The following is a 60948-nucleotide window of genomic DNA, read 5'->3' as shown; positions in this document are numbered from 1 at the left end:
GCCCCCACTGACAGTGACTATTATCCACCTCATTCAAACATTATACATTACATTAATGCCCATCATGCGAACAATACACAATACTGTCAATCCTGAACAACCCTTTGAACATGATGCACATTTCTGCTCCACACTTTGAACATTTGTCATCTTTTATTTTACTGTACTCTTGTTTATTTATATTTTGTGTAAATATTGTCTTTATTTTCAATGTATTACAATAGTTAAAATAGTACTATTTTTGCTGGTTTAAAAAACGTCAACAAGAACAACAAATGTAATCTTCTTTCTGTGTCATATGCAACATTTACACCAAAGCAAATTCCTGGTATGTGAAAACCTACTTGGTAATAAACCCATTTCTGATTCTGCTTCTGAAAGCTGTCTGTTCTTTCTACTGAAGTCTTATGTTGCCTCTGATGAACAGTCCCACCTGTGCAGAAGCCGAACACAGAGAGACAGAGAGGTGCGGGATTAAACTCAGCCGAGAGAGACTGCACTCATAATTCCCAATCTCTCTCCATCCCGCTGCCTAAGCCTGCTGGCATTCTCCGCATGACGATCTAAAACAACTGTGACAGACCCCCAGATCAAACCCTGATGCCCAAAATGTCGGCTACTCGCTTTGCACATCACCAGATCCACTGCTGTGAACTGAGATCATGGAGCCTGCATTTCGAGGGCCGAGGCATGCAGCTGGGCGTCGGTTTGGTCAATTTATACTTGGAGGTAATTCAAAGCCGAACAAATGTCCAATAATCAAAACATGAGACTTAATGGGTCTGGCCACATTAGGGTCTAAATGATTTTAAGGAACACTGGGGATGTAAGGAGAGCTCTGAGAAGTCAGCTGTTGCAACGGGCTGCAGCGAAGCAGAGAGATGTGCTGAGGGACGACGCTATCACCGCATGCACTTCCCTAAGTGTGTGTGTGTGTTTACGTGCCGGAGTATGTGGATTTATTTAAAGCCAGTAGCTCTGGGGACTTTTGGGATTCATCTCCTCCTCCTCATGTGTTATCAGCATTCCAGCTTTTTTTTCAAATGGTGCAGCAAGTGGCATAGTACATAAAGCAGCCTCTGCCTCTCTGAAGAGCCCCTTATCCCAGAATAGCTCCGGCCCTCTCTATCTCACTGATGCCCGAGAAAGTTTGAGCCATCACGGAAACACCTCTCAATCTGCCACGGCGACAGATAACGGCATCAACAAAGATGGCCGCCCTCCCCTCAAGTCAAGACGCCATTTCTTGTTTCTGTGTTTGTGCTGAGAGAAAATAAAGCTTTCTGTCGATTAAAGTAAGCTTGTAAAAGTCTACGTTGGAAGTAGATGGCCATCTTAAGCTGATCTAACGTGGCGTTTTGCAGGTTTGACGCAGCCAACAGTTAACAGTCAATCTCCCTATCAGGAATGCTGGACTCTGGCTTTGTCTATTCTGAGAAACTCTGGTCCCCTTCCCTCCCCCCGGGCTGCACTGTCACCCTGCTCCCATACCAGGCACCAACCTCTCCCCTTGCTCTGAAGGTCAGATCTTGTGGAGCCAGAGTGTGAGAGGCGCAGTGCTAATGCCAGAATTACTGGATACACAAAATCACAGCAGCTATAACACAGTGTGCTACCAGTGGATAGTTAACATCATACTTTATAACTCATCCCAGTCCCTGGTGCCAAAGCTCCACTTATCGCTGGATAACAGCTTCCAGAAACTGAAAAACTAGAATTAAATTTAAGATCTTTCATCACATACCTGGAATGACTCGTCGCTCGTGTTTATTGCTTTTAAATTCATGCGAGGCACTTTATTGTGTGGCATGAGCCACGCGCCATGTTTTTTCTATTAATATAATGTAGTGTATTTATAGTAGCATATTTAATGCCACACAGCTCCTGAAATAATCTCTTCTAAGGTTGCATCCTCTGTGGCCACACACAATAGCAAACATCCCTCTGGGCACATAACAACAAGAAGGCTGCATGGCTATTACTTAGAGGCAATAAGCATCACAGTCACCTAAAGTGGGAAGAGTTCAGGAGTTTAAGTGAGAATAAAATCAATAATCCATTTCTAGATTTGTACTTAAACTGAACCTGAATCATCTTTCATATTCTTTAATTTGGGGCTTCATTTCCATGTTTTGTGAGGCAATGATGTAGTGCCCTTCAAATTCTACTGAGTGAAAAAATTCCCCCCTGCAGGGATGCTCCGAATGCAACTCTCTCCCACTCCCTCCAGTGTGTACAGTGCATCAAATAACTGGGATACAAAAATAGCCGGCTTGGGTTTAGCGCAATGACAAAAACGTAGCTTTCCTTTTGTGTCAATTGAAACAGGCGCCCAGCACCAATAGGCGTGGGAGGAGGTGGCATATGCTAATGAGGGACAAATGTTCACTGACCGTGACCTTGAGGAACACAGTATAAAGGAGGGCACATCTCAGCAAGTTGTCATTTCGTTGTGATCTTCCTGAAGTCAGTGGACAGCTTTTTGCCTGTTTGGTAGGTTGATTACGCATTTTACGCGCGGTTGGCTGCCCTTTAAATCGTCTTGTTTAGTTATAATATCCTTAAAGTAATGTAGTGATACTGTTTATCGCTGCTGGCAGGTGTCAGATAACGCGATTTAAGTTTTTTTCTTTTGTTCTCACTTGGTGTTGGTGGATTTGCGCTTTTTACGCACAAGTGTCAGAGTATATTTTGACTCCCAAAGTGTTCAAATCGAACTCTTTATTTGGAGTTTATATTTTACACTTTTGACAGTGTTCAGAGAACACCTAACTTTTGGACCTATATACACCCCGAGACTGGTGTTAAATGTACTCTTATAGAGTACAATGTTCACTGTGGTTTTTGCTGTGTGGCCACTCTGTTTTTCATCAAGACTGAAGTTTTAAAGAACTACTCACCCTAATGCAAAGTTTTGTTTTCCCACAAAAGGAATTCCTCACCTCGTCTGATTCGCTGGTCCCTCCGGTTGTTTTTGGACCGAGGAGCAGCTGCCACCATGTCGCGCTATGACACGAAGGAGTTCGGGGAGGCTGCTCAGTTTTTACGCAAATCTGACCTGGAGATGATGGCGTCGCACACCGTGGCTTTTGACGGTAGGCCTATGAGACTTCAGAGAAACGAAACCTTGTAGGGCAGATCACATGAAATACAAATATTCAGTTCATAGGTTAACTAATGTTTTTAATTCAACGTTTAATTAGTTTCTGTTTTTAAATATGGCAAACAATCAGCAGATGGAGCGAAATTGCAGTTGCGTTTATTGCACTGGTGTGAAAAAAAATATTATTATATATATATATATTTAACGTAACACAATACGTATTATAGTGTGTAAAAGTGCCGAAGTTATCCAGAATGTATAGTTATTTGGTGTTAGACACACCACATGTTAAATAACATGACTTTATAAAACGAATATCACAAGGTGTTTAGCTTGTGGTAAAATAAGTAACACAATATACAAACGTAATATAACTTTATAAAACGAATTAGATAATACCACAAACTTTATTTTTTTAAGTAAAGCAATGTATCATTATTTGATCTTAAAATTGTTTTGTTAAAGGAGCTACATAATTAAAGTTTTAAGATTTCCATTTGAGTATATTTGCAACATATTCTAACAGATTTTTTGTTGTATTTCTTAAAATATATATTTTAATTTATCTCCGCCAACATGTGTATTATGGAACGTTTTGTTGCTTCCTCCCTCACACTGCCCCCCCTCTGCTGTCCTGTTAGGTAAGAAGCGGGCCTGGGTCCCAGATGAAAAGGAAGCGTACATCGAGATCGAGATCAAGGAGCACAGCGGTGACAAAGTCATTGTTGATAGCACAGATGGAAGGGTAAGTAACCATCACTGTGTATAAATGAAAACACTTTAAACTCCCATGATCCCTTTCTCATGCCCGCCTGTGTTCGTCCCTTCAGACTCTGACGGTGAAGGAGAGCGACATCCAGCAGATGAATCCTCCGAAGTATGACATGATCGAAGACATGGCCATGCTGACGCACCTGAACGAGGCCTCGGTGCTGTTCAACCTGCGCAGACGCTACTCTGCCTGGATGATCTACGTGAGTATCCCGTTATGGAGCGACGGTACTTCCCCCATCCCATGTTCCCATGTTCCCTAAAGAGGCATCATTATCCAGATGAAGTTACACAGTTCAAGCCTAAGCAATGTCAGCCTGTCACCTTGTATGTTGTATGACAATGTTGTGTCTCCTCCTCAGACGTACTCCGGGCTCTTCTGTGTGACGATGAATCCGTACAAATGGCTTCCCGTCTACACCTCCCCTGTGGTCGCCGCCTACAAAGGCAAACGCCGCTCTGAGGCGCCGCCGCACATCTACTCCATCGCAGACAATGCATACAACGACATGCTGAGCAGTGAGTGCACTATAAGATATTATAAACACACACAGTACACACAAACAGTGGTGGAAAGTACACACACTAAAGTACTGTACCTGCGTAAAACATTTGAGGTTCTTATAATTTATTTAAGTGTTTTAATGTAATGCCATTTACTACTCACTTACTTTTAAAAACCTATAATGATCATGTGAAATGCAATGCATTGTTACAGTGAATTCATTGGAAAATAATATTTAAAAAAAAGTAAATCTGGTTCAATTGCAGCCAGCTACATTAAAATGTATCTTACAAGTCACTGCATCAATAATAATTACTTAATATTATAATATATAATAAAAAACAAAACAATGAGTTAAGCAAAATATTTTGAATGCAGGACTTGTATTCAAATGTGGAATAAGTACTTTAGTAAGTCAAAGCTTTTCATACTTTTTCCATTTTAGCAAACAAACACATACGCACTGATACAAAATATCAGTTGTTAAAAGCCTGGTGTTATTTTCTCTTCCTCAGATCGGGAGAACCAGTCCATGCTCATCACGTAAGTATTTACTGCTTTAGATCTGTATAAGCAGCAATATACAATATAGATCGTCCACACACAGCAACTTTAAAGATTTCATATTTTTTCGCCAACTTTTTTGACTTTTATTGAAATCTTTATTTTTTACTTTTCCTTCCTGTTTTGTAATTATTTTGCTACACAGTTTTCTGACCGGTGTTCACCTGTTGTATATATACACTGTGTTATTTTTTCACACTCCTATAGCGGAGAATCCGGTGCTGGCAAAACTGTCAACACGAAACGTGTCATTCAGTATTTTGCCAATGTGGCAGCTATTGGGGAATCAACTGCCAAGAAAGGAGTAAGGCTGATGTGGCAACCTTCTTTTTTTGTTCCCAGCTTTTTTTTTTTGCTGTATCTTCTTCATTTTTGGTCCCAGGAATCCCCTTTAAACCGTTCCTTACATTTCCCTCATGGTGAATCTGAAATTACATTCATGTCTTTACCCTCATTGTTGTGAAGCCCTTTCCAGCCACTTTACTCTTTCTTATTGATTTTTTAACTATTTTTATTTTTCCCTTTCCATGTCATTTCCTCTTTTTTTGGCTCAAATTTTTCCATTTTCTTTCCCTTGGCTTTGAGTTTTGACTTTCTTGTGTTCATTTTTCCTTTTACCTTTTATCTCCCCCGCGTTCACACCATCATATAAAACAAGGTGGTCATTGTCTTTTTTACCACAGCTTTAACAATCACTATCTAATTCTCCAGTTGGTCATAATGTCCCCCTTTCCTTGTGAAAGCATTATTCAATCATGCTTCATGAGACCTGACACTCACAGGCTTCTTACCTTCCCCTTTACAGCAAGGTCCTGCCACGAAAACAGCGGTAAGTTTAAAATAAAAAACAGCGATGAATAATTAATTATGTCATAAAAAAGAATGTGACTGAGCATTTTACTAACTTAACATTTATTTGTTCTGGCCCAGGGGACTCTTGAGGATCAAATCATTGAGGCGAACCCCGCCATGGAGGCGTTTGGAAATGCCAAAACGCTAAGGAATGACAACTCATCCCGCTTTGTGAGTACCTGGAAAACCCCCTGCATATTGTATACAGTATAAACATTAATATGAAATAAAATACTGCTATTTATTGGTCTTTATTTGGCTCATTTACCTTTCCTTTCCCAAACAGGGCAAGTTCATTAGGATCCACTTTGGACCGACTGGCAAACTGGCCTCCTCTGATATTGACATATGTGAGTTAATATTCAAAGAATGAATTCATGCTGTATTTCTCTTCTTGTTACACGTCTAATATGAACTCTCCTATCTGCCGTTTAGATCTTCTGGAAAAATCCAGAGTTATATTCCAGCAGCCCGGAGAGAGGAGCTACCACATCTACTACCAGATCATGTCGCAGAAGAAACCCGAACTGTTAGGTGAGTTATTCAGGCTGCGTTTGGATATTTCCTCACGTCCCTCTGCAGGACTCTGAACGTGACCCTGTAAACGTTTTGTTTCAGACATGCTGCTGGTGTCCTCCAACCCGTACGATTACCACTTCTGCTCCCAGGGCGTGATCTCCGTGGAGAACATGGACGACGGACAGGAGCTGATGGCCACCGATGTAAGAGCCCTCATTTTGCAGCGGAGGAAAATATATTAACATTTTAATTGATCAAAAGGGCTAATTCCACATGGGAAACATTGATTATGTTTTAAAGTTGTAACATGACTTACCTCTGTTTCCTCGCAGCACGCCATGGACATCCTGGGCTTTCTGTCGGATGAGAAGTACGGCTGCTATAAAATAGTGGGGGCCATCATGCACTTTGGAAACATGAAGTTCAAGCTGAAGCAGCGCGAGGAGCAGGCGGAGGCCGACGGCACTGAAAGTAAGAGACAGTAACAAAGACAGGAATAGATTAGATAAAAGCAAGTTATTTATGGTTTCTTTTGTCCTGTTTGATAACAGGTGCGGACAAGGCTTCGTACCTGATGGGCGTCAGCTCAGCCGACCTCATCAAGGGCCTCCTGCACCCGAGGGTGAAGGTGGGGAACGAGTACGTGGTGAAGGGGCAGAACGTCGAACAGGTGAGGAGATGAAACATCCAAAGTCTATGTTTCATTATTGATGTAAATATCTGTAAGACAATGATGAGGCACAACATAATACATATATTACATCAGATCAAACATGTTCCTAGTCTGTCAAATGTTTTCAGAGTAGAATCAAATTCAGTGTGTCACTATGTTCTGCCTGATGGACGGGTATTAATCGATACAGTCAATCAATACACTTGCCACTCCACACACACTAGAGTTCGGTATCCAAGCAACAGAGGCTATTCATGTGAATGACAGCTGTGTGTGTGTGTGTGTGTGTGTGTAGGTTAACTTCTCCGTCGGCGCTCTGGCCAAAGCCACGTATGACCGCATGTTCAAGTGGCTGGTGGGGCGGATCAACCGCACGCTGTACACCTCACTGCCTCGCCAGTACTTCATCGGGGTGCTGGACATCGCCGGGTTCGAGATCTTTGAAGTAAGTTGATCCGTACTGCAATTATATATCATTTTTTTAAATAGATTTCTCTATTTCTATGGCCAGCTTTTGGTTAAGTATCAACAGGTGCTTATTGGTTTCTGATTGTGATTCATTATTTTCTGCAGGAATATGTTTTTCATGTTTCTGAATCTCCCTCTGAACACCTGTTCCTCTCTCATCGCAGCTCAACAGCTTCGAGCAGCTTTGCATCAACTTCACAAATGAAAAACTGCAACAGTATTTCAACCACCACATGTTCATCCTGGAGCAGGAGGAGTACAAGAGGGAGGGCATCGAGTGGACCTTCATCGACTTCGGGCTCGACCTTCAAGCTTGCATCGATCTCATCGAAAAGGTGAACGAAGCGTTTTATCCTCAATAGAAAATCATAAATGAGTTTCAAAGAGACTTATATGTGACCCTCTGTTTTCCTCCAGCCGCTGGGCATCATGTCCATCCTTGAAGAGGAGTGCATGTTCCCAAAGGCCACAGACAGCAGCTTCAAAGCCAAGATGTACGATAATCACATCGGCAAGTCGCCTAACTTCCAAAAGCCGCGGCCAGACAAGAAGCGCAAGTACGAGGCGCATTTTGAGCTGGGGCACTACGCCGGCGTGGTAAGTGTTCTCACTAAAGCCCTTTCAACCTTAATCCTTAAATACAGAATTCAATAATAATGGATTTCACTGTTTCTTCAATAGGTACCGTATAACATTGCTGGCTGGCTGGAGAAAAACAAAGACCCTCTGAACGAGACGGTGGTGGCTTGTTTCCGGAAGTCGTCTAACAAGCTGATAGCTTCTCTGTACGAGAACTACGTGAACTCAGACTCAGGTACAGTAAACAGGTCTCTGACAGAAGGCTGTAGCATAAAGAAGGAAACCAACCTAAATTAATCAGTCTGTGTATCACCTCGCAGTGGCTGAACCCAAAGCTGGCACCAAGGAAAAGAGGAAGAAGGCGGCGTCTTTCCAGACCGTGTCTCAGCTTCACAAGGTGAGACTGACTCCACAGGGTGAAATGACCCGTTACTGCAGACAGACGTGATTCTGAATATCTTTCAATGTTGTGTGTGGTGCGAGAAATTGTGTCATTGGACGGCTGGGACGGAGGCAGTTAAGACTTGCAGTGATGTTTAGGGCAATGATCACATGAACATCACTTTAAGTCTGTGCTGGCTCTCTCCTCTTTACATCAAGCAACTCACGTGTAAGGAAAGTCCTGCAGAATAATAAGATTTACATATTTAGTTTTAATTGTCCAATAGTCAAGGTGTTATTAGTAATTTAACTTGATTTGCTGTACCTCTCCTTTCCTACAGGAAAACCTTAACAAGCTGATGACCAACCTGCGCAGCACCCAGCCTCACTTTGTGCGCTGCATCATCCCTAATGAGACCAAGACTCCAGGTAACTCACAGCAGCATCATCAACACTGCATATCTAAAGCCAAAGAGCCAACAAATAGGATTGGGCCAATGTTTTTTTGTACTTGTTTTTGCAGGGGTCATGGACGCCTTTTTGGTTCTGCACCAGCTGCGCTGCAACGGCGTGCTGGAAGGCATCAGGATCTGCAGGAAAGGCTTTCCCAACCGCCTCCTCTACGCTGAATTCAAACAGCGGTACAGATAAGATCACTTCTACATATTCTTACATTCAAATCAAATCAAATCAAGTTTTATTTATATAGCACATTTTTAAACGATTTTTGGTCGAGCCAAAGTGCTGTACATATAATAAAAATACCCTACAGTAAAGACACTTTACAGCAAATACAACAGCACAGTTTGTTCAGAATATCAGTATGAGAAAAAAACGACACCCTCTGTCCTTAGACCCTCACATCGTACAACATTGATCTTAGGTCCCATTGATATCCTAAAATACTCTTTTATTCATCGATTCAGCTACCGCATCCTGAACCCTCAATGCATCCCCGATGATAAGTTCATGGACAGCAGGATGGCTGCAGAGAAGCTGCTGGCCTCCCTGGACATCGACCACAACCAGTACAGATTTGGACACACAAAGGTAGGATTAAAATGGATGGTATCATTTTTGTTGAACTTCAGTTTTAGTTGTGTCATGAAGTTCTTTTTTGGTTAGGTGTTTTTTAGTTTTCTCAAAAGATACTCATGTCAAACCCTTAATCATTGTTTCCTTTTACCCCCCGGTGTCTTGTCTTCCTGTAGGTGTTCTTTAAGGCCGGCCTGCTGGGTGTCCTCGAGGAAATGAGGGACGAGCGTCTGGCTAAAATCCTGACGCTGCTGCAGGCGGTCGCTCGGGGCAGGATGATGAGGAAGGAGCTGAATAAGTTCTCAGATATGAGGTAAGAAGAGACTTTCGTTGACAAAATCAAACATTTTTATGAACCTGACTGAATAGGAAATGTAACAGGGAGAGAAAAGCTTGAAATCTCACAGGAAGGTTAAGACGTTAAGACCCCCCCCCAACAGTTGCTGTTTTGAACAGGTTCAATAGAAACACAATCATCCTGTGTTACTCTACACCTCAGTGTTCACTCCCTTGCTGCAGTATGTGTGGCATGCAAGGGCAGTGTTATCGGCGTGTGTGAGGCGTGTGCTCGCCCTTGTATGGTGACCAGGCATGTGTGTGGCCCTTCAGTTAATAAGGGCCCTGTCGTTCTCCTACACACACACACACACACACACACACACACACACACACACACACACACACACTCCTGCAGGTCTCCGGCCATTCTCTCCATCCTGTCGTTAAACAATGCTGACGGTGTCCGCAGAGCCAGGCGACATGTGTCAAGTGGCAGCTGCTTTGAGGCCCTCCCTAAAAATACAACCCCCGGCCCCCCCCCCCCCTAGATGCCCCATGGCCCCTGGACCCTTTTGTCCGCGGCGCCTGCACTTCTAAGTGAGTGCATTGGTGGGATATGTGGCGGGTGACAGAGGATTACAGGCGGTCGTTGGACAGAGGGCTTTAGTTTCTAAATAAACACAGACGCTCACCTTTTGAGAGGCACCCCGGTATGGAGTCATGTAAAAAATGCAATCATCAACCCCTCCCAAACACACACACACTCACCTCCCACCCTGGAGTGTGTGCAAGCTCTCTCAAACTCACCCTCTAAAGACTGACAGGGAGTCCTTGACCGGGTCCATATTTAGGGCTGCGACACGCCATTCTACTGAGACTAAATCAAGACAAATCTGGTAACCCTGTTTGGGCACGGTGATGAAACATCAAAGGTGTATGATTTCATTTCCCCATCCCTCTGTGTATGATTAGATACTAGAGAGGATAGCAGCAGGATTAGTGCCACAATTAGTTACTAAATAAATAAACCGGGAGTTCCAGCATAAATCTTTCTGACCTTCTTCTCTTAACTTGATCTGAACTTGACTTCTACTCGATTTAACCGTGATGAACTCCAGCAACATCTCATCAATGCCCCAAGTGATATTCTAAATGTGTGGATTTATATTTAAATTGTATTGTTTTTTATACAAGTGGATGTAGATATCATATTTCTATGTTTAGTTTGGTTTAATTAAGTTGACTTTTGTATAATTACTTACATACTCAATACTGTGGGCAATCCCCACAGGAGCTATTTGGGGTAAAGTGTCTTGCCCAGGGACACAACGACATGCTGACTGCAGTGGGGTTTGAACCTGTGACCCCCTGATCCGAAAACCAACTCACAACCCACTGCACCACACGCCTCCATTCTCCACTCTCTAGTATCTAATCATACACAGAAGGATGGGGAAATGAAATCATACACCTTTGATGTTTCATCACCGTGCCCAAACAGGGTTACCAGATTTTGTCTTGATTTAGTCTCAGTAGAATGGCGTCTCGCAGCCCTAAATATGGACCCGGTCAAGGACTCCCTGTATAATAAGTGGCAGAAGCCTCAAACTATTTATCCAGACTTTTAGCTGCCTCATTTTCCTTCTTCTCTTCAAGCAAACGATTGTCTCCACTTTTGGCACAGTTAGTCTGTTTCATAATTGGAAGTGTTTTGTGAGTCTATTTGAAATGACTAGGTTAGCTACGTTAGCTAGCTAGTTTACAGCAGCCTAGCTAGTCATTTTCCAGTGACGGTGATTGTTGGCCAACTTTATAATATCATAACGCCAACGCTGCGGTCCCAGCTGTGAGCATCACTTTTTAGCCGCTGTCATTAAACCCTGCGCAAGTTGCAGCTGCGCATGTGTTTTCATCGTTTCTGAAATTGCAGCGTGTTCCTCAGAATGGAAATGTTTTGGGCCTTTGCACGGCCAACGTATTTATCCAATACTTTTAGATACATATTTAGAACTAGGATTGCCACATTTTTTATTGTGGACCACATTTGTGAAAAATATGAAGTCCAATGCCAACAATAGCATAGTTTTCCTGTGAAACTGGAATACACCTGATGGGAATGGTTGTTTTCTGTGACATTTTATATTTATTTTAAAACCTGGCAAGAAAAAAAGGTAGAAACTCTTTAATCCCTCCTGATTTGTCTTTTTAGGGAGGCTCTCATGATCATCCAGTGGAACATCCGCGCCTTTAACGCTGTCAAGCACTGGCCCTGGATGAAGCTCTTCTTCAAAATCAAGCCCCTGCTGAAGAGCGCCGCCACCGAGAAAGAGCTGGCCGCTCTGAAGGACGAGATGACCAAGCTGAAGGACGCTCTGGATAAATCAGAGGTCAAGCGCAAAGAGATGGAGGAGAAGCAGGTCAGCCTGGTCCAAGAGAAGAAGGACCTCTCTCTACAGCTGCAGGCAGTAAGTCATACTCACACATTCAGCTTTTGAAAAGACAGATTGTAGCGTGGGAAAGCACTCAACAAATAATCCGGTTTCTTTAGGAGCAGGACAATCTTGCAGATGCCGAGGAACGCTGTGAGCTGCTCATCAAAACTAAGATCCAGCTGGATGCCAAATTGAAGGAGGTCACGGAGAGGCTAGAGGATGAGGAGGAGATCAGCTCTAATGTTCTCGCCAAGAAGCGCAAGCTGGAGGACGAGTGCGCCGAGCTGAAGAGAGACATCGACGACCTGGACACCACTCTGGCTAAAGTGGAAAAGGAGAAACATTCCACGGAGAACAAGGTAAGGATAGAGGAGTGACTGGCCTACAGAGGCCACACAACGATCTAGATTTTCTTTTGATGTTCTCATTTACGTGAGTCTAATGAGCTTCTTCCTCTGGCTCGCAGGTGAAAAACCTGATTGAGGAAATGGCAGTGCTGGATGAAACTATCCTGAAGTTGACCAAAGAGAAGAAGGCTCTTCAGGAGGCTCACCAGCAGACTCTGGATGACCTGCAGGCGGAGGAAGACAAAGTCAACACTCTGACCAAAGCCAAAGCAAAGCTGGAGCAACAAGTAGATGATGTGAGTGTATTTAATGCAACAACAACAAAAGATGGTATTACTGTATGCATGACATGTCAAATGTTTTAACGTTTCTTCTGTAACTTAGCTGGAGGGATCACTGGAGCAAGAGAAGAAGCTGCGTATGGACCTGGAACGGGTCAAACGTAAGCTGGATGGAGATCTGAAACTCTCCCTGGAGTCCGTTATGGACTTGGAGAACGACAAGCAGCAACTCGAAGAGAAGCTGAAAAAGTGAGTGTTATCATATATATTTACAGAAATATCTTCTTGCTATTAAAAAGCAATGATTAATAATAATAATAATAATAATAATTCATTTATTTTATATAGGCGCCTTTCAAGGCTCTCAAGGTCGCCGTACAAATATATAAAAACAAGATACACAATAGATAACACCAGCATAAGAAACATAAACAAGACAATGCAGTATATAAATCAATCAAATAACCAAATCAATAAAAACAGAGGATAATGATCAGGGTGGATATGCGAGTGTGAAGAGATATGCTTTGAGGCGTGATTTGAAAATGGGGAGAGAGTCAGTGTTGCGGATGTCAGGTGGGAGGGAGTTCCAGAGCCGGGACTCATACCTTGACTTTGAAATTAACAAAGATTGCTGAATGTTTTCTTACAGAAAGGACTTTGAAATGAACTCTATGAGTGCAAGGGTTGAAGATGAGCAAGCCTTGGTCAGCCAGCTGGAGAAGAAGATAAAGGAGCTCCAGGTAGAAACAAGTCTCTTACCTTCAGGCATGAGCAGTCAAGAACATCATGTTGGCAAACTAAGTGAGCATTGCTTCCCTCCAGGCCCGTACAGAGGAGCTGGAGGAGGAGCTGGAGGCCGACCGGGCTTGCAGGGCCAAGGTGGAGAAGCAGCGTGCCGATGTGGCTCGAGAGCTAGAGGAGCTGAGCGAGCGCCTGGAGGAGGCCGGGGGGGCGACCGTGGCCCAGATCGAGTTCAACAAGAAGAGGGAAGCCGATTTCCTGAAGCTGCGTCGAGACCTGGAGGAAGCCATGCTGCACCACGATGCCACCACTGCCACTCTGCGGAAGAAGCACGCAGACAGCGTGGCGGAGCTGAGCGAGCAGATCGACAGCCTGCAGAGAGTCAAGCAGAAGCTGGAGAAGGAGAGGGCCGAGGCCAAGATGGAGGTCGATGATCTGGCCTCTACCGTGGAGCAGCTGTCCAAGGGCAAGGTAGAGGAGAGACAATCTGAACGTAGGATGCAACCAAACTAGACCAACCCCTCAACAATCTATAAATGCATCTTTTGTTTGCAGGCCACTTCAGAGAAGATGTGCCGCCAGTATGAAGACCAAATGAACGAGGCGAAAGCCAAGGGGGAGGAGCTCCAGAGGCAGCTCAACGACACCACGACCCAGAAGGCCCGTGCTCAGGCTGAGAGTGGTAAGGAGCATTCATGTTATCATCGCTCTTACAAACTGATTTGAAAGACCCGGTACTAATACAGGTACCCTTTTTCTCCATGATGCAGCCGAGGTGGGCAGGAAGCTTGAAGAGCGCGAGTCCATGGTCTCACAGCTCCAGCGAGCCAAGAACTCCTACAGCCAGAATGTGGAGGAGCTCAAGAAGCAGCTGGAGGAGGAGAACAAGGCTAAGAACGCCCTGGCCCATGCACTGCAGTCATCTCGACACGACTGTGATCTTCTGAGAGAGCAGTACGACGAGGAGCAGGAGAACAAGGCTGAGTTGCAGAGAGGTCTGTCCAAGGCCAATGCCGAGGTGGCTCAGTGGAGGACTAAGTATGAAACTGACGCCATCCAGAGGACCGAGGAGCTGGAGGAAGCCAAGTGAGTCGGATTTGTTTTCAACGTACATAATTCGACGAATATGCAGCGATCCTTTGAACAATGAGAGTTAAATGTGGTTACCTCTCAATAGGAAGAAGCTGGTGACACGTCTGCAGGAGGCTGAAGAAACGGTGGAGGCTACAAATGCCAAGTGCTCCTCCCTGGAGAAGACTAAACATCGGCTCCAGACAGAGATCGAGGACCTGGCCATTGATCTGGAGCGCTCCAATGCTGCGGCTGCTGCGCTGGACAAGAAGCAGCGCAACTTTGACAAGGTATGGCAACTAATATAGAGGGTACATTTGAAATCACCCAATGTAGTCAGATAGATTGTAATCCATTTTTGCATATGTTTTGGTGACAATAGTACTGGGTTTATGGTATCATGTACAGCCAGGCCAACTCCTGATTTGTTACTTATTGCTCAAGGTGCTGGCTGAGTGGAAACAGAAGTATGAAGAGTGCCAGTCAGAGCTGGAGGGATCTCAAAAAGAGTCTCGCAGCCTGAGCACTGAGCTCTTCAAACTGAAGAACTCATATGAAGAGTCTCTGGATCATCTGGAGACGATGAAGAGGGAGAACAAGAACCTCCAAGGTACCTGTCGTCACATCATATTCACCATATTCAATTCCATAGAACTCATCGTTACCTTGACTTTATATAAAATATATATAAATGTTTATCTCTCTACTTCCCCAGAGGAGATCTCTGACCTGTCTGATCAAATCAGTCAGGGAGTGAAGACCATCCACGAGCTGGAGAAAATAAAGAAGGGTCTGGACTTGGAGAAAAGCGAGATTCAAGCTGCTCTGGAGGAAGCTGAAGTAAGCACTTTCTTATTTTTCTTTTCTGGCACGGTTGACCCACAACATGTATTCAAGCATTAAGTATCTGTTTCTCTGTCTCAGGGCACTCTGGAGCATGAAGAAAGCAAAACTCTCCGCATCCAGCTGGAGCTTAACCAGATCAAGTCAGAGGTTGACAGAAAGCTGGCGGAGAAGGATGAGGAAATTGACAGCCTTCGGTAAATTGTGTTGATGACTTGTTTCATCTTTCTTTGTAGTAAATCAACCCATTGGCCATCCCATACTTACAATTCTCTCTCCATTATCTCTTTCAACTTGTAGCCGTAACCACCAGAGAATGCTGGAGTCCCTGCAGGCTCATTTGGATGCAGAGGCAAGGTCTCGTAACGAGGCTGTGCGCCTGAAGAAGAAGATGGAGGGCGACCTCAACGAGATGGAGGTGCAGCTGAGTCATGCCAACAGGCAGGCTGCAGAGTCCCAGAAACTCCTGAGAAACCTGCAGGTTCAGATCAAAGTGAGTCCATCTGGCATCCTCCTAATACACCTAACCTGTGGCGCAACATTCATTAGCAAATGCCACACATTCAACCCATCTGACCGTACACTTGTGCCTCCAGGACATTCAGATGGAGCTGGATGACACCACTCACCAGAACGAGGAGCTGAAGGAGCAGGTTGCAATGACGGAGCGCCGCAACAACCTGCTGGGTGCGGAGGTGGAGGAGCTCAGGGCTCAGCTGGAGCAGAACGACCGGGCACGCAAGCTAGCTGAGCACGAACTGCTGGAGGCCACCGAGAGAGTCAACCTGTTGCACTCTCAGGTAGGAAGGAGAGTTTAACACTTTATAAAAAAGGATGCCTCCATAAACAAATCATCAAAAGAACGGTCACTTACCTTCAGTCGATAGGTGTGATGGGTTTCATTTGTCAAGCTAGCCAGTATGTGTGGTTGTTAGCTGAAAATAATTTGCAAAAGTATGTTTTTCTCGCCTATATGTTATTGTCTGGTTCAGCTGCTCTGACTGCGTGATCCCAACTAGTGGTTACCAAATGACAAAAATCTAAAAACTGAAACAAGATAAACTGACATTTCAATCCTAACATTATTTGTTAAATCTACTCTCTCTTGCTGCAGAATACTGGAATGATCAACCACAAGAAGAAGCTGGAGAACGATCTGTCCACGCTGTCAAATGAGGTGGACGATGCCGTGCAGGAGTGCCGTGATGCAGAGGAGAAGGCCAAAAAGGCCATCACTGACGTAAGAAATGGAATAAACATTTACACTACAGAATGGAATGTATCTGTTTGCTAGTAATCAGGTTGACCTGTTTGTAACATTCAGTTATTTGGTATTTATTCTCAGATTACTTGTAATGTTCATCTCTGATCCTTTGTTTGATTGAAGGCAGCCATGATGGCAGAGGAGCTGAAGAAGGAGCAGGACACCAGCTCCCATCTGGAGAGGATGAAGAAGAACATGGAGCAGACCATAAAGGATCTGCAGATGCGTCTGGACGAAGCTGAGCAGATCGCCCTCAAGGGCGGCAAGAAGCAGGTCCAGAAGCTGGAGGCCAGGGTGAGAGATGAGACGAATCAAAGAACTGTGAAGCCCCTATCACACCCGATAATACATGTAATGGGTATTGTGTGTAATAAGTGGATTTTCTGCTCTTTCTGGCAGGTCAAAGAACTGGAGAATGAAATGGAATTAGAGCAAAAGAAAAGCCAGGAGTATCAGAAGGGAGTACGCAAGTACGAGAGGAGAATCAAAGAGCTCTCCTACCAGGTAAACCAACACTGTGTTTGCACATAAGACATGCCAAGGTATGGATATACGAGTGAATGTTTTTTTAAGAGATCATACGTTGTGTGTGCAGGCTGATGAAGACAAGAAGAACCTGATCCGCATGCAGGACCTCATTGACAAGCTGCAGGTCAAAGTGAAGAGTTACAAGAGACAGACTGAAGAAGCGGTGAGTTAACAATCAGAAGTTTAACAATTCTGTTCCGCTCACTGATGAATGATTGAATAACCAAACGAGCCTTCTGTCTCCTCCTCTCTGCAGGAGGAGCAGGCGAACACCAGCCTCTCCAAGTACAGGAAGCTGCAGCACGAGCTGGATGACGCCGCGGAGAGGGCTGATACGGCCGAAACGCAGGTCAACAAGCTCCGCGTCCGCACCCGTGACCAAGGAAGCAAGGTTCGCAAACTAAATACATTTCATATTACAGCATGCTTCAAAATTGAATGACCTTTTAGAAGAATGTATTAAAATGAGCCAGCAGGCTTCAGTACAAGAACATATCTGAGAGCAGACGATGTAATCCTCTGTCGAAGATGACCTCATAGCCCCCTCATGTGATCCGAGTGTGGTCATGAGTAACTCTGTGACACTGTGTATGTGGTTGCTAATAAACACCCGTGTCTTGTGTATTGCAGCACGCTGAGTGATGTGAGGGCGGACGCTGCAGCCAGACATTTCACAGCCAGCCAGCTGCAACAGCTGTGCTCCACTGTGATCCCAAATAAAGACTTCAAAAGTCAACTTTAAATACGACTGCTCTTGTTTTTTGTTTGTGTGAATATGTGATAAAGATAGAAATCCCACAAGGAAGGTCTAAAGAAGAATTTATTATATTATTAATTTGACAAACAGCTGTTAAATAAGAAAAAATGAAGTTAAATACCAGCATTAGAGGGGGAACATGTGGGTGAAAGTGGGTTACAGAGTTATAGTCTGTTTGTTTGATGGTCAAACAGGGTTAGAAGGAGATGAAGACTGAAGGGTGCAGAGGTGAAATTTAAAACACAAAAACATGTGGAGATTTTATGCATAATTCAACACATGAAGAAAAACATAGGTTATCTAAAAGGATTTAGATTTCACACCATGAATATTATCCACTGTCCGCATCTGTTGGTCAACAAACACTATAGGTAAATCAGTGAGACACAATCATTCGATCAAAGAAGCACCACACGGTCCACGTTTAGGACCGGGTGCAAAAATGTGTCCTCCTCGTTCCAAACATCACATCAATCTCCTTTTAAATAAAGTCAAAGCATCAGGGATCTAAAGAAAACCAAATAGTGTCGACATAAACACTGTGCAGCATGTTTCTGGCCAAAGGGGAAAACATTTCACCATTTTCTAAACAAACAAAAAAGGATGAAATCTAAGGCCTACGAGGAGCAGATCACACCACATACAGCATTAAGTGTTGAGAACCAAATCTCTTGTGCATCATACAGAGGGTTCACTCTCTCTGAACAATTCAGATCACAAAGCTACAGAAGTCAGGATTGTTTAAATAGAGCGCTCACAACATTCATGTTTTTATACCGATAGCCTCATTGACTTCCATGGTGAGACGAGGAGATTGGGGATCAATGATAACACACGATCAGCACTAACACCACTGCAGAGTTACCCGGTGTCAAATCACATGTTATCAAGAAACCAGCGGAGTTATCTCGGGCATTCAGCAAAAGAAAATTGAGAATTTTGTAAGAGAGAAGCACTTCAAAGCACAAAAGATGAACTAATTCAAAGTATGTGCACACCCATCAAGAGATTTAAGACATGCTGAATGAAAGCTAGGAAAAGAAAACAGAGGAAACATTTCTGGTTAATCAGCTTTAAAGCAAATAAAAGGCTTTCAAAGTGTAAAAGGACGTTTGTGTTTGCATCCCAAGGCGGCATAGCACTAGCAACTCATGGCATCAACTGTAGAAATGCCCTTATACATTCACATGAACATTTATTATGACTCATGACATGCTCAGAGGAAAACTGTACACTTGTCATCAGAAGTGGTTTTTGATCTGTACGGATAAAATATGAGGTAGCTCATCCATTTGTACTTATCTGTTCAATTTGAGACACCAAATCTTTCTTTTTCCATAAAAACAGCTGCACACGAACACATCGTCGACACAGCTGTGCTCACTGCTTCATCTTTATCTAGATTCAAGATCGAGTGGTGCCATGCAAGGAAAAGAGAGCCGTCGCATAGAAAGATTGTCATTCTCAGCGTGTAGTCAAAGGTTTGCAGAGACCAGAGAAAGAAGGCTGATTCACATAAACTCTGTGTGGACTGGAACAATGAAAGTGGTATTTTAACACTAGCGCCTGCATAGTTTATTCTCTTCCCAAAGCATCTCTCACAACATGGATACAAAGTCCGTTACAAAATGAAAAGGTTGTTTTCTTTAATCAACAAAAAAAGTGGTAAAATATAATAAACAATAAAAACAATTACATCTGTGCAAGGTTTTATTCTACAGTTCAACCAGAAAGCTAAAAAGTCATTGTTTTTTCTTTTTAAACAAGACATCAAGGAAATCAACAAAATAATAAGAAAGGAGTCCCTGGGTGAAACGTCTGAAGCCACGACAGAGTGGAGGGTTTCAGATGAGAGAGCCCCATGTGTGTGTGTGTGTGTGTGTGTGTGTGTGCGTGTGCATGTGTGTGTGACATGTTAGCCGGCCCACAAGCTACCTTCAATGTGCAGAGTAGAGCCAGAGAGCACCGATTAACAAAAGCCACCTAATTAAAAACAGACCCATAGACAGGTTGAATGTAGATGCTGTTCATTGAGAAGACCCCTGCGGAAAAAAAAAAGGGCAGCAGAGGGTGTAGGTAGTGGGGGGGAGAGAGAAAGAGAGAGAGAGTCCTGGGTCACGGCTCAAGCTGTGGTCACTTCCAAAGCCAGTCCACGTGAAAAGGATATTTTTGTCGAACATATACTTTGTTGAATCATACATATTTTTTTCATAGAATTTTGTATAGGTTATATAAAAGGCTCTATTGGACCTAAAGCAAACAACCAATGCATGTGTCATTTTGCAATGTCCTTTAATTGTCTGTTAAACCATGTGTGGGGGGGGGTGTGGGTTTCTTAGTGAGAAGGTGACAGCCGGAGCGCTTTGTGTCTCCGTTCATACAGACGGGAAACGGGCAAGTCTTTTCATCCGGGACGCAGTGAAGCCCCCCGGACGGCTCGGAGGAGTCGGCACCAGCTTCAGGTGTCCATGCTCCCTGTGACCGTCTGCACCCCCCCCCCCCCCCCCCAACCACGCCGCCCCCGGAGGTCAATCCTCCAGCAGGTCTTTGTCCAGATCCATGTAGGGCTCGTCAATGTAGCTCGCTATGGCACACAGAGAAGTCCTGTCGGAGCCCAGCAGCACCGACACCGTCTCCTTCCAGTAGCTGAAGGGGATGCAGGAGCTCTGAGAGGAGGGAGAACAAAACTCTTTAGTTTACCCAATGCTCATTGTTGACAGTATCTTTATTGCTAGCTAACCACAGAGGGATGTAATAGATAGTAGCTGCACATAGCTGTCAAGTTAGACACACTAATCCATTTACCCTTTTTTATTTGTATTTTGGCAGTTCAACCTAAGCTAAAATAATAAGCCAATACAAATGTAAAAAACAGATAGCCATACTATTAAAAAGGACAATAACTTTCCCATCGAAACCTCTAAAAACATAATTTTAGATCCGCCAATTCCCGCATATTATTACTTTGCCGTACTTAGTTAATCAGAACTTAGTTAATCAGAACTCTTTAGTTCTGATGAACTAAAGAGCAGATCGCGTTCACACCGGAATAAGTCCCTGAGGGAGGGTTAGGCAAATGAAGCCACTGACGTCACTTCTTCTTCTTCTGCTGCTGCTGCTTTGGGTTTACTGGCAGGCCGCAAACAACTTCACAGCGTATACTGCCACCCGAAGTCCCCGGCCGGAAATCCCCGGAGTTGGGGACTGGCCTCAGTAGAAGCTGCTGGGACTCCCAGCAGCTTCTACTGAAGCCTTCCGAGTAAATCGGCAGAACGCCGACACCTCATCATCTCCACCGCTACCATGTTTTATTTTGTGTTGCGTTTGTGCGCTGGGCTAATGCTAATAATGCTAATGCTAATAATGCTAATGCGAGGATAATAAAATGGCGGCTTCACAAAACTTTTTGGGAGTTATACGGGGCGTGGTTTGCAATCCGCCCAGCCAATCAGAAATGGGAACCTTTTTCTCCCACGAAAGTACCTGCTCTCTAGCAGGGACTGAAAAGGGGGTGGAAAGGTTCTCACGAACTAAGTTCTAGTTCTGTATTTTTTGGTGTGAACACACATTTTCGGAACTATATCGTAACTATACTGGGAAAAGTACTCCGGTGTGAAAGCGCCTTTTGTACCTTGAATTATATCTAGAACCCTGGAATTAAAATAAACATTTAAAGCATTTTCCACCAGATGAGTCCATGTTTCTATGTGAGCCCTGAGGGGACAATACATGCCATATTCCTGGTTCCCTGCACAAAAAATGAATACACCCCCAAAATCAATGTGGTGGTGGTGGTTCATTGACACATCCCAGAAAGTGATAAATAATTCCGACTTATGGAAACAAACGGGAAATTCTTTAGCTTCAAATTCTTAAAATGTATGGATATAGGTAGTAATGATATAGACCTTTCACTCTGTGATGGAGGAATGTAATACAATTAATATTAAGTATTTTTAAAGTAAAATTTGTATGCAGAAATTCTTTCAGCCACTTGGGGGCAGCAGAACAAACAAATACACACTGTTGACATCACTATATAAAGCTAAATGATAAATGATGCAGGTCTACTTAGCTGGTTACTAACTGTATCTGCTGTTTCCTGCTGGACCAGTAGCATACACACTGAACACATCTGCGTGTTACAGCTAGAACAACGCTGGTGAGAGCCAAAAACAGTGAAATAACCAAAATGGAAGATTCTTATCAGCTAATCAGTAATGTTTAGTTTCATCACAAAAGGTCTAAAAGGATCAGGTGTGCAAGTTGCTTTTAAGCTCACGTGTTTTCCCCCCTGTCAGAATGATTTGAATATGCAACTGAACATAAACAGTCGTCAGGAGAGGGGACTTCCACATCACGCTGCGACTTGTTTGTGTTTAATTTATGTTCATGAGAGAGGGACAGCACTCACGTTCTCCAGACAGGTGCTGTCTTTGTCCTTGTTGAGGTAGTGGCGCTGCCAGAAGCGCAGAAGGTTGTGGAAGTTGTTGAGCAGACAGCCCGGGTACTTCTCAGCGTACTCCTTCTCCCGCAGGGCGTTGAGGTAGAAGGGCAGTTTAGCCTTTCTTCTGGCCAACATCAGGACCACCAAACTGGTGTTTAAACAGCTCACATTCTCCTGCAGCAAACATGGGATGGAGGAATGGATGTAGAAAGAAACAAGATTTGAGTTAGTCGAATAATTCCTTGTTGAACACAAGAGTTTCTGTTAAAGAGGCTCTCTTTTATGCTTTTTGGGTTTTCCCTTTCCGGTAGTGTGTTATTTAGGTTTCTGTAAATGTTAACCAATCACAGCAGACTGCGCTCTGGTTTCAGACAGAGGCTAAAAAGAGGTACTGCCAGTGTTTCCGCCAGACCAGGGCTGAGAGGGCGTCCACCCCGAGAGCGGGGGGGGGGCGGGGGGAGGGGGGTTGTGTGACGTCACGTCGTGTCACGTGACTTGAATTTTGAATTGAGCCGTCCCTTATAGATACTATCTCTTTACGTATTAGTGATGGGAATTCCGGCTCTTCTTAGTGAGCCGGATCATTTGGCTCGGCTCACTAAGAAGAGCCGGCTCTTTCGGCTCCTAAACGGCTCTTCATGTTACCACAGTTTACCACGGAGCCTCAGTTTTGCCGCTGCGAGGCTCCGGCACTAGCACCCCCCGTCAAGGCTCGCCGGCAGTACACTTTCCGTCACAGGAACACGCTTTGGTGGTGGCGAAAAGAATCCCACCAGACTCCTTTGCCCCTCCAACAGAGGGATGTCCTTGTCCTTTTTCCTTTTCCTCATTTCAAGCGATAAAAACTCGATCTTCTCTCGAATTATTATTTTTTTTGGACGCCCTCGGCTCGAGTTCAGGGTGTCAAATGACGGCAAGACGCCCCCCTGGGGGAAACACTGGGTACTGCAGCACAGGCAGTATGAGAAAATAAAACATTTTTGAACATTAAAGCATGGAGACATGTCAAAGTAGAGACAGAAAATAAAATGTTGACATGGCATAATATGTCCTCTTTAATAAAGGTCCAAAGAGAAAATGAAACGAGACCTGTGTGAGCGTCTGTACGTTGATGATGTTGACGAGTCGAAAGAGGAAGGCCAGCCTGTTCTCAACTTTGGCCATGTAGGACAGCAGACAGCATTCAGAGAGCACCTCCACCACTGGGAAATAAAACACTTAAATCAACACTTGAAAATAATAGGAAATGACCTAAAACACTATTGTAAATAGACCTATATCAAACACAAGCTATCAGATCTACCTATGACTGGATAATTGTCTGCAATCACTCCCTGATGGGCATTTGTAATGTTCCTTTTCCAATTCACACTAACTCTTTTTAGATATCAAAAAATGTGAAATATGGCATATCTCAGTTTTTAATGTCAAGGATGGAAAATGCTACGATTCCACTGCTTTATTGCCTCGCATCACAAAAACATACAAACTCATTCCCATACGGAGCCTTCTTCAGAGCGGTTTGCATTATTTATATAGCGTAAATTCGAAAGGGCTTAACAAAACGGGAATAAGGACCGGAATATAAAAGTCAATATCAATGACCAATCAAATAGAAACCCGGGATTTCTTTCATTAACCAAGTATCTTAACATTTATTTTCTAAGCGACGAGTCAACCTGATTTATTTTTCAAGCCCTGTTCACCTTTGACATCTTCAGTCTGGCTCTCGAAGCGGTCCAATGAGAGGGTGATGCAGCGCACCAGCATGTTGGAGTCCACCAGAGAGCTGTTGATCTGCGTCAGGAAGGTCTGAAACTACAGAGGAAACAAAACTATCAAACACATATGTTCATCCACAACTTACGCAGAGAACTAGTAGTAACATTGAATTTGTAGGGACAGCGTATCCATTTTGGAAACACATTTAAGGTCTGAAGTCATACTTTTTCTGGTGTGTTGACATATTTGTTGAATCTTTTGAAGGCATCAATGTTGAACTTCATGAGCTCTCCCAGCAGATCAAAGTAGCTCTGCAGGACGTCTCGAGACGTACAGCCGCTGTCTATGATGCAAAACAGGATGTGCTGTCGAGGGACGGAAACACAGAGTGAGCAGTCGTTCATTCAAAGGTCAGAAGCAAAGACAGTCTGTGCCATGTCTTCATGGGATGTGGTGATCGTCTTACCTCTAGTAGACCTCTCTTCAGGAGGAACATTTGGTCTGCATAGGAGGTGGCTCCTCTGAGAAAACTTTCCACTGCCCTTGCCTGCCAGAATCTGCATACACAACATGTTGAGAAATTCTTTTAAAAATAGCAGGATTCTTGGAGCTGACACTTAACTGCAATAACTGAGAACTTTCTGCTCCATAGTTTCTCTTGGACTTAAAATCACACTGTACATTTTACATTGATATACAACCCATAAGAACCCGGACCCATTTCTACTTTTGGGGAAATTAAGGGGAACATAATTTAGACTAAATAGACCACCTAGAACACATTTCTGACAAGTAACCCCCCCTAGTGTCAAATATCTGAAATGTGACATATGTGTCACATTGGGCTTTAATGGTAAAGTAACTCTTTTAACTTATAACTTAATTAATGAGGATGATTTGTTGGTTTAAATTAGTTTGAACATTCTTTGAATTGAAGAATAAAGAACATATTAACTCAATATAATTGAATCAGCTAAATTAACTGAGGAGATCATAATCATATTTCTAATTGTGCATTTGTCACTTTGGGTTTACTGTGAAAGTTTAGGGTCAAAGTCCCGATGGGACCAGTGTCACAGCGATGTTTGTCTCATTTGTTTCATATCAATTTGATCAAGAAATGTTTCCACAACAGGTTAAATGTAATAAAGGACATGTTATGTAAGCATTTTAATTCTTAAATGGCTTGAATTGTACCTTTAGCAACAAACAAAACACATGTGTTAGTCTGGCACATGGACATGTTGTTATGGGAACACAACATCACATGACCTGGACCAGGACCCACCAGACTGTTCAGTGTGTGTCACTCAGGGACTTCATGAGATAAAATAAAGGCTAAAGCTGTATAAGGAACTTTCCAGAACATTTAAAGTTCATGTGACACCCGTGTCACGGTGGGTCCTTATGGGTTAATATTCCATCCCTCACATACTTATGTATATATAATAACTTGCTTTATATCTTCTTATTGTTAATTTGTAAATTCAACATGTATATTTTCTACTTTCTTGTTTATTTCTAGTCTTTTAATTTGTATTGTACAATGCCATGTCTTTTTATGCTGCTGCAACACAAACATTTACCAAATTGGGATCAATAAAGTACTCTCTTATCTTAAAGGTAGGGTAGGTAAGAATGGAGAAACCAGCTCGAGTGCGCTAGAATTTGAAAGTACGCAGCCGAAAAAAATCTGCCCCTTCCTTCAGACTTCCTTACAGAGCCCCTCCTCCAACACACACGTACGCGCACATGACCAATGAGGGCACAAGATAAGTTTATGCACAGATGGAAGGCTGACAGGCAGGTAGGCCATCCAGTTATTTTAGCCGGGCCGGCTCAGATGATTGGTCGTACTTTTTACAGTACCACGGCTTCCACAGATTTTTTTATATATTTATTGTCAAAGCATTTAATATATTCATTGCTATCGGGATGTTAAGAGCATTCCATGGAATATAACAAAAAGTGTTTCTGAAGTGAATTACCTACCCCACCTTTAACATCTTAATGTGATGAATGTGAGTGTGTGTCCTGACCTGAATGAGGAGTCTGGGGGCTCCCTCTTCATGACGGTGAGCAGGCGTGTGAGGAGCCCCTTCTTCCCGTCACACACCAGGCTCCTGTCTGTGTTCACCAGCGCCTCCACCTCGGGGATGTTCGCCTTCATCGATATGGCACTCAGTTCATTCAGCTCCTGGCTGTTCAGCAGGAGGTATTTGTTCCTGGAAGACACGGCACACAATTTAAATCATAAATGTCTGTTTATGCTGTTTGAAGCTGGTATTTTGCACAGATAAAGATTATCACTAATAAGATTTGTATAATGCTATTTGTAGAATTAGATTCAAGTGGTGGCTGTGTGACCCGTGAGATGAAAACATTTCCAAGAACTCAATGCCGTGTTCATTCCAACAGTCAAAATGTAATAAACAAAGATAGATGTATACTCATTTCCATAATGTCTAACCTGTAAGTTATTCTTTATATTCATTTGTTGGCGTAAAGTCTTTTAAAAACAACATTTTAACGAAGGTCAAACACATTTATGCACACAAACTAATCACACAGCTGTTTAAACGAGGCAGTATAGAAGAACAAACACAACACTTATAAAACCACAATAACACAAAATCTATTATTACAGCTCTACAAGTATATTTATAAAAAAAATGTTTATAGAGTGCCACAGTGACGTCACACGCCTTAAGATCCATATTCAAAAATACAGATTCAAAATTGTAATTGTGTAATGACGTACAACGGCCTCGACAACTTCTGTAGTCCTATTCAGCCACTTGTTAACAACCATCGTTTTTCAGACACGTCAACTCTTCAGAAATCCCCAGTGGGGTCACTGCTGATGGATTTAATGTCGTAGAACAAAACGTGACCCGTCTCTTAAATGCGTCTCAACCACAGACCTTATTTCCAGCTATTTTCCAAAATCCTATGGAGAAATTGCGTTGCTTTTTTGTCGAGGGAACCGGAAGTGGTAAAATGCTAACTTACTTCCGGGTTTTAGGACGCGTCACTGTGGCACTCTATAGTGATGACATGTTGAGATACGACAATAGACATTCAAAGCTTCATTAGGAAGAACTTTGAAAGAGGCTTCAAACGCTTTCTCAACAAACATAACTTGAAAAAGAGAAATCAGATTAAAGATAATTCAATTAAAGTTTACTCACTCGTGGTGATCACTGAAACTCTGAAGTAGCCTCAAGAACTGGATCTTAAAGGATATTTCCTGCACAATCAAAAATGAAGGGTTTTAATGTTTATGTTCCATTTTTAGTTGAATTGCTCACATCCAGTTTCAAAGTGATTTAAAGCTCATACTGGACTACAGTCGCAGTTCTCGTTCTGCCCGTGGACCACGTGGTTGGACGCCGTGTATTTCCTCCAGATGAGCTTGTCGAACAGGTTGTTGAGTCCCGGGATGAGACGAAACTCAGCCAGCATCTTGTGGACCTGAACACACACACACACACACTTTAACTGTGCCTTGATTTAACATTCCAGTGTAAATGTGAAGCATAGGAGGAATGCGTGCGGTTACCTGGTTCCTCTGTCGGCCCATCAGAAGGACACACAGCACGTAGAGCACCTCCACTTTGTACATGATCTCATGGACGATCTTCATGGACTGAGGCAGTCGATGTCTCAGAGGACTGGTGGCCAGGGAACTCTCATCTGATGACTCTGGAGGGGAGGAAAACATTACATGTCACTTGTTAGACGCTTTATCCAAAGCGACGTACATACATGAGCGATTTGGGGTGAAGTGTCTTGCCCAGGGACACAACGACATGCTGACTGCAGTGGGAATCGAACTTGATATCCCCTGATTCGAAGTTCAGCGCACTACCCACTGCCTCCCACATATTTATATATCAAAGTTCTGAGTATTTTGAGCAATGTGAAGAACCATTAGCCCGCATTGGCTAATCCGTCGCTACTTCCTCACTGCGAGTGGGACCCAGGTTTCCCTCAACAGAAACACACCCGTTTGCTGTCCTGGCTACAAAATAAAGGGCCATCTCCCCATTGAATTCAGGAGAGAAGAAGATCTATGCATTTTCTCTGAAAACCCACCTATTTTGAATGCACCTTGGCCAATAATACATTTAAATTCTCACTTCTGTATGTGGCACTTACAGTTTGGCTCTTTGAAAGCTTTTGTACATATATTTTGCTTTTTGAGTTTGTATCTTCATGGTTGAATACACCTAATGTATGTTTCTTTGTATAAAAGCGCCAGCAACGGTTAAAGGTGGGGTAGGTAATTCACTTCAGAAACTTTGTTATATTCCATGGAATGCTCTTAACATCCCGATAGCAATGAATAAATGAAATGCTTTGACAATAAATACATAAAAAAATGTCATCTGTGGAAGCCGTAGTACTGTAAAAAGCACGACCAATCATCTGAGCCGGCCCGGCTAAAATAACTGGATGGCCTACCTGCCTGTCAGCCTTCCATCTCGTGCACAAACTTATCTCGTGCCCTCATTGGTCATGTGCGTGTTCGTGTGTGTTGGAGGAGGGGCTCTGTAAGGAAGTCTGAAGGAAGGGGCAGATTTTTTCCGGTTGCGTAGTTTCAAGTTCTAGCGCACTCGAGCTGGTTTCTCCATTCTTGCCTACCCTACCTTTAACTTCCAAAGTATAAATTAAATGCTTTTGCATCTTTGATAGCTCGACGACTAATTCTTCTTAAATGAAAGGATGAATCCCCCACCCACCCATACTCACTGGATTAGAGATCTGTTGCAGTTTTTGCAACTAGAGAAAATCAGGTCCACTCTGAAGGGATCTACTGATAGGTTTTATAAGGCCTGGCAGCCATTGATCACACACGTAGAGAAATGCAAGCTGGATTTAACACTTTGAAGATGTTTAGATTTGAGTGTTGCTTTTGTGTCTATTATGAGAACTTGTATACTTATCTCATTTACGCCGTTTTTTTTCAAAATGCTCTATGTATTTATCACTTACTTTCACTTTTTATTTAGTTGTTTTCTTTTAAGCTGGGATGGGGGTGGGGGGTATATTTGATCTGTTTTTTTGGCAGTTTGGTTGAAATGTACACTTTTGCATCTACTGTATGTATTTGACAGCTCAATGACATTCTGTATGATTTTTCTTTGTGTTAAAAGCGCCAGCTAAATAAAAAGGGATTGTAATGAACCAGCAGCACAGCGGTGTCTCGTCTCACCTGTACTGCTTTGTTCCGCCTCCTCTGTGGCCATCTGCATGAGGGCGTCCAGCACCAGCGCGTTGTCCAGCCACGTGTACCAGTCCTCCAGCTCCTGCAGGAAGTTCGCTCCGGTGGCTTCAGACACCTTTCTAGTGGCCAGCTTACACAGACGCTCAATGAAGCCGGGGATGTTCAGCAGGGTAACTAGAGGAGGAATGAGATTGATATTTGATCAGAATCAGAATACTTGAATTATCTAAGGGCAACATTGTGACCGTCAAAAATCGTATAGTAAAAATGCTTATATAAACACGAGTTCAAATAACAATCTGCAATAACTATATATAATAATTATATTTGTATAAACATAAGAACTTAAAATAAAAAATGTCCAGTAAAAGATCAAATGAAACAAATCTGTGAATAGATTAAAAATGATAATAATGATGAAAAATATTAGAAATAAATATCGAACCTGAATAAATACAGTATATGTATTACGGCCCCTACACACGGCGGCGTGCGTTCACACTTCAACGCTTCTGCCCATTCACTTTGAATGGGGTGACGTCACGATTCGCCGAACTGCATTGTGGGAGCAAAGCGTAGCTTTTCTCGCGGTGCTCGCTGCAAAAGTAGAGCAATGTTCTACTTTTGAAGCTGAGGCGGAGGCGTCGGCCAATCAAATCCCGCGTATACAAATCTGCCAGTACAAGCGCTAGCCAATCAAACCGCGTGTATGCTGGGAGAGCCAGACCGCAGTTCATTTCCTCATATGCCAAAAAATGGAGGAGAAAATAATCGTAGCGGTAGGGAATCACCCGGTGCTTTCAGTCCCTGTTCACCTGCCGGGATACAAACCGGAGGAGCCAGGCATGGAGGGAGGTGGCAGAGACAGTGGGTGAAACTGGTAGGTTTTCGCCTGTTTGGGGAGTTTATATCCAGTGTACTTCGTTTGAATGGACAGCAGGCATAGACAGCATTTAGCCAGCATGGAATGTTGCGTAAAATAGCACCATAGACATTAATGTCATAAATGTTCACCATATAAAGTGTGACATGTAAAACCTTTTATGCAATTGACAGCAGAGATTCATGTGATTGGTTGTTGGTCGCGTTGCTCGCGTAAACTCCCCAAGCTCAAGACACGCCCACCGCCAAGCGGCAACGCACGCCTCCGTGTGTAGGCGGCATAATAGTATAAGTTAAAGTAAAAATGTCCAGTATAAAAATATTATAAAATATGTATGTAAACATTAAAAGTGAGCACATAGTACTACAATATACTGTATAGCATGTTCATTGCAATATCTACAGTGGTGTATTGGTTTTTTTAAATATATAAATGCTGAATTGAACAGACTAAAAGGGTTTGGCTGCTGATGGTTTAATCCCTCCTGGAGTCTATTTTCTCAGAGTGCCTGAGGGAGAGGTTATTAAGTTATATGGCCACAGGCCGCAAAGACTTCCTGTGGTGCATCTTAGTGGAATGAGTCCATTATTGATCCACTCTTTTATCATGGACCAAAATACATATCAGCGTGGACTCAGAACCCTGAACTCAACCCACCCTGGTTGACCTCGGCCCGCGAGGGGCTGGCGATGCGTTTCTGCTGGGCGTTTTTGGCCAACAGGGTGTGCTTGTCGTCGTTTCCCACATCAGGTTCTGAGATGGTGACGGACAGGATGCGGCAGAAGTTGGCGAGCTGCTGTTGGTCGAAGCTTTGGACCAGGCCGGACAGGTTGGGGATGCCCTCTAAATGGATCATCTCCTGGAAAACACACAGTTAAAAAAACTCTTAGCAAACTGAAAGCAAATCTGTCATTTACCACTTTACCAGTTTTGGGACTGAACCTGACGGACTCTGTTTCTTCATTTAAGCTTCTCAACACTAAAATGTAGTTTAAATGTTGGCCATGAGGGTTGTGCACTACTGTAGGTCGCCATTGTCAGTAGGTTTGTCTGTGTATATGTGTATCTGCAAACTGTATGTACATACAGGGTTCCTGCAGGTTTCACCAACTCAAATGTAAGACTTTTTAAGACCACTTTGAATAGAATTTAAGACCTATTTCACGGCAAGAAAGTATGAAGAAATACGTCCCATAATTACTTACAAAGTAAATGTATTCATGTTCAACATAAGAACGATGACTGAACATAACAGTACACAGAAATGTGTTAGCGTGTTAGACAAAAAGTGTGTGTGTGTGTGTGTGTGTGTGTGTGTGTGTGTGTGTGTGTGTGTGTGTGTGTGTGTGTGTGTGTGTGTGTGTGTGTGTGTCAAGAGCTATATTCAGAGCTCTGCTGTCTTCATGCTGTTGTATGATTGATGTTTAGCTACGGTATTTAGCGTCCACAGCACCTCCGCTTTTAGGGTGGACGTAGACCCAAATGTCGCCCGGAGGTCCCCCGATGTTGTTGCGGGAGCTGCTGCACTAGCTAACGCTGCATTAGCAAAACAAACGCTAATTTCTTTTGCAAAAAGGTGCAGCGGGCTTCAAACATGTTCCCCTCCACTGGTTTCAACCAAGCACTAAATTCGATGTTTTCCAACCAAATACGGTTGAACTTACACTTCCCCATATTTATTTGTAAGTAGATTCGAAGATACCTGAGTTTCTGACTGCCGCTAGCTGAAGCTTGGTTGGTTGCTAGGTTACTAGCTGGGTGTTCTCCGATAAGGGGCCGGGGGAAACAAAGTTAGTGATTACTGGTTCCATGTTGATTTATTTCAATACAGATTGTTGGGGGGGAACTGAAAGGCTCTTACCGTACTGGTTACTTTGCAGCCCGGACATTTCCCCCAAAACACATTTAGACGCGATCGCTACACAGAAGTACCTTTCAAATCCCATCATTTTTAAGAGCTTCTAAATCATATTTAAGACCTTTCTTATTTTTTTTTTATCATATTCAAGACCTTTTTAAGGCCTTACATTCTGATTATCAAATGTAAGACTTTTTAAGACCCCGCGGGAACCCTGTACATAGCCATCTGTTATTATATAAATGTAAATGTAGTGTGTATGATTTTTGTATCTTTGTGGAACAGCAGGACAGAGACAGAAGAAATGTCCTTGCGGGGACAATGAAGTATATCGTTTGGTATCGTATTTCAAATTCATTTTTATATGCTGAATACCCTGTGAGGTTTTGTTCATTGTTGTTACCTAAAGAGTATAATTGTATAAAGTATTATATTTGCTTTTGAAGAGGTTACATCATAGATGTCCCCGTTTTAAATTATTTCAACAAGTCAACTACAAAAGATCAAGAGAATACATTGTTGTCAAACTGCTCCTTGCTGTCTTTACATCACTTCACAATAAGAGAACATAGCAACCACATTTTTGCAATCGATATGAAGCTCAGACTTGTAGATTATTAAAATGCACAAGCTACAAAAACAGTGTCTACAAACTCTCCACAAGCAGCTTGAGGGAGTAGCACTTTTAAAAACGTTTTAAGATTTAGTAACGCACATAATGTATAAAGAAAGCAGAAACACAGACTATGGAGTTCAATGATTTTAAAGTAAGCTGAACAATTAAAAAACGTCCACGAAGCAGAGCTAAACTAATGATATGTATTTTAAAATATTCAAGAATGTCAAGAGAAGTTCAAGCTGAAAACAGCATGCTTCTAATATTAGAGCATAGGTGTGATGTTTGGGTGTTTGCAGCTCTGCAAGGCACAACCATTCTAGCATGAGAGGCGTTTGAACATGGACAGTAGAGAGTTATATAGACATAACAAGACGCATGTATCGGGTGAGCAAAGATTTAAAGGCTCGTAAAACTCAACGTCTGTTGCTGGTTTGACAAATGAGTCACGGCATAAATCACAAAGTAACCTTTTCATTTCCGAGGTGCCATAAACAAATACAAGTTTAACTCTGACCTTTTTGACTCCGAGAATATCTTCAATTAGAGTAGCGGTCTGTAGGAAGGTCTTCTTGTTTGTCATCAGGGTGAAGAGAAACAGAACAAAGTCATCCCTCGCTGCCAGGCTCTTCGTGACCCCCTCCGTCTGTGAATTGATACAAATAAAATGAGCACACACACACACACACTGTAATGTTGTTTTAGAAAGATAAAAGGCACAAACGCACTGCAAAACGGCAACTTCTAGTTACACACACGCGCTACATTGAAGCACGGTTTGATGCACCTCTGACATTTCTCTGGCATTTACCAAATGTAACAGGATACTTACACATATACAACAGTTGTAGAGAACACTAAGGCAGTCCTTGACCAAGTCATCATTCACTGTGGGAACAGAAACACACACGTTGTAGTCAAATTGAGAACTTATCATGAATTTTAAATCTATTATATTCAGTTAAAAATGTGTTAGCTTCCCAATAAAAGCAGATATATTCACAAATGTGAAGTCACAACTTACTATTGGGTTTTTTCTTCTGCATAGTTAATGTGGGTCTCATCAAGATCTCCACAAGCAGCTTCAGGGAAATAGAGAAATTGGTATTCAGTGCTGTGAGCAAATACTAGTAAGTGCTGTGCTACACATGACGACTGATTCTCCAGTAGGAAGCCTCTGTACGTCCAATAATTACAGAGAGTCAAGCACCAGGAATGTCCAACTTACATCGACTCCACCAAAGAGGTCAAAGGTGTACGTGTTGGGGAAGGTGGATTCCTGAGCGGTCTTCCTGTCCTCCGTGACGAAAGACATGGCCTCCATGGAGAGCTGGGATGATAATACCTGACAAAAACACATTGACTACTTGTAAAGAAAAGTCCCACAGTAAAAACACTCCGCAATAAATGTCAGGAACGAGTAATTCCACGACTAGTACTACAAGTGTTGTGAGGGTACCTTAAGAAAGCTGTGGGCCTGGGAGAGGTCACTGTTGGGATGGCTGCTCTCGTGGAGCCTCTGCAGCAGCGCGGGGATGCCATGCCACTTGGCTCGTTTATCTCTCTCCTGGAGCAGGCCTCCTGGTAGCTAGGACACGCAAACAGAGGTAACCTTGAAACCTTAAACAAGTGCAATAGACACAGTGAAAAATGTATGGGTGTTTGCATTTGCATTCAGACACGTGAATGCCAGTCTGGAATCCTGAGAACATTTGATATGTTTGGTCAGCTGTTTGTGTGAGTTTGTCGCCATGATTGCTATCTGTCCTGCACAATGTTCTCTAGTCGGTCCTTATAGTGGCTTTATGACTGATTCAAGTGTTGAATTGGCAGCGGAGCTCTTTGGGGAGACAAATCACTACGATTGGCTGTTCAGTTAAGCAAATCAGTGTGCGAGAAAAGAAACGCATACGATGTAAACAAACAAACAACTAAAATCATGAGGCAAATAAAGAGTCTCTTGTCATTGCTCATCTTCATCTCATCGGATCATTTCATTACACAGATATTTTCCCAACAACATCGCAGCCTTGAATGAAGCTAAGTGGTGAGGGTGAGTGGTGTGAAAGTCGCCAACAAACACTGCTAGAATCTAATAATATTATGCATTATGAGGCCTAACCAATTCAATACGAAAACTCAGATAATATGTAACACTGGAAAACCTGTGTGCAACTTTGAACACAGACAAAAGGTCTCAGATAGTAGGAAGGCTGTGAGTCACTTTAAATAAGATTACTTAAGGAAATCCTTAGTTCATGTAGCACAATACTGCAACAAGGAGAACAGAAACTAAAAGTAGCTTCAGCTGATTTGCATTGCTGTAAATGTAAAACTTGTTGACAAGAGAATTGTAACTTCGCTCAAAGTCAACGGGTGTAAAAGTCATGCGGAGAAAAGCCATAAAGGAACAGCTGAATCTTGAAGTTAAAGCCAGCAATAAATAATGTGGCTTTTTTTATTTTAAAGGATGCAGGAGAAGAGAAGACATCTTCTATATTTGACTAATCTATTTATTAAACCACCAAGTAATTAATGTATGCTTTTCTGAATGGTGTCAATTGCCATCATCCCTGTTGAAGCCATTAAAAACAAAAAGGTGTGACAGCATTGTGACTTTTTAAGAGATGCCTGAATTACATGAAACATCTTGACCTTGCATTGCTCTCAGTGGAATGGTTATGTTCAAAATGTTGTGCACAGATTCCTGATGGTTATAAAGGGAGACCATTTGTAGATCACTTCCTCAATAGAGCGTATTAGTTTGATCCCAGCAATGCTCCAATTGTCAACACCCACACAAATGGTGCTTAACTACCTTTAAGAGACAGTATGGCCCAAACAAGAAACTCACAAATGTCAGACGTTATCTTTTCTCATTCAAGCTTTTTAATAATCACATAAAACATAAGGCAAAAGCGCAAATCCGTTCCAAAAACAGACAAAAGAAATACTAACTTTCCATTATAAAAATAAGACAACACAGAGAATCATGCAGCCCAATGAGCAGCATTACAAAAGTTTCAAAAATCAGGGGTATTTTAGGATTTTTGGGGCTTTAGGATCACACCAAAATGTCACCTCACCACCGAGGTAATACCTTGAAAACACCAAGTCAGCAATGACAATAAACGCCACGAGACTGACTGCAAAGGGATACATGGTTTGGTTTTATGAGCTTTGTAAAGGGTGTAAGAAACAAGTTGAAATAAAGATGCAGTGTCTGAATGTGTCAAAATGTCACGTCAGGTGCGACATCCATCATCTGCATAAGCGCTTTGAGCACCAGGAAAAGCGCTATAGAAATAACATGTATCATTATTATTATAAAGCCCTGTCAACATCACAGTTTATGTCAACTAACGTCACTGTTCAGGGGTGTTTAGTAACTAAGTGCATTTACTTAAATTTGAAGTATTTCCATTTTATGTTACTTTGTTCTTCTACTCCACTTCGATTCAGATGGAAATATAGTACTTTACTCCACTACATTTATTGAATACCTTTCGTTACTTTGCAATTCATATTAATGACAAACAATATAATCAACAATTAAATAAGACTTTAGTTACACCTAGAATAAATTGACATGTTACCCAGCAGAACATTAAGTAATTAAAAGCTCCACATTTACCAGCACTTGATAAACACATCAATAATTTAAATCAAAACGTATAATATATATTAATCTGAAATGTGCCATTCCGTATAATGAGTACTTTTACTTTTGGTACTTTAAGTGTATTTTGATGCCAATACTTTTGTACTTTTACTTGAGTAACATTTTGAATGCAGGACTTTTATTGTAACAGAGTATTCCTACACTCTGGTACTTCTACTTTTACTTATGTACAAGATCTTGTACTTCTCCCACCTCTGTCAGTGTTAGATAAAAAACAACCGAACAAATATATGCTCCAAAGTAACACATATCGGTTAAATGGTGCTGTATTTCCATGCAGGAAATACAAATAAACCTGCCAAGTGTAAGTAGTGCAGACAGCTGCCTCTCCATGTAAGGGAACGGTAGTTATTGTGGTTTGGGTCGTTACGTCATCACCTGAGCTGTTCAGCTGGCTTAGCTAGCTAACGTTAGCTGACGTTGGCTAGCATTAGCAAACGTTACTGCGGTTTACTACATGATTTAAGCGATTATGAAATGTAACAATGGGCTATCTGGTATCACTGATTCCCTTACTATCTCATAAAAACCATAACAGTATGTCAACATACCAGATCAGAGCGTTATGTAGCGTACTTACTGGCATATAATGCTAAGCTAATTCAGTGCTAACAACAAAAGACCAACTTGAAGCGGAGCTTGCTTCATACACTTTGTTCGAATGCAAACGTTATTTGCCTCGTCAGCGAGCAAATATCATTATCCAACACTCAATAATGTCAAAGCTTAGTGTTTGCATTTTTAAAACACCCTATTAATGTTGTAGCTAGCTGTAAAGCCGAAGCTGACACGAGCGACTAGAGCTCCATCAAGTCTCCCCGACAGCGTCTTCATATTCGGGCTGCATTCCAGCCGCAAGCCCCTGGTCTCAGTGGACCAGCGTTCATGTGCCTTTACTGTCGAAACATGCAGTGTTTCTCTTACCTGCGTCCCTCGACTGAACCCCTGGCCGGTGATTTTACTAGCCGTGAACTTAGTGACGATATTGCCAGTGCAATGTCTTCGTTTTCCTCCAGTACAGGGGGACTCGGACCCCATAAGCGTCGCCATTATTTCTTCTTCCTGAACTGAGCTACTCGGCAGGAAGTGGAAGGCTTTGATGAATTACTGGAGGTAATGAAGCGGCATCTGCTGGCGGAGTTGCACACTGCGAGAAGTGGCGTCAGTGGTGTATACTCTATTATGGTTTTAATGGTTTTGGTTTAAATGGTTTTGCACGATCTAATAATACACAAACAGATAACAAATGACAAGCAGTGACGGGCGAGGCAAAAAACCCATTAGGCTTATTTAAAGCCTCTACCTAAATAATGTAGAAAAACACAATGTTCTATAAAACACAAGATCAATATACAAACAATTGCTTGAACTTAACATTTTAACAAAATAACACTCAAACCAGGCATATTTTTTTTTATTTGAAAATTGATTTTCGTGTAGTTTTGAACTGGACAGACCTTCATCCGTTTCAGGGGAACAAAGATCTGGAATGACCTTCAAATCCAACCAAATCTGTACCTTGCTGCATTGCCAAGGAAATCAGGCCAGGGCCAGGCCAGTGTTTATTATTATTGTCAAATGTTCCAAAATATTTTATTGGATACCAATAACACAACCATGACAACAATCATATACAGTATAACAACAATAATATTTACATTTTTCATATGGCATTTAAACAGCATGCTCATATGTGGTTATAAATAAGGACATAGACAGTGGCAAGAAAAGTAGGTGAAAACCTTTGGAATAATTTATGTATACATTTGTTCTAAAATATGGTCTGATCTTCACCTCAGTTGCAATATTCAACAATCTGTTTGAACTAATAGCACACCAATTATTGTTTGGTTCTTGTCCATATTGAATACATAATTCAGACATTCACAGTGTAGATTGGAAAAAGTGTGTGAACCCCTAGACTTCAACAAGAGCTAATAGGAGTTAACAATGTCTGTAGTTATAAATAAGGAGATACATTCAATTTTTTAAACCAAATGAGATCACTGACCATGAGGTCACTCCTCCACTCTTTAAAACAAACACATTCTTCTTGCTGACAGACAGTTTATCACCATCGACTGTATAAATAAAGCTCCAAACATTGTAGTGTCTCAGCCCTCGTGCCCCTCCATGACCTCTCTCTATGGCTAGCCCAAACGGCAGCTGAGCCATGACAGTGTGTGGCTTCACTTTATCTGTGAGACTTGTTCCAGGCTGACCCTCTGTCTCTCCTCATGTGTCCCAGCTGTGATCATTGCCCTCTGTCATCTGTAGGTACGAGGTGATGGCCTCCCTCAGCCCCTCGCTCACCAGAGAGTTGTCTGACTCTGTCCTCTTCCTCCTGAAGATCGCTGACCTGGAGGAGACAAGACAGGATGTTCAAAAGGGCTCATTGCAATGCGACTATGACCCTGACATGGATAGAATGCTTCTAGCTGGTGCGTAAATTAACAGTAATTGTCATGGGCTGCATTTTGTAGCTTTTATTTATCTGACGTATAGGTTAAAGAAACATCAGTACAGGAACATTCTGCTCTATGCTATTACACACTGTCAAGTCTGTCAGATATCTTGTTAACCACAGTGTTATCTGTTGGATTGTCTGTTAGTGTTGCACTGTGTTATGGACCAGGTATAGGGGGACACAACGTCAGAGAAAAAAAGATTGATTTCCAGCCCAAATGCAGAAAACAGAGTCTAACTTGTGGTAAGGGTATTAGTTTTCTACATTTTGACTTTATTCTCTAAATTGGTTTTTTATTAGCAATATTTTTTACTTTATCCTCAAAATGGTATTTAAACCTATTCATGACCATTTTGACTTTATTCTTTACATATCTTCTTCACTACTTTTTATTTCTTAACCTCTTTTTGCCCCTCTATGCCTTGCCCTCTCTAACTGTCCGTAATTAAGGCTTATTTTACTCAGCCCTGAAACACAAACGTCAGTACAGTTGAATCAGTGTCTGAAGATAATAAGCTTCACATCAGGTTCTTTAACCACCAGGTGCTCATGCTCTACTGAAATAGAGTGACATCTTGTGGCAGTCGTCAGTAGGAGCAAAAGAGAGTATGCCTCACCTGCTGATGTCCTTCCAGTTGATAGTCGGCCTCCTGATGGTTATGGGTACAGGCCTGTCCTCTGTGGGGTTGTCTAAACCCTGGATGTGGCAGGGCCCCGTCAGCCGGACACACAGCCCTCCTGCTGATTCTGTGATGGAGAAAAAACATTTTAGTATCTTACTTTTTAGAGAAGTCTCTGGTGAATTCAGGAATGAGCATTATATCCTGAGTGCAGACCTGAGTAGTGTTCCACCAGGTGATGCAGGGAGGGGAAGGTGACACCTGGAGAGATGTAGACCCAGCCGTTTTCGAGCTGAGGGATTCGGTAGTGCTTTACACTGTCCATGTACGAAGAGCTGTTCCTACTCAGCACAGACAGCGAGTAACAATCTAAACAAAGAGACAGCACACAGAGGCAGCAGTTCAACTACACGGCTCTTGAGTCTTCATTTAGAAAAGTACAGATTTGTTTCCCCTAGCCTTCCAAAATCATTAGTCAAGTTGTTTCTAAGGGCACTTAAAGGAATACTTTACCCCCAAAATGATTATATGTGTATCAATTACTCACCCCGTGTTAACCTTACATTCATAAAGAAAACGTTATGGCATATGTATATTTATATCATATAATTCAAATTGAAGTTAACACAGGGAAGTAGTTTATACACACATGATCATTTTGGGGTTACTTTTTCCTTTAAGCCTTCAACATTGTTGTGACTTGGTTGAATATGTTCCTAAAGCAGTGGAAGAAACAGAAGCAGCGCTCGGACCTCTGTTTGACTCTGACTCTCGGATCATGAAGGCTCCACTCTGGTTCTGAGGCCGCATCAGCAGCTCCACCGCCTTGTACCTGCTGATGTCTTTGAACAGCCACCTGCACAGAGAAGAGAGACACAGTGAGTCAATGTGAACAAAATAGGTTGTTTTTCAAGTTAGGAAAAACCCACTGAAACAGAAACAGCATATTCCCCACTGGAGGAGGGCTGATGTCAGAACACATGAGGCTTGTTCCAACCCTCTTTCTCCCACGACACCTGCCACCTGCCGGGGGACTCCCCACCTCTCATCTCACTTCTCCTCTGCTGCTGCCAGTGGGGTGCATTTACTCAAGTACTGTACTTAAGTTCAACTTTTAGGGACTCCACATGAGTATAACAAATTCCTTTCAACTTTGTACTTCCACCCCACTACAAATGAGGTACATGGTGTACTTTTACTCTACTACGTTTATTTAACACCTTTAGTTATTTTCCAGATTCGGAATAATAATGTGAAAAATAATCAAATCTTAAATCAGACTTTAGTTCCACCTGGAGTAAATTCACAAGCTACCCTGCAGTATACAAAGTCATTCAAACTAGCTGCACCTTTACCAGCTTTGATAACACTTTAACGATCAATGATTATAATCAAAACATATATTTTATCCAAGCCAATCTGCAAAAAGAGTACTTTTGGTTTATTTGGATGCCAATACCTTTGTACTTTTACTTGAGTAACCTTTTGAATGCAGGACGTTTTACTTGTAACAGAGTATTTTCTACACTCTACTAAAGTACAAGATCTGAGTATTTCTTCCACCTCTGGCTGCTGCCACACACACACACACACGCACGCACGCACGCACGCACACACGCACACTATAGTAACAGACATCCATGTTCTCCTGACAGTGACCCACCTGTGTGTCACCTTGGCGGTGTAGGTGGTGGGGATGTAGCTCTCAAGGCCTGTGGTGGTGGATCTGACCATCAGAAAATCACTGTCACTGTTGGAGAGAACAGGCAGTCATGAGTAGCTGTACAGGTGAGAATAAAAGGTGAAAGTGATTATAAAAGCTTCACGTACTCTGACAGGACGGTTACTTGTTCTCCGATGCACATTGTTAATTCTGTACTCTCAAAGGACGGGTAGTTACAGAGGGAGACAATCACGTTGTCCTGCGGCGCTGCAGAGAGAAGAAGGAGAGGCATGTTGTTACGCTTTTCTTAGTTTGATTTTCTGTGGGGATGACTTGTGTTGACAGAAGTACTCCTCTACTTAAGTTAAAGTATAAATGCTACAGTATGGTCTTTGAATACTCCAATGATTATAAAAGTGCTGGTATCAAAATGTAGTTAGAGCACAAAAAAATGTAATCGTTCTGCACAATGTCCAATTTCAGAATAATATAAAATATAGAAGAATGATCAGCTAAACGTGCTTCAAGAATCCAAAGTAAGAGGACTTTTTTTGCAGGATGGATCTTTTCACAGTATTATATTATAATGGTTGTTATATTCTCCTGTTTCTATATGTGTAAGAGTATTTTGGTATTGTACTTGGTCAATGTGGACCAAATGTAGGTACTTGAAATACTTTGTAGATTATTAGAACAGTACTGCATACCATATCAGCATATCATGTGTACAATGTATCTGTGAGTGTTCAAATAAATGTAGTGGAGTAACTATACAAATGATACTAGCCTCTATGTTGTGGAGTAGATGTACAAAGTTGTATTAAATGGAAATAATCAAGTAAACTACAAATATATTAAAAAAAAGTACTTGAGTACCTAACATTTTGTACTTAGTTACTTTCTACCACTGCTTTGGGGATATACATACGTGGTGATTCAGGCTCAGGAGAATTTTCCAGGATTGTGAGGTTGGATCGACATCTGATGGGGCAGGTCCCCATGTTCTGTCTTATGATGATCAGAAAAGGAACTTATTTCTGAAAAACAGAAGCACCGGGTGAGGAAAATGTCTTCAGAGGTCTTTGAAAACCGAAAAACTGAAAAACTGAATTGGTTCTCTAGTTGTCACGCTGAGACTGAAAGTGCTTACAGGCACCACACAGTGTTACCAGGCAGTGAGACGATACAGGAAGCCGCCTCACCGCAACCAGAGGCTCTGATATCCTGTACTCAGTTTCCATGCAACTACTTTGCAAGGAATAAAATCTACCTAACATGAAATATGTTAAAAAAAGATGAATAGAGATGATTTTATACTTATTATGCAAACTGTTTTTCAATTTCAAGGGACCTTTGAATAAAATATCTAAAATATAATTTAAATATATTGGGCTTTTTAACATTTGACTTGTTAAAGACAACTTTTCATATTAAGACCCTACAAACTATAAAAATAAACAAAATGTGTAAAAATAATACACATCGACAGAATGCAAAAAAATAAAATAAAAGGCCTAGAAAATACAACAATTATAGGAAAAAACATCAAATTAAACTTAATTATATAGCACTTTTCATACACAAATGTAACTCAAAGTGCTTCACAAACCAAATACATAGACAGTTGACCAAAAATAAAAACGATCTCCCCTTCCCAGATAATAACCAGAGCGAAACATAGCGGTGTGATTTTACTTCAAACCAACACAGGACTGAATTAAACAGGAAAAAAAGTGTAAAATAAGAATAAATCAACAGTTAAAAGCCAAATTAAAAGAGAATGAATGATACTGACTAACATAAGAAATACTCTTTATCTTAGTTTGTATTTATTTCATATAATTCACATCATCGGGCAATACGTTTACTCATATTGTGGAGTAATAAGTCATTTAACTGCAAATATACAATACAAGTTATCAGACAAAGGGTATTCTTACAGTAAAAGTTATTTAAGGAAAATAATAAAAACTACTTTCATGCAAAAATACCACAATCAGAGCAAGTACTCACCTTTCTTTCTGTATTTAAAAAATGCGTCCACAAATTATTTCCCACACAAGCAGTGAGTCCGACCCCTCTCAGATCAAAGTCCTTAATGATAAATGCTGGTCTCTCTGCAGCACACACACACAGAGGGCAGACTGTGAAATGCGTCCTCCCAGGCCTGCAGATCAATCACAGAGACTGTGCTCCCTCCTCTGAACACGGCTGTGTTTTTGCAGCTGTTGATAGAGAAGGCTGAGTGAAGAGGCTTCCTGGCGGCCTTTTGTATGTCACCCTGCTGCAGCTTCCTGTGACGCTCAAGACCTTCACATCCGGACTCAGAGCAGCTTGTGTTGATCTCTCAGATGCAGAGTGTTTTCACTGACACTGCATCACTTGTTTATGGAATGAACTACGTAAGCAGCGTTCACATACATGACCCATGTGATGCAGACAGTATGTGTTCATTTGATCTGCCTTTAGCTGAGAAACACTGAGGCACATTTTCCGTGTCAGTCCCATCACGTCCAGTTATTGGTGGTCCTGTTGAACATCAGATAAGATAAGATAAGATAAGATAAGAACCTTAGCCGCAGTGCATGGGTTGTCAGGGTGCATGGGTTGTCAGGGGAACCTTCGTCATGCTGAAGCATGACGAAGGTTCCCCTGACAACCCATGCACTGCGGCTCCTATTTATCATCAGTCGTAAAGGGTATCCATCATGCTGACCCTGCAGAGTCAAATGGTAAAAGTGGAGCAATTTGACTGGCAATATTAATGCGTTTTGTGCTCGTAAATCATGAAGGTGCAGTGGTGGAATTTAAGTATGTACATATACTCAAATAGCCGACTGTTGGCTCCTTAAATACATGTTTCCGTTGTCCTTTTCATGACATGTTGCTCTTCTTCTCCACTGTCAGAGAAACATATTGTACTTTTCACTCTACTTAATTTATCTCACTGCTATTGGTTATTGTACATATTCGATTTTACATAGAAAATGCATTGAGTGCCTTTTACAGTATATTTAACTTGAGTTTAGTCAAGTAACCCTGTTGGTTAATTGGTCAGTAAATGAGTGCATGTTTTCACAATGGCTATTTTTACCAATTGTTTAATGCAAACCATTGAACATCGGCCTCTCAAATGTGAAAATGAGCATCGTTCCTCGTCTTAAAATAGAAAAAACTGTTAACAAAACAGGATATTTAAAGATGTCAGTGTATTCGTATTAGATGTCAGTGTCCGTGTCAGTGTCCGCTTCGAGCGATAGAAGCACTAACAAAGAATAGCTAACAAAGCACTTATATACTAATAAAGGACTGGCTTATCTAAAGCCAGTTGAGTAGCACTTGAAATGTTTTGGCTCTATGAAACCTGATGTACTTATATGATTCTGTTTTCTTCAATTTTGTATCTTGTTGGTCGAATGCACTTATTGTAAGTCGCTTTGGATAAAAGCGTCAGCTAAATGTAATGTAATGTTTCTATTATACCATCACTTTACAAGAAAACAACCAGCAGATTGTCCATTATGAAATATGAATTATTTGCAGCCCTATATAACATTAGCTCTTGCTTAAACATTAATGAGTAATAACATATAATGGTAAACAATATTGTTTGTTCGAGTCCTTTCAATTTTGATATTTTAGGTACATTTTCCTAATGATACGTACATATTCTCAGATAAGGTCCTTTTTCAATGCAGGATTTAACTTTTGTACTGTGTGGTAGTAGTAGTTTCGAGTAACAGGTCTGAATACTTCCAATATTTGGGTGTACAAATGGATTTATAATATGTATAATGTATTGTGTGTGAACTTAGCACCATTATGCATGGTGTGAGCTCATCAGAGATGGTAGATAGGATTCTCTGGTTTCAGTTTTTGCTGAGAAGTGATCATTCTCAGATACTTCTTGTCCTATTTCTTATCAGATGTTCTAATGTGGATGGAAAATGCCCAATAATCTTCAACAGAGTCATCACGTACAACGTATGTTGTAACAACTGCATGTTAGCTCGATTGGAAAGTACATTTGAATCAAAAATCAAATCATTCCATTCCGGTGCGGGATATGTTTCTCTAATCGGTTTCTATACTGCGTGTCACATTTGTAGATATGTTATCTAACTCCACACTGATTTTTTTCTTATTGTATTCATTAAATGCCCCTTTTAGTATGTATCATAAGTATTTCAATGAGGTATTATTTAAAATGGTTTAGGTTTCAGTGTAACAAAACGTATTTACAGCAGGGTTGTTACATGAAATCATTATATATACTGAGAGGTTCATTTCCTTTGCCGGCAATTGAGGAACATTCTAGTTGCAAAAGCGAGAAGCTAGAATACTAAGAAAAGCATTATTCATCACATTAACCTTTAGCCCTTTAGTCTCATAACAGTACACATTTTTAGTTTGAAGGCAATCTCCTCATCTCATTTGCAGAGCATTTCACCATTGTTGATTTTGACGTGTGCTAAATATAACTGAGGCTGTCACTTGCGAGGAAAACAAGAGCGAGTGCGGTTGGAAAGTATCTCACCACAGTCACCTCACCTTTCCACTAACAGGAGAGGAAAAGTACACGAGTATTCACACACTTTCTTTCACTCGCATATATATAATTGCTTTGTTCGTGCATTTTTAGAATTATTGGCCCTGTTGTCAGTGGTGGAAAGTAACAAAGTACATTTAATACTTTATACTTTACTACATTTTGGATGCATTCTATTACTTATTACTTCACTACATTTGTTTAACGCATTTCATTACTAGCTACATTGCAAGTATTGAGATATAATACAGATTATAAAACGGACAAGTCAAATCAAGCAATCTGATTGGTTCTTAGCATAGCGTAGAATTGTAGTTACTTTTCACAAGTCAGTATCCCTCCGCGTCTGAGAAAAGCTACAAACGTTACAACTGTTACATTACGTCCGTTACGAAACTAACTAACTAACAAAGCTTAAGATGGAAACATGTAAGGGATAATGTGCAGCAATGACTTATTGACCGTTGTTAAGGACGCTCACATCTGCAGAAAGAAGTCCGGTTTAACTGTATACAGTTGGGCTGAAAAGCAAACTGTATGCAAGGGCCGAACCACGCCCCTTAACTGTCATATAATGACCATATACCACGGCCTGTCGAACCAATACATCATTATGTATTATTATAGGTTAAACTACTCCGCAGTATATCCAGTTATTTCAATAATCCCCACCTTTACCAAGTGCCACATTGACATTAATGCATCAATAATAATCATAATACATATCATATGAGCCATACGGGAACATTAGTAGTTTTACTTTTTGTACTTTAAGTATATTTTGATACTAATACTTTTACTTAACCACTAAGTAAAAGATCTGAGTCTCTTCCCCCCCCCCCCCCCCCTGCATGTGTTGATAAATGAAGACACCAGCCGAGTCATGTTGAAGCTTTATTCAGTAGTAATATAAATGAGTTGAATCAGCAGACAGTGAGAAGCACCACTGGCCCGTCAGAGAAGGGACTCAATACTTTTCACATCATGACCCACTTGTTAAAATCACTGAACAAAAAAAATTAACACAGAAGAAAGAAAAAAGGGAGATGAGCTTCGTGACAAAAAGAATACAAAATAGGTGGAGTGATGCTGAAACACTGGTACACTACAGGAATGTTTTAAAAGCAGCTCACTCCACAAGCTTGAGTTTAGATATGATGAAAGTGTGCTACAGTCTGCAATGCTCCTTCACTTGATTTCTGCAGCTACAGCAGGTCGAGTGATCCCTCTGTGCACTTTGTGACTAATTCACATTGCAGAACGTTTGGGATTAAAACACAAAGACAGAGTGGCTCAGAATCAATGAGTTTAGAGATCACAACAGGAGAGAGCCGAGTGTAGTACTGCATAATTTAAAAAAAACCTTACTTTGAACACGTGGAGGACGTCTACAGTGTGTGTGTGAAGACATTTAAAACAAAGACAACGAGAAAAAAAATAAATACAAGGGGTTGAGTGAATGATATGGTCTGACCATTGGAATATACAACACGTTTGATTGTAGTCATGGTATCTGGTACAGGAATGTGACTTTGACAGTGTATTAAATATGATATATTTAATAATATGCATCTGTTAATATATTTATTACATCCTTTTCTAATCACATTACAGATCCTGCTGGCGTTTGAGTTGCAGGGTGAGAGAAAGATAGATAGAGGGGGAGAGAGAGAAAGAGAGGGGCACATAAGTTACTATGGGAATGTGCAGGGGGAGGGAGGGTGGGGGGTTCAGGGTTTAGCAGGAGACCTCCATGGTCTGGGGTCCGACCTGGTTGTCCAGACCCCCGGTGGCGCTGCCCTCCAGCAGGCTGTTGAGGTTGTTGCGGCTGCGACTGCTGTCCATGGAGGTGATGGAGGAGGAGGAGGCGGTGCGGGAGCGAGCCAGCCGAGTCATTCCTGCCGTCGCCACTGAAGAGAAAAACACATTGATATTCTGCTCACAGCGCGCAGGAGACTGCGTGGGAGCTAGGGCTGCACAGTTTGGGAGGAAGCACTGGGTGTGATTGTTTTCGAAAGATATTGCAATATATTGTTTGCTCTTTTAAAATAACAACGTATTCTTCTTGTCTTTGTATGCACCATTTAGAACAAAGCAAATTCCTCGTATGTGTAAATCTACTTGGTGATAAAACCTATTTTGATTGTGATATCATTTGCGATATTAGAGGTAATTACATTTTCTTTTTAAACATTATTCAAATTATCATTAGTAAATGCTTAAATGGTCAAGGTGGTTTTTTTTTTTACAGGGTGCGTACCCAACATGGATTTTTTATACAATACTATTTGTAGGCTGGGATTACTCCACAGCACCACAATACTTAACATAAACAATATTTTTTTACATTTACCAAATATTGCGCTTACTGTAATTTGGATATTGCACCAGTCCATATGTTGTGCAGCCCTAGTATGAACACTTAAAGATACACAGATGCAGCAACAACAAAAGTGCATACCATGCAAACCAATCTCAAATATGACGACTAAGTAAAAAGAAAAAGTAAGATAAAATAATTGCATGTGTGTCCACTGTTGACAAATAAAATAAAATATGAAAGCAATACAACAGCAGAACACAGCATTGGCAATCCAACTGAAGTGAGGGAGGAAGCAGCAGGTCATGCAACAGAGATAGGACACCTAGGATCCATGCTGAACGGGCAAAGTGAACTCCTACAGGGAGATGAATGCGTGTCAAAGTGTGCAGAGAGATCTCTCCCTGTGTGAGATACCGACTGTATCCTCCACACTGAGCGGCTGTCGAGTTCCAATCTGAAACAGCGCTCTCCGGAGAATTTCTGCATACACTGACATTCATCCACCCTGCAGTGTTTAAGGGCCTTTGGGTTCAAAGCATTCTAGTCTGGCAGCTGCTCGAGAACCTGATACCTGATTCGTTGCTCAGGTGACTGAGAAGAACGTAGGGAACTGTGAGCAACCATTAAAGAAGGAAGAGAGGAAGAGAAAGGGAGACATGTTGAATTGGTGCGTTGCTTTCCCCCACTCTGACTCAGACTGAGGCTCTGTCGCAGCTCGGTGGTCGTTGAGGGCAAAATAAGAAATCGGTTTTCTGTCAACCGGTAAGAAATCATAGCGTGTGCAAACTAGACTTTTCTGTACTATGGCTGTTTCTCTTTTGCGTTTCACACTGTGGCAATGTGTTAATGAGGGGAAAGCAGCTTTCGGTAACATGCTGAGGTGTTTAGATTTTTTCACTTCCCACACTTTCTCTGCGTGAAAACACCTCGTTTTAATCACTTTTAATCCTGCAGTGGCATTTCCTCGACAGGGGGACTCGGTGGCCTTTAAAGCAACACTGAGGCACCGGCATACTGCCTTCACCCCAGGGTGCCTCCCACAGTGAAGGGTTTGGGAACGGGAGAGAGCAAAAGAGAATTAGCATGACAGAAGTACACACACACACAGACAGACAGAAGTCATCTGTATGAGAAAGCAAACCTACATTAAACATCCATCCGTAGAGTCAGGTTTGCATTTTAGAAATAAATGTTTTCTTTGCAGATGAATGACCTGAAGGCCTGTTTAAGTATGACTCTCTCTAGAAAGAGACGGCATCATTAAACAGTTGTGGAGGGAAAAGAAAATCACACCAGGCAAAAAAACAGAGGGCATTTTCTGAACTGAACAGGAGTGAATTGTTGTTCAGCGTATCTGGAGTGACTGTCATTTCAGTCATGCTTGAAGCACTCAGGCCTCACCTACTGAGGTTTGTGGGGACCACACACTGCAAAGAGCAGAGAGGAAAATGCGTTAGCATCCAACGCGCCGTTGGGCTGCCTCTCCGTGACCAGCCTGACAAAAAGCCTGTCTTTTCATACACTGCTGGCCACAGGCCAAACCCCATCAGCAGGGGTGTTTAGCCACAGCTCATACGAGCCTGTAGCGAAAACAATCCTCATTTAAGCAACTGTTGGCAAAGCAGTCACGTCAACAGGAAACTCTGCAGAGAACATTGAAAAACCTCGACCACAAACACGTCAGACCTAAAAAGGTGTTGGCCTGTAAACAATTCTTGGACGTTCGATATAGATTCGACAAGTTTCAACCGGTATCATTTTGTATTTTTGTTTTTTTAACAGCACGTAGCAAAAGACATGTGTACTTACTGTAGCCCATTCCCTGAACAAAGTACTTGAAGGCCTCAGCAAGTTTCCCTGGCTGTGAACAGATGAAGGATCAAAGTTAGAAGATATATTAGATGAAAATAAATGCTATATGAACAAAAGAAACCTGTAAAACGAACCTGCACAACTTGGGGTAAGCCTCCACAATCAGCCATCTAGAAAAAAGATCATTTTAATGAATATATTTTCTTTTACAGCCAAAGTAATTACATCATAAATGTATCTGTCAACAAAGGAATAGCTTCACCTTTAGCAGTGTAGTCTTGATTGGATTTAACCTGGAATTACACTCCACCTAAAGACATGAATGAGAAGCTGAGTTAAAGAAAGAAAAGATACAGCAGAGCTTCTTCCTGAGATGAACAGTGTTACTCACCACAGCCTCCACAGCAGGGGCCGTGTCACCGACCACCAGCAACGCAGGGCATCTGGACGGGAAGAATACAAGGCGTAAAATATCTTCAAAACATGGCATTCTGAGATAAAAATATTTGATTTGTGTCTTCTTGGTCTCATAACCTACTTTAGTGTTTTAACTGTGTCCTCGTTCAGACCCACGATTGGCCTCTCGATATCAAGGTCCTGACGGCTGGTGCAGGGAGACAAAATATGATTAGTTATTCAGATCTACTTTTACACATCTTAGAACAATTAAATGTGATCGAGACACAATACATATGTGAACAAATGTACAGTGTATACTAATGTATGTTATCATACTATTGGTAGGAGCCACAGAAGAGGGCCAGGTTGTCCTGGTTGATGTCTTGAGCGATGTGGAGGCGGTAGGTCTGGATCAGCTCCAGGTTGTCGGACAGCTCATCCTGCGGGAAAGAGCGGAGTAAAACCTCAATGAAATGTGTCTTTCAGACAAGCTGTTGGATTTGTATATCCAGTACGTCTAGCTCACAAAAAGATTGAGAGAGATTTTTTAGGCAGTCGCTTAACCTGCACAAATACGAGAAAAAAAATAGTGATTATCAAAACGCCTTTAAAGGGTGTAATGGACCCCTGCCTGTGTTGCCAGGCAAAGCAAAGTCTTGGAGCTCCTATGGATGTATTTCAATGAGTTGAAAATTGGCACCTTTCTATGCAAATTGGCCTCAAAGCATGAATAGTCCAATTCACACAGATCAGGGCTAATGGCCATGCAGTTACAATGAAATGCCTACAGAGATATGAAGGTACCTGCAAGTTCTTTTTTAGGGCATTCATGATCATAGCACTGAATGATATTTCTCTTGTGTCCTTACATGTCAAATAATGACTTTGTCTTTTACAATCTCAAGGAATGCTTCTGAAAACAGCACGGACAGACTGAGATATTAAATCCCAAGCAGCGCACTGTGACCCTGCCCTAAGTCTTAAATCCCTTGCCTTGTGTTTTGAGGAATGCCTCTGAACCTCACGGGTCAGGACCTTTAGCTTACGGTCTGAAAATGTCCTTCCTCTCTGCTACCGTGCTGCCTGCTGTGTTCTTGGTGCAAAGGCTCCATTTATTCTTCAGGAGACACTGAAAAAAAGGCTATTTGCATTCAGCTGCAAAACATTATGGGCAATTTATTGCCAATCTATTCTTCTTGAATTAGCAATCCACATGTTACAATCTACCAGTGTATCTATTTTACAGGATGACAGAAATAGGATAATTAGTAAATGCCCCTCATAAGAGCGAGATGAAGCTAACTGTGTCCAGGGAAATCAGGAAAAGCCTCTTGAGGTTCAGTAAGTGTTTCCAATTGTCAATGAGAAAGGTCAAAGCACATGAAGAGTGAAGTAGTGAAGGAGAGACTCACGGCGCTGAAGTGGTGAGACATGATGATATCCACCAGATCACTGGTCCATCCAGACAGCTGCACAGAGAGGAGCATCCAGGAGAGAAGAAGGGGACAACAGCTGATTTATCATTTATTTATTCATGATGTTTATACGTAAAGAAGTGTATTCACTGATTTAATGTTGGATTTTGACATTTATAAAAGAAGACAATACACAAAGAGGCTGTATTAATGTTAAAGAAATAGTAATAGTGTCTGTCTGTCTGTCCCTTTCTCCATCATTACTGTTACTTTCCATAAAAACTCAATCGTTATTTTTTAGTAAAGGACGTCATCTCTCTATCATGTTTCTTTTTTTACATTTGGCTTGGTTGAGCAAAATAAAAACAAAAGAACAGATGAAGCGTTTTGTTTTTAAAGTATGTGGGACGAAGGTCATGTCAAGCCCACTCCTACATAACTGCGCTCAACAATAACACGACAAAGAATGTCCTCGCAGTCACACAAACCACACTCACCACACTCACGTTATTGTGACCCATCTTGTTCTGCACTTAAAGCAAATGATTACACTCAAAATGAAACTAATATAAATTAATAAACATTAGTAGTGATTGTGGGGGAAACTTCTGAAGCAATTGGAGTCAGGACTCAAAGAGAGACACGAGGAGAGCTGGAGCTTTGATGGCAAACACTGACGGTTTATTTGGAGCTTCGACCGGAGAATTCACAAGACATGTCACGGGCCACGAGTTGACCACAGGGTAGAGATGCCAAAATCAATTCTGAAGACCCCTCCTGTAGCTCGAGCTTTTAACTAGTTCAGAGTGTAATAATCAACATTCTTCAATAGATAGACTAAACAGCTGAGGACACTGAATCACATTTGTTGTCGCTTATGGCTCGGGGTCATCTACACCCCGAGAAGGATGTGTTCCAGGTGTCCCACAACAATAACTATCTCTCACCGAGAGTTGCCCGGTCATAAACTGGCAAGATCAACAATATGCTAGGGCAGCCCCTCCTTATGGGAGATAACGGCTGATCAAGGTTGGTCAGCTGGAGGACATGCAGGGCAAATTATTCCCCAACAGTGATGTTTGTTGTACTACAATATGTGAAATGACAATTACGTTGAATATAATCAAAAAAGAGTTTGTCCAGTCAAATAAGAAGCTTACATTTGATTTGAACTTTGAGTACCCGAGCACTGCAGGTATAATCACATGAAACCAGGATTACAGTCCCTACCTGGGCTTTTCATTACATTAATCCAACACTTGTTAATCTTACACTTTTCTCAAGTTATTTTTAAACCTTAGTAAAGACTTTAAGTTATTACTATTATATCAAGTATATAGTGAGTATAATCGGTGGCTCTGAGTCAGCATCCAGTATTATATAATCTTATTTAGTTCTTGCATTATATATAATAAACTATGCTAAGCATGAATGATGTACAACAGTGAGCCTGAAATAGTGTGTTTAGGGTAAGGCATTAATCAATAACAACCTGACAAATGGCAGGAAACTGAACTGAAATGGCTGCTTAATTATTCAAGTGTAGTCAGTATAAATAGCTTGATGTTGCACAGAGCACTGAGAATGCTGCAGCGGTGATACTGACCTTTGAAGCGGCCCAGTCGATCCAGCCCTCGGCACAGGGGTCCACATTGATCAGAACCAGACCCTCCACCAAGCTGGGGTGGTTCAGCTGGGGGGGAAGGATGCATGTCAGGGCCAACTTGTTAAACATTTAGATAAATAAGATATTCCTACATGGGAGTATTCTTGCATTATGCGTGCTGTGGTGTGACTACAGCTTTCACGCTTGTATCAGGGTATATGCAGGAATCCTGAAGTCAAATGTAAAACCTTTTAAGACCTTTTTTAAGACCCTTTCCATACATTTTAAGAACTCATCGCCACTTTGAGTTTTAACCGGTTATTATCGACACACTTTACCTCAAATTTACTATATACAGTATTGATTGTCCTTCCTCCTTATCTTCCAACCATTTAGACGCAGACTTGCATTTCCCCATAACGATGTTGTTTAACAACCGGCGTAAACGGACCTTTGCGCGCTATCAAGCAGTGAGCGTGCGATGTCCTGTTCAGATGACGTCAAATCCAACGGGATGCCATAAATAAACTACACAGAATCACACTGCACACCTACGCAATGATTATTCAGGCAAACTGTAGAATACAACCTCTTTGGACAATTTATATACTTATTGAAAACAAGCTACAAAATGTAATACCTTGGGAAATGCCCTTTAATACTTTTTAATAGCCTTCATTTTCGCTAAATTGATTTATCAACTTTTAATACTTTTTAAGACCCCGCGGACCCCCTGTGTATAAACTTACAGTGTAGTTTTGTCAGTGAACTAAAATCATTTTGCCTACCCAATGCTTCATCTTCAAAATGAAAACTTTGTAATCTTATTCCCCAGGGTTTTATGAATAATTTGAACAGTGCACACACAGATTAAATCCACTGCAGTGTTCTCCTATATGACATAAAGTGAAGAATGTCTATTCAATGAGATGGAAAACTGGGCTTCTAAATGAAGGGGTGCGGTTTTGGAATAGCCTGAAAACAGAAAGAGGATGTCTGGGGAAATCTACGATCCATCTCACTCGGTGTTGAGGAAACACTGCGGAGGCTGCTCTCAACACGATGCAAATGCAACAGCTGCTATACATCTATCAAGGGTAAACCCATTTTGTTCCAAGGCGGTAGTCTTCATTAATTCTAAACAAGAGCCGACTCTCCTTAGAGAAACTGCTGGTTCTCCTGCTAATCCCGTTCCCTTTTTACCCCGGACCACCATACTCTCTTTCTATAATTCATCTTTCAGCGCTTCCTCGCTCCTCTCCGTCACTCCTGGCTCTTTCTGCTCCATTGTACAAATGCTTTGAGTGCAGAAGCAAGTCGTAAGCAAGTGAAAAGGAGAGAAATCGCCACGGTGATTCATCATTTGGGGAGTGACGGCGAATGCAGCAGACTGTGGAGAGACCTGCTGGCCTGTGTGGGCTTTGATGGGAGGCTTTAATGTTCAACAAGCTGTGTGGCCTGAAATCCTACAGTTATTATAACAGGCGAAAACAGATCGGAGGGGGGCGATAACACAGGAGGAATAAAGGGTTTGAAGATGCTCTGGTCCTGATGGGGACTCACTGCAAAGAGGGAGAGGATGTAGGCTCCTGCTCCCACGCCGATGCCGATCATGCTGTTGACCCTGCGGAGAAACCATTGGTTACAGCGAGACTGTCGACAAATTGTCAATTAATGCACATGATCATTGATCAGCTGAACAAAGGGCACACTCACTTTAGCTGAGTCATCACAGAGGGCAGCATTTCAGCCAGCTCCTCCATGGTGGGGTAGCGATAACTGGAAACAGATTAAATACATGAAAGTCAATGAGTATGAGGTCATTTCATCACGTTTGAATTAATCAAAGGAGTTGAGTTTATGACAAATTGAAAAACTCAAATTAGGGCTGTGCAATTAATCGTATTTTAATCTCGATTAGGATTTTGGCTTGCAACGATTACGAAAACAACGTAATCGAAATAAAACGATTTTTTTTTTAAATTATTTTATTTTATTTTATTTTTTATTATTATTGGTTTTTCAGTTGAATTATACTTAAAGTTCAGGGTAATCAACTGTTAAAAACATATTGTTCACATTTTCCTTTTCAATAAATGGATGTTTTCAAAGTAAATGGATAATCGTTTTTAATAATCGTGATATCAATTATTGACCAAAATAATCGTGATTATGATTTTTGCCATAATCGCACAGCCCTAGCTCAAATGTTTCTTTTTGTATTAACAGGATGGACAATGAATGTGCTTCCATTAGCAAATGAACCTCCAGCTCATTTTCCATTCTCAATAAAGAAATTGATTGCGGCATATAAAACTGAGTCTCCATTTAAGTGAGTTAAGTGCATGTAAACTAGTGTGAAACCCACCCGCTGGGGAAGGGAGGGGCACCCTCCTGCTGACCGGGCGCGTCCACGTGAACCACTGCAAAGTGCTGCGTGATCTCCTGCATGTCCTCGTAGTTGAACAGGGTGTTGAAGCATGACTTGTCTAGAAAGGGAGAAAGTTCAGGAGTTTAATCTTTGCAGAGGAGCCATGTGGGACTCAGAAGCTAAAACTAAACGCCGTCATCACATCCAGGACATTGTGTATCGATGAGTCTATTTTTGGCGGACTCACGGTTGAGGCCGATGTCGTGATAGGTGAGGATGACGGGTCTGTTGCCCTTGGGAACGCCTCTCATCGTCACATGGAGAACGCCATGGGGAGTCTCAATGTCATGCTCCTGCAGCCACAGAGAAGAAGAAAGAGAATGGTTTAAGAATGATGTACGTATTCGGTGTAAAGAGAAAAAGCTTAAACAGAAGAGGAAGTATTCCCCTCTTTTAATGTGACATGTGAGTTGTCTGATACAGGACAGCCAATGACGGCACATACCAATTTGTTTATGGCTCAAATAATAAATAAACAACAATTATGTCTTTGAAGCCTTATAAAGATTTGCCCCAAAACTCCAGCATCTTCCAAAAACTACTAAAATCATAATAAAAGGAGCCATTTGGTGTCATATTTCTTCATGTCTTTGCAGTTCAGTTATTTTCAGCTTGTCAAACTAGCAGAGGAGTTTCGGGAACTACATCCTTGAGCATGCTCAGTGTTGCTGAACAACCCATCAATGATCACTGGGGATGCAGCTGAGGGCGGTTTCAAAATCTACAACATGTGTGTATTGAAGTCAATGGGGAGAGAAAGATTATCTTTCGATCCCGTTTGAATTGTGCCACGAATTACACATATGATGTTTGTCAATTTAAAAGATAATTTCCATGTCAAAAAAGTCACAGTTTGTCGTAAAACTGTTGAAATATAAGACAATGAAAAATACGCAACTAGAAGGACTACAAATCCCAGAATCCCGGTCCCGCATGCTGGCTCTTACGGAACCGACTAATTCCCCTTGTGTGTATGTACAGCTCTCAACACGCCCAGACTTGTAGTGATTTTCACCTCTTTTAATACTTTTCGCCTCATTCTGAAAGAAAGAAGTGAAATGTGCCAACGTGACGGCCGTCTTGGTGTGTGGTGCGAGACGGGAGATGTAGTTCATTGAGCGGTTTCACACAAAAAAAGTGTTACTTCACAGTTTTAAGACACATTTTTATTTTTTTGACTTGCAAAATTATCTTTTAAATTGACAAACATCATATGTGTAATTCGTGGCACAATTCAAACGGGATCGAAAGATAATCTTTCTCTCGCCATTGACTTCAATACATACTTTTTCCGAAATAAGGAGGTCCCCCGGAAAGGGAGGGACTTCGCCTCTCTATGGCACAGCGCTAATATTTGGACACTAATGGAGCTCTATTGCATGGAGAGATGAGCTACAGTCGCTCAGGCTACACAGACAATGTTATTAGTAACATACGATAGTTTTAGCATTGAGAAACAATTACATTTACAACAATGCTTTATCAAGGCTGGAAAACAGCTGATTTTATTTTCTACATCAGATTTCCTTAAAGTAATCAGCCATTGTCGACAACATTGGAGTCTCAGATTCAGGATGCAAAGCATGCACCTCTCCTCCAGCACACATTCCTTGTAGCCTTGGACAAACAAAGCACCGAATAGGCTCACTGGGAAAGTCTTTTCAGTCCATTTATCCGAGGGTCTGAAACTCACAGTGCATTCACAAGTATGACTCTGCAAAAATAAAATGTCTTTGCAGAACCCATTAAAATTCAAAGAGCTCACACCAGCTCCCTTCCCTACATAGCCTTTGTTTGAATATCTTCATCTATCCAACATGAGCAAAGAATACATTCAATGGTTTTAGCTGACACCCACTGGAAGACTCTGAAATGTGATTAAGATAAATCAGGGGGATTAGTTAAAAGATGACATGGCAAAAAAAACAACAAGAGGCTGTCATGAATGTTTCATGAGCCAGTGATATAGGAAGTGACATAACGGGAAGCGATAAAATATACAGGAAGTGATAAAGCCAGAATCACAGCATCACAAAAACACACCCTTCCCAAGGTCAGCATGACATAGCTACGTGTGTGTGTGTGAGTGTGTACTGCACGGGCGTAGCCGAGTGCTCGCCTGGTCTCAAGGCCCACTGGTCATCAATAATAAAGAGAGCGTGTGCAGACGAGAGACACCGATTACGGCTGACAGACACAGAGTCCGACTGTGTCCCCCTGCAGACATTTGTCCGATGGATGTGTGTCACACTCTCCACAGAGGTGGTGAAGCTACTTTCTCAAGGACGAGACTGCAGCAATATACATCTGCAATCTGTAGTGGACACAGTACCACAAAAGGAACAAATGCTGCTCTTGTCAGCGACCAACTCAGATATCCTCGTTGTGTGGGAGTTGCTATAGAGATAAGACAGTCGCACAAAACATGAAAACCATGCGAAACGCTCACAGTCTGTGTGCTACAATGTAACCTCTCAACCGGAGATGGAACAAACCATGGAGATACTGTGTTAGCCTTGCACTTATCGGAGACCTTTCCACAGGAGATAATGAAGTGACTCTGCAACCTCGGCCTGGTGGGGGACAACCTGTAATAGACTCAATTTGCTACTGCAGAATTGTTTAGCTTTTACACAAGGACAGAGTCAAGGGCACTGGAAAAGAGAGGCTTTGCTCTAAGAAACAAGGCAAACACACGTGTGCAAATGCAGGCCTTCTGTCGTGTACTGAACATTCGCTGGAGAAAGCAGGCAAGTACGCCGGTCCAGAGATAGGAAATACATTTAAAAAAAGGTGATGGCAACCTAGTGGGGGGGAGATGATTAGATAAAACAAAAATATAGCCTGGAAGGTGGTTTGGAGGAAATGGAGCGTGAAAGCAGGGACAGAGAAAAAAGAGTCCTGTATGACTAAGAGAAGGATGCGTCTTAAAACAGAAGGGCCGCATTAATTTATCATGCCTTTCCAATCATGTCCTGGCAAAAAAAACAAGGGGTAGAGAATCATGAAGAAAGATTACCCTTTATTTATCCATTTAGCTCCTGGCATGGTTACATAGCTGTATTGATCTGGGAGTGCTGCCTCCCACCATTTACTTTCACAGATACGCATATATGTGTACACACAGCAGCATCTCAAGAAATCAGACACGGGGTGTGGCGGCTGGCCTGGACAGCTATAGAAGGAGAGCACTGGAACCCTTTTTTTCGTCTTCAATACATCCATGGCGGCTAGTAGAAGGACAATAAGTGTGTGTGGATGTTTTAGGGGCAGTTGAGAGAGGAATACAGAGTAGGAGGTTGTGCTTTGAGGAGAGGGGCTTCATGAGGCATTTGGGTTTGTGCTCCCACAATCAAGGAGGGTGAAGGAGGTTAAAAAAAAAAAAAAGGAGAGCCATGTGTCAGTCTGCTCCACTTCCCGCAATCCCTCTCTTATCAATCCCTCCTCCCCCTCCTGCCTGTTTTCCACGCCCTGCCAGGATCGGCATCAATCACCCCAGAGAGCAGCATTACAGGGCAAGAAACACCAAGCAGCCCCCCATCAGGTTGCAAAGGAATTCAACGTACACACAGAATGCAACACAGACACACATGTGTACTGTATGCATGTTCTCCAGCAGGATCATCCCAGGTACATGTCCCCCTGCTCTCTTTGCCACAAACACAGGCCCCCCTGCCTGCAGCACACATGCAGTATCATGAAGCAGGGGGAGGAAACTGCTAACTCTCTGCACAGAGTCTCTGCAGCAGTGATTTTTGTCGTGCAGTGTGTGTGTAGGGGTGAGTGACCTCCCTGCTTGTTCTACGTGATAACAGAATTAGAAAACACAATGCTGGCACTATGAGCCATCTGCAGCCGCTCTCAGGCAAAACACGCATTCCTGCAGTTATTAAAAGACCTGAAAATACTCATTTGAGACGTACTGGAACACGCAACCCGAAACACAGAACGACCCCACTGAGGGCACGTACACATCATCATCATTTTGTTGTGGCGTTTGCAGATTCAGAGACACTTGGGCACTGAACACATGCATCTTTCATACCCTCACATTAAAATGCACCACTGCACCCTGAGCATGTTTAGGCTGTGCAGACCACACACATGGACACTGTGTGACCTGTAGGCACACGCGCACACACACACACACACACACACACACGCACACACACACACACAGAACAAATGTTCACCCCGCACTAGCAGCTGCCCGGAGAGAAAAAGCCCAAAGTCACAGCCGTCTGCTAAAGGTGGTGACAGGCAAGCCAGGAAAGACCCCCACCAGCTTTTCCCTCCCCAGAGCCAGCTGCTGTCCCCTGCTTTAGGGAAACCGCACAACAACCCCCCCCACCACCACAATATGAATCTGCAAGGAGCAAGCCAGGTGTGTCATAGCAGGCAAGATGCATTTGTCACTCACCACTCCATTCCCAGAGCATGCAATCTGGTCCAGGTCCAGAATAGCTGACATGTTTTCCCACGCAGGAGAGCAGAGTGTTATGCTATGTGCAAGTGTGTGCTGGGCAGCTTTGAAGATCTCCAAGAGCAGGAGGAGGAGGAGGAGGAGGAAGAGGAGGGCGGGAGCGTTGATAGGAAGGGAGGGATGTGAGGGTGAGGCAGCAGCAACAAGGAAGACGGAGAAGAGAGGGACAGGAGAAAGACACAGCAGAGGAAGTGAGGAGGAGATGGGTAAATAATCTGAATGGAAGCAGAAGAAGGAGGAGGGGTCGGATAAGATGCAGAGAGCACAAGAGAGAATGTGGGAAAGAGAGACAGAGAGGGGGAGGAGAGTGAGACTGCAGTTTGTGCTTTGTAGTCACAGCGCGTCCGTGCATCCAGCCACCGGTGCGTCTAATTGGATTGCAGCGGGTCAGGTGGGTAGAGGGAGAGGGGTGGCGCTTAGAGGAGAAAAGAGGAGGGGGAGGGTGGATGAAAGAGGGGGTGATGGGGTGCAAAGGATGCAGAGGCAGACCTGGAAAATGGGCAGGCTGCTGACGTCACAGCGTGATAAAGTGAAGAGAGAGGAGGCTGACTTTGACAGCTTCCCTGGGCTGCATCAGCAAAATGGCTGCTGAGATTTAGCAACAATCGCCCAGATTCACGTTAGCTTCACCTTGCTGAGGGAGAAGACAGTGAGTGACCTCAGCATCCGGATAAGAAACACCTCAACACCTCAGACCCTGATATAACCTTGCAAAAGAGTAGTAAAATGCAGCATACACCATCAAT

The 60948-nt window shown here is 42.2% G+C and overlaps 4 protein-coding genes across 6 annotated transcripts in view; 1 reads left to right on the top strand and 3 right to left on the bottom strand.

Moving 5' to 3' along the window:
* Nucleotides 1–2462: 2462 nt before the first annotated feature.
* myh7ba (myosin, heavy chain 7B, cardiac muscle, beta a) lies at nucleotides 2463–17987 on the top strand. Its single transcript, XM_034121606.1, has 43 exons — nucleotides 2463–2493; nucleotides 2932–3095; nucleotides 3745–3848; nucleotides 3934–4077; nucleotides 4237–4393; nucleotides 4895–4922; nucleotides 5151–5247; nucleotides 5749–5772; nucleotides 5874–5966; nucleotides 6082–6145; nucleotides 6231–6329; nucleotides 6414–6517; nucleotides 6647–6785; nucleotides 6866–6984; nucleotides 7283–7432; nucleotides 7620–7790; nucleotides 7873–8052; nucleotides 8137–8269; nucleotides 8355–8431; nucleotides 8757–8844; nucleotides 8939–9056; nucleotides 9342–9465; nucleotides 9627–9763; nucleotides 11939–12194; nucleotides 12278–12520; nucleotides 12628–12804; nucleotides 12893–13038; nucleotides 13442–13532; nucleotides 13615–14004; nucleotides 14089–14215; nucleotides 14304–14619; nucleotides 14711–14894; nucleotides 15049–15214; nucleotides 15320–15444; nucleotides 15529–15644; nucleotides 15748–15940; nucleotides 16044–16247; nucleotides 16562–16687; nucleotides 16835–17005; nucleotides 17111–17215; nucleotides 17307–17402; nucleotides 17496–17630; nucleotides 17870–17987. The coding sequence occupies exons 2-43, from the start codon at nucleotides 2999–3001 to the stop codon at nucleotides 17879–17881; spliced, it is 5826 nt and encodes a 1941-aa protein (XP_033977497.1). The 5' UTR covers nucleotides 2463–2493; nucleotides 2932–2998; the 3' UTR covers nucleotides 17882–17987.
* A 54-nt stretch (nucleotides 17988–18041) lies between these two features.
* trpc4apa (transient receptor potential cation channel, subfamily C, member 4 associated protein a) lies at nucleotides 18042–37532 on the bottom strand. The gene is made up of 18 exons (XM_034121607.1): nucleotides 37359–37532; nucleotides 34212–34340; nucleotides 33981–34097; nucleotides 33777–33834; nucleotides 33585–33640; nucleotides 33270–33398; nucleotides 30936–31137; nucleotides 29384–29569; nucleotides 27728–27870; nucleotides 27508–27639; nucleotides 27357–27415; nucleotides 26205–26390; nucleotides 24632–24722; nucleotides 24390–24530; nucleotides 24150–24261; nucleotides 23533–23645; nucleotides 22411–22617; nucleotides 18042–20662 (listed from the first exon to the last, which is right to left on the bottom strand). Exons 1-18 carry the CDS (start codon nucleotides 37482–37484, stop codon nucleotides 20525–20527), a joined length of 2325 nt encoding a protein of 774 aa, XP_033977498.1. The 5' UTR covers nucleotides 37485–37532; the 3' UTR covers nucleotides 18042–20524.
* A 300-nt stretch (nucleotides 37533–37832) lies between these two features.
* si:ch211-25d12.7 (src-like-adapter 2) lies at nucleotides 37833–43431 on the bottom strand. The gene is made up of 8 exons (XM_034121968.1): nucleotides 43198–43431; nucleotides 42113–42221; nucleotides 41352–41451; nucleotides 41185–41271; nucleotides 40274–40377; nucleotides 39738–39890; nucleotides 39519–39648; nucleotides 37833–38793 (listed from the first exon to the last, which is right to left on the bottom strand). Exons 2-8 carry the CDS (start codon nucleotides 42183–42185, stop codon nucleotides 38670–38672), a joined length of 771 nt encoding a protein of 256 aa, XP_033977859.1. The 5' UTR covers nucleotides 42186–42221; nucleotides 43198–43431; the 3' UTR covers nucleotides 37833–38669.
* Nucleotides 43432–46613: 3182 nt separating this feature from the next.
* Nucleotides 46614–60948, bottom strand: part of ndrg3a (ndrg family member 3a) — a 35696-nt gene continuing 21361 nt past the window's right edge. The window contains exons 1-15 of one of the 3 annotated variants that reach the window (XM_034121751.1): nucleotides 60140–60488; nucleotides 55907–56012; nucleotides 55657–55777; nucleotides 55005–55067; nucleotides 54852–54912; nucleotides 53289–53375; nucleotides 51680–51736; nucleotides 50604–50707; nucleotides 50407–50472; nucleotides 50260–50311; nucleotides 50131–50178; nucleotides 50003–50038; nucleotides 49866–49917; nucleotides 48628–48666; nucleotides 46614–47643 (exon numbers count right to left, since the gene is read on the bottom strand). In XM_034121751.1, coding sequence (XP_033977642.1) covers nucleotides 47471–47643; nucleotides 48628–48666; nucleotides 49866–49917; nucleotides 50003–50038; nucleotides 50131–50178; nucleotides 50260–50311; nucleotides 50407–50472; nucleotides 50604–50707; nucleotides 51680–51736; nucleotides 53289–53375; nucleotides 54852–54912; nucleotides 55005–55067; nucleotides 55657–55777; nucleotides 55907–56012; nucleotides 60140–60190 — 1116 coding nt within the window. In that variant the 5' untranslated portion in view covers nucleotides 60191–60488 and the 3' untranslated portion in view covers nucleotides 46614–47470. Of the gene's footprint in view, nucleotides 47644–48627; nucleotides 48667–49865; nucleotides 49918–50002; nucleotides 50039–50130; nucleotides 50179–50259; nucleotides 50312–50406; nucleotides 50473–50603; nucleotides 50708–51679; nucleotides 51737–53288; nucleotides 53376–54851; nucleotides 54913–55004; nucleotides 55068–55656; nucleotides 55778–55906; nucleotides 56013–60139; nucleotides 60489–60948 lie in introns of those variants that run through there. The other 2 variants (XM_034121748.1, XM_034121750.1) reach the window with 2 other exon arrangements.

The sequence above is a fragment of the Trematomus bernacchii genome, unplaced genomic scaffold (assembly GCF_902827165.1).
Source record: "Trematomus bernacchii unplaced genomic scaffold, fTreBer1.1, whole genome shotgun sequence".
NCBI lineage: Eukaryota > Metazoa > Chordata > Actinopteri > Perciformes > Nototheniidae > Trematomus > Trematomus bernacchii.
The sequence above is the reverse complement of the archived record's forward strand: the minus strand, read 5'-3'. Positions and strand labels throughout refer to the sequence as shown.

Bases quoted from the DNA above. Each gene is read 5' to 3' on its own strand.
- trpc4apa (XM_034121607.1), bottom strand. From the start codon at position 37,484: ATGGCGACGCTTATGGGGTCCGAGTCCCCCTGTACTGGAGGAAAACGA. The intron at 27,416-27,507 runs GTATGAGCTTTA...TTGATTGTGCAG, and splicing joins AGAACTGCGACTGTAGTCCA to GAAATATCCTTTAAGATCCA. The intron at 24,262-24,389 runs GTATGACTTCAG...TTTCCTCTGTAG, and splicing joins ATGTCAACACACCAGAAAAA to TTTCAGACCTTCCTGACGCA.
- si:ch211-25d12.7 (XM_034121968.1), bottom strand. From the start codon at position 42,185: ATGGGGACCTGCCCCATCAGATGTCGATCCAACCTCACAATCCTGGAA. The intron at 39,649-39,737 runs GTCTGCACTCAG...TCTCCATCACAG, and splicing joins CCTGGTGGAACACTACTCAG to AATCAGCAGGAGGGCTGTGT. The intron at 38,794-39,518 runs GTGAGGCATACT...TGTCTCCTCCAG, and splicing joins AACTGGAAGGACATCAGCAG to GTCAGCGATCTTCAGGAGGA.
- myh7ba (XM_034121606.1), top strand. From the start codon at position 2,999: ATGTCGCGCTATGACACGAAGGAGTTCGGGGAGGCTGCTCAGTTTTTA. The intron at 13,533-13,614 runs GTAGAAACAAGT...GCTTCCCTCCAG, and splicing joins AGAAGATAAAGGAGCTCCAG to GCCCGTACAGAGGAGCTGGA. The intron at 17,403-17,495 runs GTGAGTTAACAA...TCCTCTCTGCAG, and splicing joins AGAGACAGACTGAAGAAGCG to GAGGAGCAGGCGAACACCAG.